The sequence below is a fragment of the Zalophus californianus genome, chromosome 7 (assembly GCF_009762305.2).
Source record: "Zalophus californianus isolate mZalCal1 chromosome 7, mZalCal1.pri.v2, whole genome shotgun sequence".
NCBI classification, from domain to species: domain Eukaryota; kingdom Metazoa; phylum Chordata; class Mammalia; order Carnivora; family Otariidae; genus Zalophus; species Zalophus californianus.
The window spans coordinates 131,059,612-131,131,700 of record NC_045601.1 but is presented as its reverse complement, the minus strand read 5'-3'; the positions used below and the strand labels follow the sequence as shown (position 1 = coordinate 131,131,700).

Genomic DNA, 72,089 nt, shown 5'->3' with positions numbered 1-72,089 from the left:
AATCACCTTTGCTCAGCATAGTTTTCATTAGCAGCTTCGTCCACAAAGGAGCAGATATACTGCACAAAGTCAGAGCTGAAGACAGCCTTGACTTGGTTCACTGGTTCTAGCAAGCTTGCCAAAAACCTGAAGGGGGTGGGGGAGAGCATCTGCTTTTATAAAGGGTCTTAAATGCAAAATCAATCTACCATATATTGTTTTAGAAACACGCGCTCCTTGGCAGCTCTCCTACCATGTCTCTGAGTGGTTAGCAGGCCCCATTTCAGAGACCTGCCCCAGGCTCCCACCTGCTCCCAGCTCCACTGCATCAAACTGGGGCAGCCTCGAAATAAGCCCTACGCCCAAGGCCAGGGTGCCTTGCTCAGACCAAAACTTGAAGGCAATGGCCTCTCTCCCCTCTATCCTCTGGCATTACTCAACACGGATTTTCAAGTGTTGCTTTCACTCAAGTCAAACCAGGGCTTGTTTTCCTGGGAGGCTCAGAATTTTTTTTTTTTCTTTTTTTTTTTTTTTGCAGGTGGTTCCCCGGGAGGCCTCCACAGTTTCCCCAGCCGTGAGAGCTTTATATTCTATTTTCGGCCTCTGCACACGATAACCCTTTTGTTCTCTTTGAAGCCCTCATGCTGACACGGCGTCCTTCCTCCTTTATAATCTGTCTGTCTTTCTGTATATTTATCTCGGCGGGAATGTAGCTCCAAAGAAAGAAAAGCCAGCTACAGGTTTATTCCCTGCAGCTTAGCTGGCTGTTTATGTCTACACAAGGCATTCACCCCAGAAAGGAATGTGTATAGCTGTAGGCATCCTGGAAAACAAACCCTTCCGACGCCAGGTAACAGAGTCAGGTACACGGGGAACGCACAACAGATCTATCTGTGCCTTTGTATGAGAACAAACGGTACCCATGAGTGCCCAAACTCGAGTGGGGAAAAGGGGGGGGGGGTGGATGCTAGAAACAAAACAAGGGGTGTTGCAATCTGGTTTTCTTCCTTTCCCAGGCCTCCTGCACCCCGCCCTCGGGGCAGCCAGGCCAAGAACAGGAGTAGATTCTTGACAGGAAACCTCCAAAGGAGACCCTGGAAGGTTCTGCCCAGGGGTGCCTGGGGGAGCAGTGGTGGTTTGTGCCTGTCTTCCCCATTGATCTACAAGTCCTCTCTGTGGCTTCCGATGAGTCCTCTGTAGTTGTGTTACCTGTTCCAAGTTCCTGAAATAAAGGTGATTAACAGATGATTCAAAAAGGAAGCTTCTGGAAGCTGAAAAAAATGGACTACTTTCGGCTTAGAGGCAGAATGGGTTTTTTTATGCTGTTCTCTTCTTCCATAGAACCTTTTAAATAGACACAAGATTTTAAAAGGCAAGGTCTCTGGAGTCTAAGAGGGAAAGAGGCTGGGGCTCTCCTGCTTTGAACCATTTTCTGGCTCTGACAAAAATCAAATGAACCACACAGCATAGACTCTGAGCCACCTGTTTTCTCCCTTCCCATAGCCTGTTTCCCTCTGTTTCTCACTTTCCTGGTTGCCTTAAGGCATCCTGATGGGCTTGCTTTACTCAGCGGTGAAGTTTTTCACTGCAAGTAAAAACTCTCTCGAAGCTGGGTCAGCCTCAGCCTGTCCGGGGTGAGAGCTGCTCTCAGCTCCATTCTCCTGTGGCCCTCACCGGGCCCCATGCTGCTGCCACAGCCCCCACCAACAGCTCCCAACCCGAGCCAGTGTTGTGGTCGGACTGGCCCTTGGTCGGACTGGCCCTCCGTGGTTCTTATGATTGCAAGATGCACCTCAGCAACCACCATAGAGGAACTTCGAAAAAACAAGGTTTATTACTCACAAGTCCTGGAGGGTACACAGCAGCGTGCCCAAGACCACACAGTGAGGTTGTGTGGGATGTGGGGGAAGAAAGAGAGAGAGAGAGAGAGAGCTCACAGACCTGGGGTTTCGCTTCAGTGGGGTCAAAGCCTAAGGTTTCTTAAGTTCACATTTTATTGGTGAATTTAAAACAAGAGCAAGGAGGAAAGCGCAGGAGGGGAAAAGCAGGGTCACTCGAATGGTCAGTTATGTTCAGCACTAGGGGCTTTCTGAAAGGGGACCTCCATGGGTGGGGTGGCCTGGCTCTGTATCGAGTTGTATAGTGGGCAACGTGCTTATTCGAGATGGCTGTCTTTGAGATGGAGTCCTCAGCAATCAAAAGCTTCATGTCAGGGACCCACACTAGAGCTATGAGAAAGTGCTGATCTCCCCTGCACCCCAGGCCCCTACTCCTGGGCGACGTCCTGATGTGCCGTCAGCTATCTAGTGGAGACAGCTTCTTCGTAGTTACGTGGACAGTCTGCCCAACCCCAGTGTCCGGTATAGTCAATGCAACCACGATATGTTACAGGTCATTATTTTGGCCATTGCCTCCCGTCACAAGGACGAATTCCTGATTATTCTGTTCCTTTTCTTTGTCACTTCAGGCTCTGCAATTTGATGAGCTGATATGTGCTCTAGCCCAGCTCTCTAGGGTAGGATCCTGGAGTGCCCCTTATCTTTATGTCTCTTAGACAACCCCCTGTCTGCATAGGGTCATCCAAAGTTTAGGAATTTGAGGCCTAGCCACTAACAACCCACACAGTACTGTGGGTGAGCTGTCATGTGCTGCAATCTCAAGACTTTGGATTCCAAACAGGATTCTTGTGCATCAGCCTGAGTGAGTCCTGTAGGATGGGGCTGGATGAGAATGATCTCGGGAGATAACCTAGATGCCCCACCACCATTTTCTCTCCTGACACAAAAGCTTCTCGTCCACTCCCATCCCTGGGGGTGCAGACAGTCTGTCCTGGGAAGTGACTTCGGTGGCAAAGAGACCCCAGGAAGCAAACCTAGGTGTCATTTCTAAACCACAGTCCAGATCCAGGGTCCCAGTCAGCATCTCTGGCTCTGGAAAAACACATCATTAGCTGTCTGTCTATTGCTGATGGAACTCATGCAGGCATCCCTGGATTAGTTCAATACTGCCCGCGTGTTCAAACAAGTCCAGTGATGAAATCACCAGTGCCTTCCAGAGCAATAGCTCCTGTGCAGTTGAATTGAGTAACATTTATCTTATGCCTGTTACATGCAAGATGGTTTGGCCATCCCTAAAGGGAGTGAAAAAGCCAACAGTTCCAGGGATGAGGGTAGATATATGCAAATAACTATAATAAAGAGCAGAATGTTTATTAGTAATCGTATGTAATTGCAGACCCAAACAAAGTGCTGTGGGAGCACAAAGAAGAGGAAGATGTGACCTCCATTGGGAGGGGGAAGTGGGAAGAAAGACTTTGTATTACCTGGGCTTTGGAGCAGGGTCTTAAAGGGATTCTTACTGAGTGAGCCAAGTGAGAAGTCCTTCACGGTAGCTGCGTCCCCCGGCTCGTGGGTGCTGCCCCAGAACTTCTCCTCTCTTTGTTGCTCTATCGTGAGTTTGAGGTATCCAGGAGAAAGGACTCCCAGGCAAAGACTGATATTCTGAATATGAAATAACCAGTAAGGCACAGGCAGTAACCAGTGCGAATGGACGTAGGGTAAGCCATCGGGCAAGCACATGCCTACGAACATCATTCCCACTTCCAGGGGTGCAGCTGGTGGGGGAGATAAGAACAAAATGTCAGTAAAGAAAACAGAATGATATCAAGAGTTAGAAACAAAAAATCATAATGGAGAAGGTGCCATTGAAGTGGAGAAAGAGAAAGTTTCAAGAAGGGGACACTACGGTGCATCAGGGATAGAGGAGGACAGTGACCCGCAGTGCTTTGGGCTCGGCATCCAGGAAGCCTGGATGGTGGTGGAAGTCAGAGAGAGGATAAGAGCTCCCGGCAAGTTTTCGGGCTGTGAGTGGAAATGCCACCTCTACGACCTTGGCCACCGGCAGGGAGAGGAAGATGTGCAGGAGTTCAAAGGAGGAAGGGACATAGGTTTTTCCCACTCAAGAAGACTGCAAAGATGTGAGACTATTCATAAAAATCTGTCGGGAGAACATCCCAAGACAAACAAGAGAAGACACAGGTAATAGAACAAAGTCAGTGGGGTTTGCAAGAGGACTCAAAGTCAAGGTTAGGACTAGGGCATTAGCCTCCAAGAGGCAGAGGAAAACATGGGTTCTGAAAAGAGGGGAGAGGCAGGAGGGACAGACAAGTAAAGAAAGAAGGCAGGTGAGGGAAGCCGAGGGGCCCTGTGGATGAGGCAAGGTCACTGGCTGAGTGAGGGGGTCAGATAGGAGGGGCAGTAGAGGTGCAGCTGGTCTTGCCGGGTTTGGAAAGAAAGGTTTGGGAATCCTTATCCGGTTAAAGAGGAAAGAATGTTAATATACACAGAAAGTCTAGACCCCACAGAGGCCTTGAAATCACAGCACGCAAGTCTTGGAAGCTCACTCCTTTCCACACCCAAGTGAGTTCAACAACACTTTCCGAGAAAAGGAAAAGACTGTATCCATTCCAAGAATTGCTCCAAACAGCAAAGTCGGGCTAATAAACACCCGGCACAACCAGATCTCTGCCTGTAGGATGGCCTGTCCATGCTCTCACCTCTGCTGTGTGACCTGTCTGGCTTTCAGCCCTGCAGCCCACTCCCTCTATCGGGCAGTGGGTCTCTTGAGAGTCGTGACCCTGGTGTGGCTGGAGCCAGCCTAACCACCAGGAAGAACAGGGGAATTCCCTCCGTGATGGGTACCATTGGGGGTGGGCTGGAAATGTGTCACTCTTTCACTAGTAGAGATGTGCCTTGGAAATCAAAACGACAAGAGAGGCACAGGAAAGAAGGCCCTTCATGTGGCCACCTGTGGACTGGTCACCTGTGGATTTCCTGCCCAGGAAATGAGACTGAGGGGAAGGCCATCCCCAGGACAGACCATTCTGGAAAACAAGGAAGAAGGCAAAATCGGGCAGGCTGTTGCAGTAAAGGTGTCTAGACCTCTGGGTACTTGGGATTTTAGCGGGGCAGGGAAGAAACAGAGATGAGAAACCTAGAGAAAGAGGAGGTAGAGAGGAACAACAACAAAGCAATTCCAAAGCGAAGCCCTAGAGGCATCATAATTTTACTTGGAGTTGGCTTTATTTCAGGGGCAATGGAGGATTTTGAGAAAGAACCTGTTATAACAGAATTTTGCAGAACAAGGAGTGGGATTAGCTCGAGTTTATTCTGTCGGAGCAATCCAGCCAGGTACAACAGAATCAAGTCAGGGAGTACTGGAATGACACTGGAAAGTATGAAAATCCCATGAGGGCTGGATGGGGCGTCCCCAGCAGCTGGCTTATCTTACACTCTTCGCTCCTTGAGCAGACAGTCAATCAGTAGGTTTCTGGTGAGCTCCTCTCTTTCTCTCAAGAATTCCCTTGTACTATTCTCTCCTTTAACCATCTCTAACCATCCCAGCCACCCAGTGAGATGGCCCACTACTACCCTCTCCACCTTACAGATAAGGAAACAGAAGCCCAGAGAAATTAAGTAATTTGCCCAAGACCATGCATACGGTAAGCAGCAGAGTCAAGACTCAGATTCAGGCCATTGTGACTTTCGAGTCTGGGCTCCTAACCAGAAGCTTCACCACCTCCCAGGTGCTGCTTTTTCCTGAACACAGTAAAGGAAAAGGAGAAAGAAGGAGGGAGGGGGGGAGGGAGGGAGGTTGCTGTAAGGGAAAATTTTGAGAATGGAGAAATGGTCCTGAGGCACATTCCAACAGGCAAGGGATGTCGTTCTACCAGATTCAAGAGAAAAGAGTTCCAGACCGTCTAGTCCAGAAAGGTGAGGTGTGCTGTGAGCCCAGGCCCCACAGATGTATACCCCAAACTTGGATATTTTTACCTCTGGCTTGTTCCAGCTCCTGCCTCCCTTCCAAGTATTAGTACCATAACATTCTTTTGATAATTTTTCCTTTTAAAGGAGATACTACTCTTACAAAAAGGTCAACTAGCTAAAAATATTTTGCTTGAATTTTCCATGTGCTTTTCTGCAAGATTTCTTTGCTTCAAGTCCTGCCTAGGAGAAACTGCAAAAACATTTTCCACACGTAGGGACTCATTTTCCAGGCCCTGGTGCCAAGCTTTCTCTTTTCCCTCTTCCTTCCCTACTTCACCCCCTTTGGTCTTCTCAGTAGCTTTCAGAAGAACCAAAAGAAAGATAGTGTTTTTAAAGAAAAAGAGAAGCATTTCTTTTTGACATTTAAAGCTGAAGGGCCGAAGTTCCTTTTTAGTAAATCCCTCTATAATAGCAAAGGCAGGGCATTGTTGCATGTGGGTCATTGAAATGAGCATGATCCTGGGGACAAGGCCTCCAGGTGCCAGGGCACCTGCTTTCCAAGGGTGGGCAACAGGAGCTGTGTGCCCCCGTAGAGTGAGCTGAGGGGGACCCCCAAACAGTACTTGGAAACCCTATCAGCAGAATCACTTGTCTGAGCCGAGACATTGGAAGATCCCCATTCAAAGTTCTCTTCCTGGAATCCTCCTTCCTCTGTTTCTCTCCTTGGCAAAATTCTACGCATTCTTTAGCACACAGTTCAGTTTTCTTGCTCAGGGTAAATGTTTCTGTCTTCTAGATTCTCACAGCAACTGACTCCTACCGCTTACTTTTGCTCTTGTCGTTTTTCTATTTGCCTGGCTGTCTCTTCATGGCACACGCGCTCTCCCTGTTGGATCCATAAGCACTTTCATTCTAAGCTGGGACCCGTCTTAGCGTCTCTGCAAAAATAAGACCTGGGACCTAATGCGTGCTGTTAAGGAGAAAATGATTCCGACACTCGTTAAAATGGTACAAAAGACTTTTTTCAAGACTTAGAGTAGGGAGAGAGAGACTGGGCTCACCTCTGAACATGATAAGGACACGTGAGGATTTACACCCAAGGAGTGGGGTCGGAGGGGAGGTGTGGATGGATATCACTCAGAGGTCATGTCAAAAATAGGGGACTCTTGGGCGCCTGGGTGGCTCAGATGGTTAAGCGTCTGCCTTCGGCTCAGGTCATGATCCCAGGGTCCTGGGATCGAGTCCCGCATCGGGCTCCCTGCTCCTTGGGAGCCTGCTTCTCCCTCTGCTTCTCTCTCTCTCTATCCCTCTGTCTCTCATGAATGAATAAATAAAATCTTTAAAAAAAAAAAAAAAAAATAGGGGACTCTTGCTAGATGACCTAGCAGGATTCTTTGCTAAGTCTAGGCTGGGTAGGCCAAACACAGGAAGGGGGCCTATTTTAAGGCCTAGTAGAAAAGAGGGCTCAGAAGAGCCTGACTAATGTTTGGTCAAGGACAGTCTTAGTAGAAAAGGGTGTGTAGAATAAAAGGATCTAATTGCAGGCAGTAACTCACTCTGGCCATTCGACTCAATTCACATTATTCTCTCTATAAACCATCACTGGCCATTTGATACAAATTCTCTTTGACCAAACTCGAATCTAGGTTCTTCTGAACTCTTCCCAACTAGGCTTTGACATTTGGGCTTCTGTGTTTGTCTCTGCATCATCCAAGTTCAGCAAGAGTCCTGCTAAGTCCATGTAGCCAGATTCCCCCCTCCACATATTTTTTCCCCTAAACTACTTGAGAGATGTCCTTTTACCCCTGGGTAGAGCAGTGTTTGCCTGAGAACAAAGGTACCCTCCTATATAACCACAGTAGAGTTGTCAAATTCAAGAAACTGACCACTGATAGGATACTGTTATCTAATCTCCAGCCCATAAAATATGGCTCTGATGTAACCCAAAAGTCTTAGCGCAATTTTAGGCAGTTTATTGTTTGTAATAAAGCAAAAGGAAAATGTTTTGTGCACTGCAGAGACCATTCCTGAGAAACTTCCCACCAATTTCTACTAAAAACAAATGATTTGTGCCGTAAATTATTTATTGATCTAGCTACGTTTAGGTTGCTTGCTGTTTAGCCTTCGAAGGCCTCTAAATACCTATTTATAAATCCAGGAAGGTATTCTGACAATCCTGCTGGTATCAAGGTGATTTGAAAGATCTGATATTTCATTATAAATGCAATTAATCAGTAGGGAAGTCGAAGAGGTAAAATACAGTCTTTAAAATTTTAGCAGGATTTGGGCTTCTGGGACGTATAAGAATGGAAATGTAGACTTGCAATGTTCTTTATGAAAATTACCCCAGGGCCCCAGAAGACCAGAAAATGCATAATCAATAGCCACAGCAGGAGCCAACAGCAAGAAGCACTAAACTAAGCACATGACCAACACTAGCTCTGATACTCTTCCTTCTTACCGAGAAAGAGAGAGCACCATTCTCCCCGGGAGGGTACGTGGTGATTTCATAATCATGTGACATAGATACTGTACCAATGGCATGTACTTTCCCACAGCCACACACAGTCTTATATCCCTTTCTTCCCTGTCATTTCAAGAGAAGGCTCGGCAGGTCAAGACTTTCGCCCTCTCCCACCCTGTGTGACCTTCTGGAGGCTATTTGCTCTCCTTCCTGTTCCCCTATGAGACTTTCCTCCAACAATCTCTCTACTCCTCCCTCCCCCTCTCTCTCTCCCCCTCCCTCTCTGTCTCTCTCTCCTTCCCTCCCTCCCTCTCTCTGTCACCTTTCCTTCCTTCTCCATTGGCTTTTTTCCCCATAACGCAGAGCCTACTCAAGGTCTTCCCCAGAAACCAAGTCCAGGCACAGCGCCCCCTGGAGTAGGGCCATGGTGGGTGTCATGCCTGGAGGAAGTGGAAAATGCAGGGACAAGGGACCAAATGGACACGTGATAAAAAAGCTACCACATGAGGAGAGAATGAAACAAGGCCTTTAGTCCAGAAAGAGAGTCTGGGTCAAGGGGTTAAAATCAAATTTTTTTTAGATTTATCTATTTCAGAGAAGGAGAGAGAGGGTACATGGGTGAGTGGGGGGAGAGGGAGAGGGAGAATCTCAAGCAGACTCCACACTGATCACGGAGCCTGATGCAGGGCTCCATCCCACGACCCTGAGGTCATGACCTGAACCGAAACCAAGATCTGGATGCTCAACCAACTGAGCCACCCAGGCGCCCCGGGGTTCAAATCAATTTTATAAAATCCTGACAGGTAGAGACAAGATAAGGACAGAAAGCACATAAATAAAATGTTGGCTAGTAATAACCATTTACTAAGTGTCTTGCAGTGTAAAATAAACTCTCACAGATGAGAGTCTACTTTTGCTTATTTTCAACACCTTGGGCCCCAGGTAGCGTCCAGGAAAGAACTATTACAGACAATTCCCATCAGGCATTCCCTCCCCCAATTAAGGAACTTCAGAAAGAAGAAAGGGGAAAGCTGCGAGGGAATTGAGATTTTCCAGCTTTAGGCGAAAACAGCCAGCCTGGGGTCAATGGGTTTCACCTCCCTCTGACTGTCTCCTCTGCATGGGAGGTAATTGGGCAGATTGGGTTTCAGCAGTCCTGCTCCCAGAGGCAGCCCAGGTGGCTGCTTTTCTCCTGACAACAGCTAAAGCTGAGGCTAATGCTGCTGAAGAGAGCAGAGGTAAGGGGCTCGTGGCAGACAGACTAACCCAGCAGCTCAAGAAGGGAAAGCACAGGAGTGGCGGGATCCTGTCCGTCGTGGGCACTTCGGGCCGTGTGGGCTCAGGGATGCCACCAGGGCACGCAGCTGAGCCGGCCGCACGTCCATCAGTGTCTCTGTATCCAGCAGAGCAGAGTGATGGCCAAGGGCACGGCTCTGCCAGCTCTGTCTGCAGCTGCGTCTTTTATTATTATTATTATTATTATTATTATTATATTCAATTAGCCAACATAGAGTACACCATTTGTCTCAGATGTAGTGTTCAATAATTCATCAGTTGTGTATAACACCCAGTGGTCATCACATCCCATGCCCTCCTCAATGCCCATCCCCCAGTTGCCCCATCCCCCCACCCACCTCCCCTCCAGCAACCCTGTTTGTTTCCCAGAGTCCAGAGTCTCTCATGGTTTGTCTCCCTCTCTGATTTCTTCCCATTCAGTTTTCCCTCCCTTCCGCTATGATTCTCTGCGTTATTTCTTATATTCCACATATGAGTGAAACCATAGGATAATGGTCTTTCCCTGACTAACTGACTTTGCTCAGCATAATTCCCTCCAGTTCCATCCAGTGTCAATGCAAATGGTGGACAGCCGTGTCTTCTTCCAACAGCACAGCTGCTGGAGGAGTGTGGAACTCGTCCCCTCACAAGAACTGGGTCCCCGACAAGGTAGCTTTTGCAATCCTTTCATACACGGGGAAACTGAGATTTTTGTGAGATGAAGTAAGTTTCTCAAGATCATAAGCTAAGTGGCAATACTACGTGGGGTCAGGAGGGGGAGTCTGACCAGAAGCCAGAAGCCCTTGCTCTTCCCTCGAGTAGCACAAAGGTGACACTGGAATGATGGGGGAGCACCCAGACCCCATCGCTCTCCTTCCGTCTCATCTCAGACGGAGGTGTGCTTTTCTTTCTCCAGAAGTTTCAGTGGCTCCCTCCGACTCTAGGATAAAAGTCAAGTTCATGTGCCCGGGTGAGGGCTCTTCCATGTGGTGTCTATGCACCTTCCAGGCCCCCCTTCTGCTGTCTCCCACTTCACCCGACCCCCAGCCTGGGTTTCTGTTGTTCTTCCCCCTGTGCTACCCGGCTCTCTCCTTTTCCTCCTCAACAGAGGCGGCTCCTTCTGCCTGGAGAAACACCCTTCAGAGTCCTGTCCTAATGCTATATCACTTGGGAAGCTCTCCCTGACCTTCCCAGCACCTGGAAATTTGGTGACATCCAGCTTGTACCTCTCACGTGACACTTACCAGATGCAACCTTGGAGTCTACATGAAGATCCCAGTGAATATGACTAACTTGAGCCTGGGTCATGGATGGCAAATGCCAGCCTGAGAACGTGGGAATGGGAAGCCCCAGAAGGTCATGTTAGTTACAAAAATGCCTGACATACGTCCACCAAGCATGACATCACAGTGCCAGGAAGGCACCTGTGGCCAGAAGTCCCTGGGCCGGGCAGAGGTTGAGGATCCAGAAGGTCAGCATATATCAGAAGCCAGCGAGGAGCAACCCTGGGCCGCGGTGTTAAAAACTTGGGCCAAAACTTAGATATTAAAACCCTACTTCATATTTAGCATGATTGAGCCAGAGATCTTCGGGATGGGCACAATAGGTGGAAATTTTAAAAATACATTTGGAAATGCTTTCCAAAGACCACAAAATCAGCCAGTGGGATTTCTCTTAAAGCCACGGACAACTTTTCAGAGGATTCATGGCAACAAAGCGAAGCCAAATAGGGTTCTTAACTCAAAGCTTTTCAAAGTCCTTAATAGGCATGTGTGAATTGTGACGGTCTAAGTAAGGAATATGGGAGGCAAATTTTGTCACTTATTTGTCCTGGGAATTCTTTTTCTCAAGAGCCCCTCCCAGTGAGTGATCTTGGGAATACTCTTAAAAAATGCTATTTACACCTATGTGAAACCCATCTTTCTCTGTGACTCAAAAAGCAGTGAGACTGGGAAATTTTTGAGAGATTGGGCCTTCTTTACCAAATTTTTAGTGTATTAAAAGCCCAAGTTATTGGTAGGTTCGGATAAAATGAGTCCAGCCTGGATTAATCACAGCCAAGATAATTACAGAACACTTGAAGGAACACATCAAAAAACTGGAAACTTACCAAATGATTTGATATATTTCTCCAGTTGACATCTGATATTTTCTAATAATAGAGACACTAAATGGATATTTCTTAAAAAAAAAAAAATAATTCGTACTTATTTTTAGCTTGATTGTTCTCATTTGAGCTCATGGAAGAAGCCCTGCTCTTGTGACAGAATCTATTTCAAGGGCTTATTTCGTAAACTTTTGGGATTGTTTTGACAAAAAAAAAATCTTATCTGCTTGATCCGTCTTAATTCCGTATTCTGCATGTAACGAAATCCTTTGACGCTTAACCACCTCTGCCCCTTCCAGAGATGGTGAGTGGAGACAAAGTTTATATACATTTGAGAAAGAAATGCCTTAAGATATAAGTGATGTTTATAGAGTGGTGTGGATTTCAATGTCAGGCAAAAATTCTTGGGGGGTTATTCACCGATTTATTATCTCTGCCTCTTGTTTCCTCCATTGTGAAGGGGTTGACATAATGTTGAGCTTTATTTATGGACACTGTTGTAATCTAAATTTTGGTTCAAGCTTTTAGTAATTTTCCCAATACAGTCTCAAATACCACAGATTCCTGATGGGTTTTCACTTAACCCTGATTCACACTGTCCACTATTCCTGTCCTCGCCAATGAGTCTGCTACCGACATATTGCAGGCCCTAACCTACAGATGTCCTGAACACGCTGCTTCCCATCTCTGAGACACCAAAATCACACCTTTTCTTTGGTCTCTTTTGGACGCAAAATGCCTTTTTGCGCAAAATGGAAGACAATGTTTTGCTTTGACGTAGCAAGTTTTCCTGTCCAGATAATTTGTGGTGTGCATGCAACCAGTTAAGGTGAAAACAAGAGTCTCTGACAATCATGCTGTTTTATTTATGAAAGGAATTGTTTGCTTAGTGAGCCTTACTTGTGGGAAAACCTTAATTAAATATGGTGGCACTTTTATTGACATGAGCATTCTATCAACACTGGCGTGGAAGTCTTAGGACTAAAAATGGTCACCACAAGGAAGATATTTCTGATGGAAGAAAATAGGTTGACCCTCTAATAAAAGCTCAGTAGGACACATATGGGCCTTCTGCATCCTTTCTGAAAATGTCTTAGGCCGAAGCATTGTGGAAGAAGAATGATCTAGTCATGGGTTATGCAGAAAGTAATCAGTTTCCAAGGGGATCTCTTCAGGCGTCTGAGGGTCACCTGAGTCCAGGCAACTAGGCTGCTGTGGCCATTTCCAGTCTGTTCTTATTAGTATCTGTCCAAACCACTGTCCATAATAACCTATATCTAACCAAATAAATGGCTTTGATTTAAAAAAAAAGAAAAAAGAAAAAGCATTTTATCTTTTCCTCAAATAAAGGACAAATTGTGAGGATAAAATGAAATTATAAATGTGAAAAATGGCTTGAGAGTAGAAGTTGAATATCAACGTTATTACAAGGACTACCCATACAGCCTTTACACGTTTCCTCCAAATACTTGTTAAAAAAAAAAAAAAAAAACAAGTTATACCTTAGATTTGAACATTTCATCCCTTCTCCTTCACCTTGCAAAAAGCCTCCAAGTTAAATGAGCTTCAAATAAGAAATCGAAAGGTGGACCAAAGCTTAGAACTCTAACAGATACGGCAAATGTCAGGTCCATGATGCCAAACTTGTCTGGGTCTAGTAAGATCCATGAATGATGCTGCCCCATGGAAAGTTTCAACCTGCATTTAAGAGAAGACAAAAGTGCCAATGGATTTTCCAGAAGAAATTGGCAGAGAGAGATTCACTCTAACATGAGGTCTCATGGGCACGAGGGGTCAGAACCAGGGAGAAGACCCAGATCTGATCCCTTCCCCATCAGTCCACACGCACAGGGCTTTCAGAAGTCCTAAGTCTCTCAAGACTCGTTGTTCCCTCAACCCTACATCTTCCCCCCACCCCCTGTCTCTGTCCCTCCTCCTGTTTTCTACACCAAAGATAACACAAGTGTCTTGCGTGACCAGTTGGACTCACCCACCACCGCCAATTCCCACCAAAACGAAGCAAAGGGTATGGGAGTGGTGTCGTTTTGTGAAAATCAATTTGGTACATTCTCTGGTCTTCGGTCTCGATTTCTTTAAGACCCTGAGAGCATAGGCATGTTTGTCTCCGTGGCCCCTACAGACCAGGCCGTGTACGAAGGCCTGTGCTTTTAAGGTCAGAAACTCTGGAGCTAAAAAGCCCAACAGTTCCCCGGGTTTTGAACCCTAAGCTGTCTCTGCAGAACAATAAACAAAGCCAAGAAGCCCCCTTGCAACAGGATCTGAGGTGGCTGAGGACACTGTGTGCAGCTGAGAGGCGAGTCATGACCGTCACCGGGGGATTTAATTGATGTTGGCCGCTGTGGCTTCCTCATCTTGTACGTATTTGGTTTGCAGAATGCAAGGAATTCGCTTGCTGGGCTAGTTTATCCATTCTTTTTTTCTAACCAGGCTCTTTTCTACTGAGGTATGTCTCTGAGAAATTCCCTCAGCGGACTGTTGCCAAAGAAGCAAATGGTTCAGCGGGACGGTTTGAACCTGAAACAGATCCTCTCTAAAAATACACTGTGCGCTGTATGGAAACAGGATCCGGCTCTGACTTTGAAATGGAGGTATCTGAACTTACTACCAAAACTTAGGGCAAAGACTGGGAGTACATCATCCTTCCATGTGCACACAGTACACGAGAGGAAGAATCTGGCCGGGTCGAGTATTTGCTGAACACCCATTACATGCAACAGGAGATCTTCTCACGGTTTACGGAGGAGAAAACTGAAGATCACAGAAGGAAAATAACTTGGCCAAGTCCACATACTAAATGGCAGAACAGGAATCTATAATCAAGTCTCATGATACAACAAGCCCCATGGCCTTATGTTGGTGTTTTCCCTTTTATCCAACAAGTTGACCAACTAGATAACTAAATGTCACTAAAGCATTAACTAGTAGATTAAAAAAAAAATTGTGTTAAGAGTTAGAATAACAAATTTGAGAAAAATACATAAATCCAGGTCCAGATTAACGACTTACCAAAATCATGCAATTAATGTGATTTTTCTGATTTGCCAATAACCCCTGAACATGATCTTAACCTTCTTTGGAAAGATAAATTTGTTAGTGATAATACGTCGCTCTTGATTTTTCTCATATTTAATTTCCTCGTATGTATTTTTATCAGAAAAAAAAAATGAACATTAGATACATCCTAACAGAATCGAGTCCAAAATTACAGGCTGCGTTTGTAGGTAACGGCGAAGACAAAAGCAGGGGAAAATAAAATAGAGCCATTGCGCCATCTAGTGATAACACTCTTGCTTTGCAAGAAAACCACCGATGGTGATTCCATTTTGCAAATCAGTCCCCAGGAGTCTGAGCCTGAAGAATATTCATAAAACTGGCCAAAACACAGATGTCTGATAACAACAAATAATGGGAAATTAATGGCCGTTCAACAAGAACAATGGAACAGAAACGATTCTTCTGTCAAAATTCTCCTGGTAAGATTCCATTAGAAGCTGGAGGTGAACCCAAATTCTACTCCTTAAAGATCAGCCACAGGTCCTGTTTACCTTTCTCCCTATGCCCTAAAACTTTAGGTACTATTTTATTAACTAACAAGGGTTCCATTTCAGCACACAGATGGCATAGGTACCTATTCAGTAAGTCTGAGCTATTCTTCCTCCACGAGTCTGACTAGGACTTAGGCTCCATCATGGAGCTCAGCCTAACACCTGAACATCCTTCCTCCAGATTACCTTTCCCTCAGCTCTTGTTCTGAACCAGCTGCAGTAAGTTTGAACTTTGACATTTTCTCTCAATGCTCAGTAAATATCAAAATACCCATAGATAGCTTACCCATTAGAAAAACTTTACAAAAATATTACTTCAAGAGCCAAAGATAATAGAAGCAACATAGAAAATGTGTTTTTAATCTCAAAATTTGTTTTGCTCAAGAACTTTTTAAGGCATATGAAAGGGAAATATAACAATTTTATAATTCTTATGGTTGAATGAAAAAGTTACCTAGGAAAAAAAGTTTTTTTCACATACATGGACATATTAATTACTGAACTGAAATACAACTTACTTCCATTTTGCTTGCACAGTTTTTAAAGTTACCTAGTTTTTATTCCCGTGGGGTTTGTAACAATTACAGTGACTGGCTCTGTCAGTCCTGGTCTTTTCTCAGGCAGGAGAATAGATGAGCCTAGCTGGGTACCTAGTACCAGCCCCTGGAAATCCCTAACAAAAATTCAAAATATTCATAAATTTGACAATACAAATCCTGAGTTGATAATTTTTCAAATCTCCATGAGGCCATCTGGTCTGGGTCAAGAATGAGATTTTCTCTCACTGCAGGTAGGAGATCCCACAATGCTCTGTAGAAGCCAATAGAGCGTATTAGAGAAAACACACCCCAGCACAGTAATATTAGCTGTGTAACCTTGAGAACTTTCTCACCTTCTCAGAACCTCCAATGCTTTATCTGTGAAGGATTACCTTTGTAAACCTTAGTAATCCACTTAACTTGAAGGATCACCGTGTTAAAGAATACATATAAAGTGTCTAACAGATAATAAGCACTCAATGAACGGTAGTCATTTATTAATAAAAGTGATAGTGTGCCTTTTAAAACAATTCTTAGAAGATGATGTTTATTTGGCCTACGACTAGTCCTAGGTAAAACAATAAACTCAACCAAGTTTGTCTTTTGGACTTCTTGCTTACTTTTGCAGGACTACCTCCAAAATCCACATGTATAACCGGCCAAGAAAACCTGACCGAAGGGTAAAGAGAAAACATTCCAGTCTGCAGTGAATGAGTTGAGAAGCTATGTCATCAAGAGTCAAAACGCCCCATAAAGCTTTTAAAGACAGGTTTATTTATATATAAGTGCATGAAATTGATACAGAAATTTTATTAAAATACTGTATATTACAAATTTTTAATCCAATAAATTCTGTGTAATGACGTTTAAGTGCTGGATTCACTTTTAACAGTTGTCCTGTGTGTGTCAGTAAAGAGTTCACCCTTACAAAGAGGAGAGACACACGGACCTCAGAAACGGTCCTGTGATTAGACAGTGGATGATATTAATTGTGCATCTTTTCTTTAAAGCAATGAATTGGAACCTAGATCTTGTGTTTGCAGACCAACTTTCTATAGTCAAAAATAACTTGCATATGTTTATTGCTGCCCTTTGAAGAAAATGAGTGGTGAAAAATAATTTAAAATAAAGACCAACATCCCTAAGGCTAACCTGATGCTTACCACAATTAATTAAAGTTCACTGCAAAATTTGTGTTCTCCAGGAAATTCTGCTATATACACAATGAGATTTGTACATGAATTGGGAAATTAAAAAATCGCTTATATAAAATTAAAAATCAATAGTATACAATATGTACAGCTCGTTAGGTATGATACATAAACAGTTTTTAAAATAACCCTTCAAAATTAAACTGTATTATGTAAACATGCAGTACACATACTCATACAGTGTAGTTTATAGTCTTAACAGAAGGGGAGGGGAATTGTGTTCACATAGCGTAGGGTACTTCATCACGTATGCCTTCGCTTTTGTGCGTGACCCCATCCGACATTTATTCTTCCTGTCTTTAAACTTCACAGTACATTAAGTATTTCTATAGTAAAAAGAAATCCCTGATGGTAAACATATTCCTAAAGGTTACATAAAGTTTCTGCCCATAAACTACGATATAAAACTAACACTGTTTACACTAGAATTTCTAGTTTACAACAAAACTAAATTTTAAAATCCCACACTTAATTGTCTTGCCTACATTTTTGTCCATTTCAAACGTACTTGTAAAAAGAAAAAATTATAGACAAATACCACATCATGAAAATGTAAGGAAAGCAGTTGTCATCTGTCAGTCAATGGCAAAATGGCTGATTTTTATTCACCATAAGGAGTTAATTCAATTATACCGTCCCTAAACTCTAAATCCCCAGTGACAAGTATGCCAACCCTGAATCCTGTCAAATTCACTTTGCAAAAGTATCTTAACTTCCAGGGCACTGAGGCATCATTTAGCTTTTAAAAACTACTTGTGTTTTACTAAATGATTCATCAGTGGTCTGAGAGTTAATACAATTTGAAAGTGAATTTTTAATACCTATCGGGTAAACTATATTTTTGCTATTTAAATCAAGCCATTTTTGTTGGTTAACTTGAAGTTGATCCCCTCGTCCTCAAATGACTAGAGTCAGAGGTTAATACTTCATGGTAGAATCCTATGAATTTTAGCAAGTTATAGGACTATAATGAAAAATACTGTGGAATTTTATTTGTTCATTTAAATGTGTACAACTCGTGTGTGTGTGTGTGTCATGCGTATTGAGTAGAGGGTCGAAACTGTAAAAATTTCTCCAGTCAACAATTAGACCATCAACTCATCCAGTACTTCAAGTAAATCATTTTTAAATTACTTTTCAAACAAGTGCCTCTATTTCGCTCTCTATGGAGAAAACTTTAAAACGTTCCTTCCCCCAAGATACTTAGTGATGATGTGCAAATATTTTAGTATAAAAACAAGAGAAATTTCTCATCATCAGTAGTACTGTCAAGTTAACATTCATTTGCACAGGGCTCTAAAACAAGAGATGAACTTTGGAAATCATCAATATTTATTTAGGAGAAAAAGTGTTACAGTTATAGTAATTATGAATGATAGTTCCTCCTTCTATATATTTGTTACACTGCTTTCCAGTTTCAGTTACACACCTAAATACATTCCCGAAGAGGGGACAGTCACATTACCATTGAGGGGAGATCGATATGGGTGCAGTATATAATCCAAAAAATATGTAAGAGGTTCATGCTCTCTTGGCTTGACTATAGCATTTAATTTTCAGTAAGATTATAACTGCATAACCATAAGGTTGTTAACATTTTCTTCTGAACCAGCACTTCTGAGTCTATCAACAAACTGTACATATGTTTAAACTATAACATATGACATCGGTATGGAAGGAAGAGGGAGATTTTTAAGAAACTGCAAAATTAGTTCTCGAAACCGACCAAGGGTCATTATGTAAGTTCAACATATGTCCAAAGAATGTAAAGCCGAGTTCTCTAAACCCGGGGGAGGAGATAGTTACAGTTCAGAGCTCAGGTCATTCAGAAATGTGGGCGCTTCCATCAGTTTAATAAAGTATTAATTGGTACGTCTCCACATTTACCGAAAATACTTCACATATTAAGCACTACTTTCCGAAATTCACAGATACGTTTTTAGGTAACTACTTTAGCAACCTCCTTAAAAACATTGTACTGTCTACACTGAACAGAGATCCTTCCATGAGAAGAGCAAACCCATCACCACACACACACACACACACACACACACACACACACACACACACACACTAAGATTGCAAATGCTCCCCAGCATCACACACACACACACACACACACATACACGGATTGCAAATGCTCCCCAGCATGTCAGAAACATGCAAAACACACACACACACACACACACACACACGGATTGCAAATGCTCCCCAGCATGTCAGAAACATGCAGCCCCCTCTCCCAGTGTAGTTTACAGACCTACCACCAGGGGGCAACTGCATTCGCCCAAGCTTGAGCGCCACATAAACACACACACACACACACACACACACACACACACACACACACACACGGATTGCAAATGCTCTCGCGCTCTCTCTCGCTCTCTCTCTCACACACACACACACACACGGATTGCAAATGCTCTCGCTCACACACACACACACACACACACGGATTACAAATGCTCCCGCTCACACACACACACACACACACACACACACACACACACACACACACACACGGATTACAAATGCTCCCCCAGCTTGTCGGAGATATGTAGCACCCTCGCGCAGTGTAGTTTACAGACCTACCACCAGGGGGCAGCTGCGTTCGCCCCAGCTTGCGCGCCTTGCCTTCCAGCGCTTCTTCCTGCCTTTAAACTGCCCGCTACTAGAACTACCACATGTTTGAAAAACCTTATCATCTTTAATCAAATAATGTCCTTTTGCACCTGAAGAGTCGCCCCTCAAGATGTTATAAAAAAGGATTAGGAGTCAGGAGAAATCATGAGCCAACTGATCGGCTCACTAGCCGATTTTCAGCACTGAGAGTCTCACCCCTGATTTTTATTTACACGGCGACCCAGCTTCTCTGCCACTGAGATCTACCAGAATTTCTTCGTGACGTTCCGTGTTCTTCACATCTTACAAACAAGTAAGGACTCTTTGAAGAGATTCTGATTAAGACGTTCTGAGAGGGAAAAAAGGTAATAGCAAGAGGGAGGTAGTTTGAGAATATTTCCGAAAATATCCTCCGTGTCTTGTGACTTCGTGGATTATCACCTGGACATAAATCAGGCAGTCTCTCCTTGCAGTTAGAAACAAGCGGGTAGGGCGTAAGCACCCCTGGTCGGTGGGAGGAAGGACACGGGAGGCACTGAAGCCCAGGTCTGCTTCCTGCAGAACCCACAGGACCCCTGAAGCCCGCAGCCCAGGCTGGCAGAGGGGAGGACCCCACACACGGAGGACACGGTTTCCCATCCCTGAAAGGAGGACAGTTAAGTCGCATGCGGCAGACATTCAATGGATGTTAGCTGAATGGTCCAAGGGAAGCGAGTGGGATAAGGCAAAGGCAGAGGAGTGAGGGTGGCTACCTCTTACCCTTTTCCTAGTTTAACGGGCAGTAAACACAGAAATTCAATCCTGCTTGCCCTGGCCATCTCCACCCCCTCCCCAACGCCCAGAAGTGGTCTTGAAGAATCTGCTCGTTTTGGAAATAAAGAAATGGAGAGGAGGTAAGGGAAGCAAGAGTCTAAGAGACACTTTTTAGTTTCTTTCTTAAAATATATGTAGGGGAAAACGTGAAAATGGAAGAAAATAGATGAATTTTACAAAACAACATATTTGCGGCGCCTGGGTGGCTCAGTCGTTAAGCGTCTGCCTTTGGCTCAGGTCATGGTCCCAGGGTCCTGGGATCGAGCCCCGCATCGGGCTCCCTGCTCGGCGGGAAGCCTGCTTCTCCCTCTCCCACTCCCTCTGCTTGTGTTCCCTCTCTCGCTATCTCTCTCTCTAATAAATAAATAAAATCTTTAAAAAAACATATTCAATTGGTGTTAAAAATGTAATTAAAACAATTCTAATGACTCTCTTCTTGATCATCTACTGCCAAATGTGTACTGCTTTGAATTCAGCAAGCGACGGGCCCTGGATTCGAGTTGGCGTGGTAGGCTTAGCGTCTAGAATTCTGCGCGCTCTGTCACAGTAATGACAGCTCAGTTACGGAAGTCCATATGGTGGCTAACCTGGGAACACCAGACTCTTGGGGCAGGGGAACAGGACTTAAACTCTCAAACAGAATTGGGAAGTGAAATGTCCCGACCTTTTTAGGATTTACAATCACCTTGCTAGCTCCTGGTGGACTCCAGGGCAGGGACTTCCTCTCAGTCATCCTTGTACTTACTATAGAAATACTCAGGGCAGCACTGTGGAAACAGCAGACGCATGTTTACCAGACTGAATGAGTTGGCATGGAAGTGCCGGCATGAGCCCAGTAATGTGGCAGCGCCATTTGTCTCTTAGTTAGACCTTCTTTAAAGGCCTTTTCAACAACACTCTTTGATTTCCACTTACCCCTGTTCCTTCTGTCACCAATGCCTGATATATGGGGCAGCTCATTCCCTTATTTCTCACTTAAAGTACAAACAAAACCCTTAGGTTCTTTTGGGCTGTGGAAATGTACATTGCAAATACTAAGAAAGTACATCGGGTAACAGACTATAGGACTGCTTAGTACACAGTAAGATCTAAAGTAAGAATGATTAAGCTGCGGACACGGAATATAGCCACCATTTAGAAATGTCCTAATTCTAGGCAACCAGTGGAGTCATCCCATGGGGCAGATCACTCACACCTCCTTCATTTAAAAGTTTTACATATTATTTGTAGCCTCAATAGGCCCCCCTGACTGATTCTGATCTATGGACAGTTCTAACCAGTATGTTAAATAATAATTAGTTTGGGCATATTGGCATAGATCTCTTCTTTGGGGAATTGATTTCAACATCAGTAGTATTATAGTAAACATATTTTTTTAATAAAGGAGTGTAAACTCTAAAGGATTTCCCCCTTCCTGCATTTATCACAAAGAAAGTTTACTGCTTAATCATACATAAATTTTAAGACAGTGTAACCCAAATACATCAATAAGGGCTTTTGTCAAAGCACAAACAAGGGTCAACAGCACTAATAAACCAAGGAAAATTTCTCCAAATTAAAAAATCTCAAACATCCTTACTTATTTAAAAGATCATTCAGCTGAACAAATATATAAAATTCTCTACTAGAACATGAAAGTGTTCACTGAACAAAAGCTTTCCAATTAGACTATATTCATATATAGCAGCTTTACATATATGTATATAATGATATATATGTGTGTGGATATATATATCATTAAGCATTTGTTGTCTGTAGGAAAACCACTGATTTAAAAAAAAAAAATCTCGGCCTAGAAATAGCTATTAAGACAATTTCATCAACTCACACTATTCAACTGCATTTCAAAACATCAAGAGAGTGACATTTGCACAAAATCTCAATGGAAAGAACTGAAAACCAACAATTCCCCCCAATGGTTAAAAGTACATACACACAGACTCAATTCATAATGTAAAAGCAACCTGATGGGGACAGCTGCAGGACACTCTATAGACTAATTATTAACCATCCAATTATACTCCCGTTCTGGAGTAAAAACAGGAGTTAAAATCTCTTTGGCCCACACATTGATGGATTTAATGTGTCCAGGTTATTTTCCAGCTAATTTTGGATTCTAAACCATGTGCTCCATATTCCCTTACCATGATAACTTTCGTAAATCATGAAACAACCATATGTTAAAATAAATATTCATATCGTAGATCTGAAACAATGTGAACACATTATTGGCAACTCCTCTCAAAGAATATGAACACTTGAAATTACCAGTAGAAGAGCCAAAGTAAAGGAAGAACACAATTCAAGTCTAAAAGAAAAGGAGAAATCAAATGGACTTGGAAAGTTTATGCCTAAATTTAATTTGGGAAAACATCAGGAACATAAAGAACACATGAAAAAAATTTTAGGCTTGTACACAATAAAAGGAATCAATTTTAAGATTTACTTCAAAAATCTCCAGGGATGCATAGTTGCTTAATTGTGTCTTTAAAAACAGATTTCCAAGCCACAGCATTAGTAAACCCCCAGAAATGGCTTCCATACTGGTAAAAGTATCCCTTACTCCAAGTCCCTATTTTTGCATCACTGAAACACATTCTGCTTTTCGGTGGAGAAAAAGTGGTGTGGGTAATGAAGGCCTTAAATCTGAATGGGATCTAACAGAAACCTACTTTTTACCAAATCGGGTCATAAAACAGTGAGGCTAGAGTATGCAGATTATCTTTTGGACTGCCCTTAACTTCATATTTTCTGCAGTGGCTTTTTGAGTTAGCACATTTATAAGAGGACCTGGTATTTAAAACAATCTCAGTAGGCGACAAATTCAACCAGGTTCTGTTTCCCTTGCTCCTTAAAAACAATTGCATCTTGCCAAAACCTCTTAAAATGTTGTATTACTAAGGATTTTTCATTCTAATAAATGTCATCACTGATTCTAGGAAACTTAACAGCGCAAATCGAGAACCAAATAACGGAATCACTTTAATATATGTTCAGTACTGTACTGATATGCTGAGATTAACTGCCAAATTTTTAAATTACTTCTTATATTCCCCAATTTCTACTTAGTGAAATTGTGTTACCACATGCCCAATGTAATGTAATTACTCTTCTTATATAACTTACTTGTTACTTATCTACAAATGAGGCTCTTTGTTTTCACAGCCTAATTTAGGCCACTCTTTAAATATAGGTAATACCCCAGAATGAAAGATTGTTTATGTTTTGTCAAAAATCAAGATATATGCAACAAGTAATATAATCCCACCGAGATACTAGTTATAAAGATACTTTCTCCATGAGATACATGGCAAAAACTTTCTTTAGAAGGGTCAAAGAATGCAACATGCATTTCAGACTTCTTTTCTTACAAAGTTTATAAGAAAATTTTCAAATTATATTTCAAAATATATTTTTATGACACACAAACTACAGTCAATGTGTGTGACCCATAAAGTTTTTGAATTCGTATCAATAGAATAGTTACGTAGGAGGGAAACTACTAAAAGAGTGTTATTTAAGTGAGTGGAAAGGATGCACCCTACGGGTCTACTTTGAGTCCTTAAAAGAGTTTAGCTAGTTTTCCATTAAGTATTATTTTCCACATAAATTAAAGTAAATAACAATAATGCTTAAACATATTAAAGCCCTAAATCCCAGAAACGTTCAACATTAAAAACCAAATAGTTTACCTCATATTCAATGATTCAGTGTTCAGCACTCATACGGGATTTAGCGTCACGAAACAAAAATCTCACTATGTTACCTGAATTCATGTCAAATATGGTTCACAGCACTCATCTACATCTACACTTGCAAATTGTCACATGATCCATGTTAAAAAAAAAAGAGAGAGAAAAGAGTTTGGCACATATATCAATTCCTCAAAACGTCCCTGTAACTTAACACAACACTGTTAAGAACGATGAGTCAACACCAATGTTAACCTGATTGGCAGCTAAGCAAGGTGCTTCTTCCTGTAGCTTCCTGTCCTGTGATGCGCCTGGCCCGGGACCGAGGCACGTAAGGTGCAGTGCGGTAGTGCAATCACTTGGACACCAGAGGGCGATCTTTGCACACAGCTCAAGGCCTTCGGCTGTGCCCTGCTCCTCCCACGTTCTCCTCGTACGGTTTCATTCCCGCTCCTTCACAACGCCGTGTTCTGAGAATCTGTACATCTGTTTCCTTATGTGAAGTAAGACATTCCCACCGAAAGCTCAGAGTGTGGCGAGGATCCTTGAGAAGGAGATGATTAATGTCAATACAGTCTGTCCCACGCCCCACACCAGCGCCTCCAGGGGGGCCATGTTCTTCCCTGCAACTCGGTAGATGCCCGCAACTGCTGCGCCTGGATGAGAAGGGACAGAGAAACAAACCAACACGTTCATTCCCTTCGCAACACGTTGCACCGTGGCGACGTCAGATCGCTTTTCATCTCAGCACCCCAGAGTCCTCCATCATGCTCATCTTCTAAACTGTCCACGGAAGTTTCCGTGTGATCGGTACAAGTCACACTTGACCACATCACTTCACTGAAAGACAGGCTTTGCTATTCAGCTGCAAAATACATATTTACAGTACATGCTGTTTACTTGACACCAAACATGTTCATAAACCATGAATAATTTGTTATTGTAATCTCTCACCTGGGCGTTGAATTGGACAGACAAAACAAACATGTCTGTTTTTATAAACATACAACTCAACATACTGATAATTATAAATGAAAATACAGAAAACTACACAATTTAATGCAGTTTCTAAATTATTCAAGTAATTTTTAAAAAATTAATTCTTAAATGTGATATAAAATATCAGAATAGTTGACTACTACATTTCAGAATCTACCATATAAAGTAGTTTACTATGTCTTTTTAATAAAGCATACAACCATAAAGTTATTTAGAGACTAGTATCTTGACATCTAATAAAAATGGAAGATGCACCTGACATCTGTTCTGGGAAAAATGTTTTGATCATGCACACTTCTGAGAATTCGAGAATCCCAGAGTTACAGGACTCTCAGAGCCCATCTGATTCAACACTTCACCTTATTAATATACTATATATACTGAAACATTTAAATTAGAGTACACCTCTCCAGCACTAAGTTTTCAAAAATGATCCAAGAAGTGGAAAATCTAAGCACTTACTAGCTCAGGCTTCCTAGGAAATGGTAAGCAAATGTGTCAAGTCAAACATCTCATGCTCATATGAGGTGAAGAGCATGGGTTTTGGAGCCAGACTTGGGGGTCAAACTCTGAAATCCACTCCCTAGCAGATGTGCTACAAGGGACAATCACTTAACCTCTCTGTGCCTTATTTCCTCAACTGTAAAATGGGTGGGAAGGAAGATGAAGAGTGAGTGGTCCTAGTATGCACTCTGAATTTTGGCTAAGAGCTGTAATCGTAGTAAATGAGAAAGGTATTTCCAATCAGTGATTCAGCATTCAGTAAATGGTGTTGGAACAATGAGCAGCCATTGGAAGGAATAAATCTAGGTCCCTACTTCACATCACTCCCCAGAATAAATTTCAGATGGGTTAAAGAACAAAATGTTAAAAACAAAGCTATAAATGTAAACTTTAGAACAGAAGAGAATATATCTATGATCTTAGGAAAAGAGGACTGCATAAAAAGGAGCAAAACGCCTGAAGGGACAGACGAGAAAAACACCTGATCCATGTCCAGAGGACACACACACACACATATATGCACATATAACCAAGGCAGGACTTGTTGTAGTAGCAAAAAACAAAAACAAAAACAGAACACCAAAAGTCAAAAGCAAGAAGCCAATATCCTTCAGTGTGGAGTGTGTAAACTATATCAAGCCCACACTATGAAACCCATACAATTTCAAAAGAAAAATAAAAACCTAATGAACAGAAAGAACCTAAGACATTATTTATGCAACAAAGAAATGAAACCTAAAACTATATATATTCTCTACTAGTACATGCATCCATCGTATGCATGTGTGCATGTATGTAAACATTTATATAAGTAAATATGAATGAATGTAATATTCATATGTACATACAATCGGGGGGCATATAAGCCAAACTGAAAATAGGGATTACAACTGAGAAGAGCACTAGTTTGGCAGTGCTAGTCCAAAGAGACCTTTGCCTTATCCATAATGTTTTGCGTTTTACAAGGAGAATATGCAATCATATATTACTTATGTAATTAAAATTAATTTTAAAAATCTAACAATTTCCACACCAACTTGCCTATACTTCTCTATAATTCCAAGAAACTTTCATCTTCAAGGTCAGAATATCTTTCAATCCTCTTTTCCAAACTAAAATACTTGTACATAATAACAAAGTTCACTGAACTCCTGATATAAAGTAGTAAGGAATAAATTATACTTTAAGCTGGGTAGCAAATGCTCGTAGAATAAGAAAAATTGTGTACATGTTCAATGTCAAGCGTTTCCTACGTGACTAAAAGAGGTGGTGCTTATATTTAGTATTTCTGTGCCTCTGAAGTTCAGGGTGGGGTCCTTTGGCTGGAGATGGAGGGCCCAGGAAAGCATGTTTTGGGCATCTCCTGTAGGGGTTTAGAATTTAATGGAGGTCAGGAGCCATGGAGACACACCCGAAGAGACAAGTGAAAAGGAATAAGAAAAAGATTTAAGGCACAGAAAATGAGTACTGAGAACCTTTCCACTCTACTGTCATCTTCTTTCCCACAAAAGCTGACTCCTTTATCAAGTATTTGGCTGGTCTGGTGATTAAAATGGATTTCACACTGGAAGGCCCTGATGTTCGAGGGAAAACAAACGCAACTACTAAATAACCCATTCTTCTTTAAAATCTTTCAAGGAACAGAGGACAAGCCCTTCAAGCCTATATAGTGTTAGATAGAAAAGAAAACAAACCACCGTTTTCTTTCCAGTGGATAATGAGTTAGGAAACAATTCGGAAGTTACAACTTCCCTCCAAAAGAAGTAGATTTACAGAAGTCCCCACTGCCTTGTAGAATCTCACACCCAGAAGCACTGGTCAGAAAAGAGTGTACCAGTGGAACTCTCAATCTAAAAGATCTGCAAAAAAACAATTTTGTGTGCCTAATAAATGAATTTGGAAGGACTGCTACTGAATATTGAGCAGATATGAAAGAGTATTTATAAAAATATATGTAGAGGCTCCTCGGTGGCTCAGTCGGTTAAGTGTCTGACTCTTGGTCTTGGCTCGGATCATAATCTCAGGGTTGTGGGATCCAGCCCCCACGTCATACTCCATGCTCAGTGTGGAGCCAGCTTGGGGTTCTCCCTCCCTCTCCCTCAGCCCCTCCCCACCAAATAAATAAATCTTTAAAATATACATATATATATAGATAGATAGATTATAAATTGACAACAAATTCCCAAGTACCATCATCCAACTGAAGAGAAGAATATCACTATTTCCTTTGAAATTCCTGTGGACTCTGCTCAATCATATCCCATTCCTTCCTTGAATTTGTTTTTTATCATTCCCTTGCTTTTTGTCAGCTTTACCACCTTCATGTATCCTAAAAATATATATTATTTGGTTTTTTAAATAAATTAATTTTATGTAAATTGACACTATAAGCATTCTGGAATTTGGGTTCAATATCATAGGTCTGGAAAGCTACCCACGTTGTTGTATGTAGCTGTAATTCATGCATTTTCACTACTGCATAGAATTCTAAGCATGAATATACCACAATTTATCCATTCTAGTGCCAATAACATTTATTTCCAATCCTTAACAATGACAAACACTGATTCTATGAATATCCTTGTGCGTGACCCCTGGCCCACATACACAGTCAAAAATTTCTCTTCAATACTTGGGTAAAAGTAGAACTGCTCAGTCTTATGTTATGGGCATTTTCAACTTTACTAAGTAATGCCAAACTGTCTTCCAAAGTAGTTGAACCAATTTATATTCCAGTTACTCCATTATCTTCAGAAGCAGTTGGTATCTTTTTTTTTTTAATTTTTGTCAATCTGATAAGTAAGAGATGTCATCTCTGTGTGATCAGTTTACATTTCCCCGATAATTAATGTGACTGAACTTTTCTTCACATATTAAGAGGTCAGGAGGGTCTTCTACTTTTACGAAATGCTTGTCAAATCTTTTGTCCTTTTTTCTATTGAGTTTTCTTCTTATTATTTAATTCATAGGATTTTTAAAATATGGTTTGGGTATTAATCTTTTTATATTTATATATGTTCACAAATGTCTTCCCTCCAATTTTTGCTTTAGTTTTCCATCTCTCTACAGTATATTTTGCTGAACTTGCCAGATGAAAGGCCACAAATTTTATGGTCTTTATTTTTTTGGTGAAATACTCAGCTAAGTTATGCAAGAACAAAGAAGACCCAAGTGGGACAGGATGCTTGAAATAAACGCTGCATGTCTGGAATCCCCACTACCCACAAGGGCAGAAAGAATCACTTAGAAATAAGCGAAGCACTCCCGAGGACCGAGGGACTAGCAAATGCTGGCATAGTGAGGACGACAGGGAGAAAGCAACACTGCTGAGCTGACGTGATGTTAGTGAAAGATATGAACCTACAAGGCTAGAAGAAGAGCCACCAGTGGACGAAAGATGTCAATATACAGCAACACACCAAAGAAAGTGATCTGGTTTGCCCTCCATATTTCCTGAGAGAAAGTAGATGCGAAGCCTAAGGCAGGTTTGGTTTTAACCGTGTTGGTTCTATCAGCCTGTGTGGTCAGAGGAGGGGCCAGCGAGTTGTGGTCCACGTGTCCAACCTGCATACCACATCACACGGACATGGCACAGGAGTGAAGAATGGTTTTTACATTTTTAAATGTTTTTTTAAAAATCAAAAGAAGAATACTTCACGATACATGAAAATTTTACAAAATTTAAATTTCAGTTTCCATAAATAACGTTTTATTGCCATACAGCCATAGTCATGTCTGATCCTGAATTATCTTTGCATTCCTAGGGTAACACTCAAAAGGTAAATGAGCCTATACTTTTCCACTCCTATGCGGTCTTTTTCTTGCTTAACAAGATTACTTTGGCCTCAGCAAATAAGCTGTGCACGGCTTTTACTCTTTCCATTTCCTCAATAATTTGAATAAAACAGGAACTAAATCGCTTCTTCAAAATTTGGTAGAACTCTGTAAACTCCATTTGAGCCTGGAGTTCCTTTGGGAGGGGAGGGTCTTCAACATTTCAATTGTTTAAATATACTTATTGTCCTATTCATATTTTGTTTCTTATGCCAATTTTGACATTTTATACTTAGGAATATATCCCTGTTCACAAAACTGTTTTTATAATTCTTTATTCTATCTCTGTTATTGGGTCTGTATTTATTCTACTTTTTTCTATAATTTTCTGACTTAACTTTGTATTAAAAATTAGTTTGCCAGCAATCTATTCATCTTAGTATCTTTCCAAAGAACCAGTTTTTTGCTTTATCTTTCATAGACTCAACTCAGAAAACTGAACAGTGTTTCTCTACACCAATAAAACTAACCAATGTCATTGGAAGATAACATGCGCAACAACCATGACAAAAGAGTTCAAGAATTAACCAAAAATATACAACCCTCTTGTTGAGAAAGACATTTTTAAACTCTAAAGAAAGATACAGAAGATGATCTGAAGACATGGAAATCTAATACATGTTCTTGGGTAGAACAGTTTACTATGCCAGTTCTTCCCAAATTAACCTCTCCATTCAATTAAATTCCAATAAAAATCACAGTTATACTTTTTGAGAAACTGTTCTAAAATCTTTGTGAAAGAATAAGAGCCAATGAACAGCTATGCTAACTTTGAGAAAGAAACGAGAGGAATCTAGCCCAACCAGGTATTAAGAAATACCAAAAAAACCACGGGGATTAAAAAAAGTGAACTTGCTGCAAGGACACATAAAAAAACCAACAAATAAGCACAGGGTTCAGAGACAGATCCTTGTGCCTTGAGCATAATATGCAAACAAGGTGAATCAATGAGGAAATGATGGGTGTTTTAGTGGATGGTGTGGTCAAAACTGACTTATTACATGTGAAGAAAAATAAATACACCTGGAATCCTATCTAATAATACCAAATACAAAGTTAGACTCTAGACCAGGCCACAAATCAGGAATTTATGAAATTATGCCTGAACGCTAGATCCCTGTTTTTATAAATAAAGTTTTATTGGAAAAAGTTATGCCTATTCATTTACACACATCTATACTTGCTTTCACACCACAATATCATAGTTGAAGAGCTGTGACAGAGACCACCGGGCTTGCAAAGTTTAACATATTTCCTATCTAGCCCTTTAAGAAAATGTTTGCTGACTCCTGTTCTAGAGGAATTAAAGGCCTCAGTATTAAAGATAAAACTGTAAAATTAACATTAGGAAATATATCAGCATATCTTTTGACCTTGGTGTGGGAGAGAACTTCTTAAATTATAAACCATAAGGCAAAAAACTCTTTGAGCTGATAACATAGAATTAAGGCTTTCTGCTCAATAGATATCATAGATGATGGTAACTGATAAAAGACTGAGAAGTTATTTGCAAAGTCCAAAACCAACAAGAGACCAATACCTCGAATGTTTAAGAAACCCCATAATTTAATGAGAAGAAATCAAGAACCCCAAAAGAAAAGTAAGCACATAACTTACAGAAGCAATTTGCAGAGAAAGAAATCTAAATATATAATAAGCATAGGAAGAGATGTTCAAACTCCTTAGTGATTAGAGAAATGGAAATTAATCCAACAAAGACATAACATTTTATACCTTCAGATTTGCTAAAATTAGTCAGGTATATAATGCCAACTGATGGCACTATACAGACAGCCAGTTTCTCCCAATTTGGTATTAACCATCAAACCAACTAAAATGGAAAATCACTGTATCAGAAATAAAACCTAAGAAGGAGCAAAATATAATAGGTATGTGTCTATATTCAGTCAATATCTTATTCAGAAGAGATATGAAGCAATCTTCTGCAGACTTGAATACACAGTTGTGAGCATACTGACACAAACTGCATTAAGAAATTAAATATAGATAATATAGTCTAATTATGGCTAGTTTTCTTAATTTAAGTGTCTGCAGGTCAAAAGACTAGCCAGAAAAAAATTTTAATTGCTAACCTGGATATGAATTTTTACTTGAAATTATGTCAGACTTATCTTTTTAAGGATTTAAAATATAACACTGTAGATTCTAAAATCACTGGCTTATTTTATTCTTGGCTGAACTGAAACTAGGTAATATATGTACAAGTGCATCATTAGAGATTAACTGAAGGAGAGTGACGTTTCTCCTGCTCTCTGAGCTTTTACAATAATTTCTGCCAATAAATACACATATCCGCATACTACTTTCAACTCCTGAGCAGGCTGTTCCTTCTTTCATCCTCTGTTCATGGGTTCACAATTTCTGCAGTGGGGCCCATCAAAAACACTGGCAGTCCCTTTCAAGCCTCTCTGTATGCCACCACAGTGAATGAAACTAATTCGGATTGTTTCCTTTTCCCATAGTCCTTACTTCATGTCTAACCACATGAACTACAAGAGTAGTTCAGCTCCCAGGCTCAAGTTCAGATCACAGGCAAGGCCTCCTTTCCTCTTCCCTTCCCCAGTTTCTCCCTTCTTCCCTCCCCCGTTTCTTCCTTTCTTTCCTCTGCACCTCCTCCCCTACTCCACCCATCCCTCCAACCAGTATTTTCTGAGTATCTGTTACGATGCAGGTACTGCTTTATTGTTAGGAATACAGCAGTGGTGAAGACAGACGAGGTCCCTGCGCTTTCAGAGTTTTCTCTTGGTTTTTTTACATATAACTATATTCAGCTATTAAAACAAATTTTTCCATTGGCCTGCTTTGTCCCTTGCCAACCCCATTCAAAACGATCTTAACTTGTTTTCCGCGGCCTGCAGGAAAAAAGTCCAAATTTTCTGGCTCACCTTCTAAGACCCTCTAGGATTTGGCTCCACTCTGTCTCTCCAGCAGAATCTCCACCTTCACTATGCATAGCCTGTGCTTCGGCTAAACCTGAGTACTCGTTTGAAACCCTATCGATGGCAAAATGGATGAGGTTTTGATAAGGTATGACATGACAGATAAGGTTACAGGCTGCATGCAGCAACAACAAAACCTAACACGGAGTGACACGGAAAACCCAAACGGGGACTGAAGAAAGGATGAAAAAACTGATGACTACAGGGAAATCTAATAGATGTTCTTGGGTGGAGCAGTTTACTATGCCAGTTCTTCCCAAATTAACGTCTCCATGCACTTAGGTCCCAATAAAAATCACAGTTCTACGTCGTCCCACAACTATTTTATGAATGTCCTGTCAGTGTCAGGACAGACACAGAAACGAGGGGACAGGGGTTTTCCTCCCAACGCAAGGTGTGCCAATCCCTCCGGGAAAAGGTGACTGTCCCACACAAAAGGAGGCCTTGGAACTACAGGGGGAAAAGGACTTACTCTTATCTGGGGGGCTAGGAACCAATCAGAGAGGAAGATGTCCTTCTTGTGGCAGCAGTGAGCTGTGCCAGGCAGAAGAGAATGGCGGCATCAGCCTCCACTACCCTGGCTGTGGTAGAAATCACCAGCAGCATGGAGAAGCAGCTAGAACTGCATCCAGAAAGCGGCCGCAGCACCCTCGGGTCTCAACAGGACGCATCTAAGTCCTGGCTCACCCAACACAGCAGAAACTAGAACCGTCTCTGAACCCAAGGTGGAGTGGGGGCCCCGGTCTGGGGTTAAGAAAAGGCAGAGGGAATGACCCAAGGCCTGAGTGCGGTGCACTTCGGGCGGCACAGGAGACGAGCCGCACACAGCTCGAGGGTACTCTCACGGGGCTGATCTCTAGTAGGTCGGGGGAGATTTGTGCTGTAACAGTTTGTGTTTAAGAAGAAAGTGCGATTTTACTTTGTAGACCCAGGCAGATCGCATCGAGGACCTACGGGCTATGTTTTCACTTTTTTAAATGACAATTATCACTGGCAATTTGTGTGCCTACCTCTCTCCCTGACTAGATTCAGAATTCATTTAAAGCAAAAACTATGTCCACTAGAAAATAAATTTCCCCGTGGATTTCTGCGCCCCTTGCCAATTTTTACAAGTTGTTCTATTTCCCACAGAACCTTGCACAACGAGTCTTCACAGAGAAATACAAAAACTATCCGTTCAGTGAGTAAATGAACTGGTCTTTACCTTCCAGGTGAAGTGTGGTCAGTGCTGAAAATATCCTCCGTGGGAGATTACACTAGTGTCACAGTCATCATAAGAATAAAGTGCATATACAATCAGGTCCTTAAACAAAACGAAATCAACTTACTAGTAATCATTGCTCCAGTTACAGAAGCCAGAAATCCGATGCTGACTGCAATGAGCGAGATTACTCTCCCCTGCCTATGCCTCTGCAGCATCACAAACATCAACACGCCCGCAGCACCATGGACAAACAGAGAGGAGAAGAGAGCCCACAGAAAGATCCAGTACCACATCTCTGAAAGGAAAAGCAAAGGGTTAATAATTCTGTTGAAAACATCCTAGAAAATTTGGTTTAACAAATAGGGAGCGCCCAGGGTTTGGAGGAAGGGTAAATGAGATAAAGGATATAAAAATGCCCAGTACAGTGCCTCATACGTAGCAACACTAAATGAAAGTTAACGATGATCATCATCGCTGACGCTCGATGGGGAAAGAGTTCCAGAACTTCAGAATATTAAGGATACCCTCTGATTGGCTCTAAACGTCTCCATCATATAGCTATAATCCATCAACGTGTCTAACGAATCCCTAATTAATTTGCAAATCTCTTGGAATAAAGTTATTTAATTGCTGTTTGAGATACGATTTTCTATTTTCTACACTAAATAATAGTGTTAAGACATTTTTGAAATCTACTCCTTAATTCAAGTTGTTCCAGAAATGAACAATTTCATCTTTTATGATTTTAGGAATTTCAGGCAATTCCCCTCTTGGCTCTCAACTTTATATACTAAAGCATCACTCAGAATTTTTTTTTTAATTCTTTTTCTCGGGTCATTTTAATAGTCCTTACCCAGACCTTTCCAAGCTCCGTTGTTCTTTCTTCAAAGGGTCCTCAGTTACTGTTCATTTGGTTTAGTTTACGGTGGATGAGCGCACCTTCCATTGTCTCTCTAGCACTCATTCCCTTTTTTCTGGCCACCTGCGCCCTCCCAGTCAGCCCGTACAGCTCCTGTAGGCTTTGCCAGGTCTTTGCATTGACTCCATCTCCCTGCCCAGGCCTGTGGTGAGGTCCATCAGGGGAGGCAACTGATCCCCGCTGGGCCGATCATTCCCCTCCCCTGGGAATTCTGGATTGGGCCCTGAGGGAGCCCTGCAGTCTTTAGGTGGCTGAAGGATTTGTGAAGAGCCATTTCTGCATCACATGATGAGAGCCACGGAACAGGATGAAAGAAAAATGTATCCATCAAAGACAAGAGACAACCAAATCCCTCATTCCAGTGATTTCTAAGGCCTGCCACATTACTACCCTTAGTTTCAATGTAACATCCCAGCTTCCTTTTAATAAAATTCCTTTTTATGTAAACTAGTTCAGGGAAGTCTTCTGTTACTTAGAGCTGAAAGAGTGGACTCCAAAATGTGGGGATGTCACCTTAAGGATCATCCTCGGTATGCAAACATTCTGTAATGCAAAATATCTGCCATCTGTACTAGTATTCACTCTCTATCAAGTGTAAAAGAAAGGTCAATAAAACAGTCATGAAATAAAGAGAACAAAAATGGGTGAATAAAAACATATTTATCCTAACATCATTGCATATATACACTGCTGATGGGAATGTAAAATGGTGTAGTTGCTATGGAGAAGTACAGTGGCTCCTCAAAAACTTTGAAAAAGAACTACCATATGATCCAGCAATTCCACTTCTACATATATAGCCAAAAGAATTAAAAGCAGGATCACAAAGAGCTATCTGCACACCCATGCTCTTAGCAGCATTATTCACAATAGCCAAGAAAGGGAAGCAGCTTGAGTGTCCACCAACGGATGAACGAATGAGCAAACTGCGGATGGCACACCCAATGGAATATTATTCAGCTTAAAAAAGGAAAGAAACCCGGGGACATCTATGACAGGGCTGAACCGTGAGGACTTTATACTGAGTAGAGGAAGCCAGTCACAGAATGATAAATACTGTACGATTCCATTCACATGAGGTGTACCTAAAGCAGTCCAATTCACAGAGAGAACACAGAATGATGGTTGCCAGGGGCTTGGGGGAGAGGGAAATGGGTGCAGAACTGCAGTTCCTCAAGACTAAAAAGATGTGAAGATCTGTTATAAAACAAAGTGAAGGTACTTAGCACTACTGCACTATACCCTTAAAATAGTTACGATGGAAAATTTTATGTGTTTTTTTAACCACACTAAAAAAATAAACTTTTTAAAGTATGGATATAAATTTCAAAGATAATTATTTTAAGTCATGACCATAAACAAGAAACAAGCAAAAGACTTGTGAAGTGGGGTGTCTGTGTGGCTCAGCCGGTTAGGCGCCCCACTCTCGATGTCTGCTCAGGTCATGCTCTCAGGGTCCTGGGATGGGGCCCCACGTCTGGCTCCACGTTCGGCGGGGAGTCTGCTCGCCCTTCTCCCCCTGCTCCCCAACCCTCTCTCCAATAAATAAATAAATAAATGAACTCTTAAAAAAAACTCATGAAGGAAGGAAGGTGTGGATAGAAGGTAAATACTAGGGGTCTCTGGGGCAATGGAACTATTCTCTAGTTTGACTGTAGTGGCGGATACTTATACGAGTGACAAAACTGTACAGAAATAAATACAAATACACATAAATTAGTACATATATACAAGTAATACTGGTGAAATCTGAATAAGACTGGTGGATCAATGTCAGTATCATGGTTTTGATATTACACTGTGGTTTTCCAAGATGTCTTCATTGGGTAAACTGGGTAAAGGGTACGTGGGTTCCCTCCACATTATTTCTTACAAATGCATGTGAATCTACAATCATCTCAAAGTAAAAAGTTTATTTTTTTTAAAAAGGGAGGATACACAGAAAACAGATTTAAAAAATAAAATCATTTTCAGCCTGCCAAATTCTTAAGAATTAACACTTAGACTGGACGCAGTTAATGTGAAATCATTTGAAGGAAGGGACATTGGGTATATTTTCCAATGTGTGCTGAAGGACCACGCATGCTTCTCAATGGCATAAGAGACAGGTGCTGGTCATTAAGGAAAAGGAGACAAAGCTTGCCTTTTAAGGTTTTTCTCTTCCAGCTTTCAGCAGAATGTTTTCATGCTGTCACTCCCAAACAAATAGCTTCAATTTATAATAAATGCATTAAGGACAAAAAAGCTTAACCTGCTCAGAAGATATTTCTATTTTAAAAGATGTAATTTTTCAAGGGGGGAATATAAGGGAATAATAATATGGAGGCATTTTCATCAAGGGAGCTCTGAGATAAGAAAGGCTCCATAGCAACAGGCACGTACTCAATCATCTGCCTCGTATCCCAGGCCCACTTCTGATAGCTTACCAATCTACCCCAGAAAGCACTTTTCTTTGTTGTCCTTGAAATACAAATAGAGTGAAAAAATTCTTGACTATATTTAAGACTATGAGTGAGGGATTATTTGACATTATAAGTAATGGTGTTTGCTTAGTGAATACATAGTTATTGGCCTCAACAATAACTCTGCTTGAGCATTTGGAAATGTAAATTTTAAGTTTAATGTTTCATAAGGCCCCAAGATATCAAAGAATTATACAACTAAAATAAAACCTCAAATAGTCCTCTAGTGACCAGGCCAGAGTTATCCCTTAAGCAGACTGAGCACAAACTACCTAAACTCAAATTTATTTTCATATTTCTTTTTTAAAAAATTATATTATTTATCTTAGAAAAAATTGAACTCTGCTAAGAATATCTATAGCTAACTTAGGTTTCACGTTATCATTATGATTGTGAATTACCTGATGGATACGCACAACCTGGTCCGTGGGCAGGGCCTCTGAAGATCTTGATCTGCTCTGCATAACAAAGTCTGTCTTAGGCCCTGCTCACTACTGGCAAACACAGGAAACCTACCCGGTTAGTTCAGGTGAAGAGAACTGCAGGACCCTAAGAGCAGAGCAGGAACAGATGTCCAGGAGCCCTAGAGGAAGGACAGGTGCTAAGAGGACAGGCATGGAATACCAGCTCTTCTTCAACTGTCTAGGCCATACAGTTAATGTGGACATCCACAGGCCCAGGGGTCCCTGTCCACCCCACAGCCCACCTAATCCAAGCTTCCAGCAATTGAGCAACAGTGAAAGGAAGACAGGCCAGAGGGAGACTTTGCTAGTGCTAAACAAGATGCAAAATAAAATTTAAAAAATACAATGCATGAAACAGAAAACTCTGAAGCCTGCCATCCACACACTCGCCTTAATTCACTGGAAGGAAATATTCGTTTTTCCTGGGCACCTCTCATAATGTCCTCTGGTTATTTTTCCCTATTCAAGGCTGTCCATAATCTTCATTCTAAACAAATTTTGCCTGGATTGTTGCACCGGAGAACTGTGATGTGTCCCGGCCTCCAAACAATACTAGAAATAGCCTTGCTCCCAATCTGTATCTCTCATCAGCTCCCGTTGCCAAGTTGCTCAAAAATTATCTTCTGTGCTTTTGTTTTTAATCCTTGGACAAAATTATTTATGAGAAATGGTTTTCTCTAGTTGTCTAAAATGTATTAAATGAGTAAAAACAAGTCAAAGAATGGTACATACTGTACAATCCTATTTGCTTAAAAATGTTTGTTTATGTACAGAAAAAATGCACAAACAGAAAACTTGTCAATGGCTATTTTTTAAAGATAAGAGATGGGTGATATTATTTTATACATTCTTTACTTTTTATTTTTCAGCACCTGCCTGAAAAATGTATTTTTTTAATTTTGCTGCAAACATAGTCTTTAAAAAATAGTTTTTCGTTCTAAAATTCATCAAAGAAGATGCTCTACTAGGCCAAAGGTTCTCAACCCAGACAGCTCACAAGAATTACCCTAAACTAAAGCAATCTCTGGAGGTGGGATCTAAACAACATTTTTGTCAACTCTACCAAATAACTACAACATGCCATAGAAATAGAAATCACTACTCTAGGCTAAAGTTACATAAGAGATACTTAACTAAAAAATCCAAAAGTCATAAAAACAACAAAACCGTCTCATTAGACAAACACTAAATGTATTTTTTAATCCTCTAGAGAATATCTCACGCTTCTAATAAAATAATTAACAGATACTGAACGCTTACTGTGTGCTCAATATAATCTAAGCCTCAAGCTGAAAATACCATGCCAGTAAGACCATATGTTGAAGCTGTTCATGATTTCTACCTTCTTTATAGAAATGGTCCGCGTTGTATGTTTAAATAGTCTGTGTTCACATTAGATTATCTCAAGCTTTGGTCTCATTCCAGCAAATCTAAAGTGTGGAAATCACTCCCCTTAGTTTCCAACATCAATGACTTCTCAGTTTGGGGATGCGTCTCACATACGTGGCTTATTAGACTCTTGGAAAGATGATGCACTTATAAATTGAAAAAGTCCCCTAGATCAGAGGTCAGCAAAGTAGGGTCCATGAGCTGTAGCTGGCCCACCACCGGTTTCTGTATATATAGTATGTGAGCTAAGAATGGTTTCTGCATTTTGAAGTGGTTGAAAATCAAAAGAACAATACTTCATGACACATCAAAATTACACAGAATTTGAATTTCAGTGCCCATAAAGTTTTACTGAAACATAGTCATACTCATCCAGACTGTCTATGGCTACTTTCATGCTATAAAAGCAAAGCTAAGTAGTTAATGACAGAGATCATATGACCTGCATAGCTGAAAATATTTACTGTAGCACTTTAATTAATTTAACATAGTACTTCTATATATTAGCAAGAGCTGACACTTTGAGTGTTTAGTTAATGATACTTCAATGGCATATATTCTAATACCTCAGGTTCTTCAGAGCACAGTATGTAGCTGATGTTATGGGGAACAGAGGCTTGAACAAGGACAATGTCAAGAAAGGTCCCAAGAGGATTCACTGTCACATATGAATTTTTAAAAATAAGTTTAATTTAACCAAATGATAAACATATTGGAGATGGAATGAGGGTAAAGAAAATAGGAAAAACAATTCACTGTCAAGAAATAAAGCAATTAATAGAACCAAACTCAGGAATGACCCAGACTTTACAACAACCAGACAGGGACTTTAAAATTACTATAATTTCCATGTTAAAGGCTCTCGTGGAAAAGGTGGAAAACTCACATGAACAGATGGGGAATTTTAGCAGAAAAATGGAAATTCCAAGTAAAATTCAAATGGAAATGCTAGAAATTTTTTAAAAAGTTAACAACAAAAACCATAATATCTGAGATAAAAAAATTCCTTTAATGGTCTCACCAACAGACCGGATACAGTTAAGCAAAGAATCAGTAGATTTAAAGAAGGACCAAAAGAAATTATTCAAACTAAAATATGAGAGAAAAAAAGAACAGGACAAAAGGAGGAGGGTACGGGGAAAAGGGAATCACCCATTTAAGAGCTATGGAACAATTTCAAATGGTTTAACATACACGTAATTGGAGTCTCAGAAGGAGAAGAAAAAGAGAATGGAGAAGAAAAATATTTGAAGGGATAGTGGCCGAAAGTTTTCTAAAAATAATGAAAGATATCAAACCACAAATCTAAGACTCCCAGAGAATCTCAAGCAAGATAAAGACTTCCCAAAATAACCAAAACACAAGAAAATAAAAAGCCACACACACGTATCTAGATACATCATAGTGAAATGACTAAAAATCAAAGATAAAGGGAAAATACTAAAAGTAGTGAGAGAGGGGAAAATCACTTTACATATAGAGGAACAAAGATAAAAAATATAGCAAACTTCTCATCAGAACCTATCAAACCAGAAAACAATACAGTGACAGTTTTTTAAAGACTGAACGCGGCGGGTGGCGGGGGGGGATACTTGTAAAGCCAGAAATCTATATTCCAGAGAAATAGCTTTCAAAACTGAAGGTGAAATGAAGACTTTTTTCAGAAAGAAGAAAAGCTGGGAGAACTAATTGCCGGTGGACCTACAAGACATACTAAAGGAAGCTCTTCAGACAGAAGGAATATGATATTAGATAAAAGCTTAACTCTATACGAAGAAATGAACAAAAAAGAAAGTTAAAATGAAGGTAAATGTGAAGGACATTTTTTCTTATTTTTAATCATTCTTATCGGTAGTATTAACCAGATTTAAAAATAAGTTGCTGTGTTTGTCCACTTGAAACCTCATTTAACATAGAAGTTGAAGCTACTGTAAATAATAGCTCTCTGCTTCTGCTTAGAGAGAGCAAGAACACTAGTTTTTAACTTTAATGGTGATACTTTCAAGGGTTGTCTTAATTCACTGCCTTTCTCAAAGCTTATGGCAACACTTATTACCCACTTACACTAAATTACCCTTTTGCCAGCTAATTATATAATTTCAAACTGTAAATTACAGTGCTTATCATTGAGTAGTAAAATAAATTTCTTTAAAAACCAAGTTTTTTTTAATTTAAAACAATCAGAATATCACTGCTTTAAAGAAATCAGGTTAAGGCTATTTAAAATAGTTCAAAAACTGTTCTATATTCAAGCCATAGTACTGTCTTCCTAAAAGATGTCATTCAACTTGTTCTTCCTCATAACTGATTAACTACTCAGTTACAAAAGTATAAGAATTAAATGCCAAAATCTGAATCTATTATGAAATTATAACAGCATTATACAATGGTTTCAATGTTATTACTTGTATGCCCTCAAGTATCTTAAATAATACATGTCATACTAAAAAAAAAAAGTCAGTAACAACATGTTTGTTTGAATCAGTCACTGATCTAAAAAATCTTGTCAGCAATTGATAAAATGTTTTACAATCTCATGACATAGTATTTCCAAGGGATATTGACACTGAACAGTGAAAAAAGGAATTTTGTACATCAATGAGCATAACGTACAAGGAAATTCTGGATGTAACAAATTCCTAAAGTTAAATCTAAATACAGGACTAAATGAATGACAGATCAGAAAGTGAAAGCACAACCAAGAAAATTTAGCAAGTAATACACATGCATGGTCAGAACTGTTGCTCCTCAGTAATCCTGAGGAAGCAGTTACACCACACACGGATAAACAAGACAAAATTAAACAAAGACATCCTTTCAGATACTGAATCCAGAGTTTCCTAAACCAAGTTTTAAGGAGGCCCAATCTTTAAGAGCTATTAAATGCTGTTGAGAGAACAAAGATTTTCTAGGTCTTAGGCCTCACCTTACGAATCAGCCTATTAAGTCTGAGGAAGCACCACTTAAGAAAATTTCTTAAAGAGTAAACTTTTAATTTTTACGTGCAAATGGTAAGCATTTTTCGTAACTCATAGTTAACTAAACTTTTCTCTCGGAACTTTCTGATTTCTAAATCAGCTTTCCCTTAACATCAACATGAGAATGGCTAGCATCAGACTGTATTCCACATGAGGAACCCGAGCCTGGGAAACCATGTGGCTTGCCTAACGTGCGACCAGTTAGTCGCAGTCAAGGATAAAACTCAGTTTCCTGACCCATAAATTTAAGGATCCTATTGCTTTTTTAGACTCTTTATTTGCATACAAAAATCTGAACAGAATCCAAATTATTCTGGAGGGGAAAATTCGAATGACTGCACATTATCTAAGTGTTTACATAAATATTGCTAATGTTAAATTTTCCCATATACTTCAGATCTAATGTAGCTAAGCCATACTGAATTTTTAAAATATGATCATTTAATAGGAATTATTCTCTATAGCTAATAGTTCATATAAAGACAACGCTAAAATACTAAAAATATTAAAATAATATTAATAACTAGTATTAAAAGATAGTCACTTTTTTAAAACTGGGTTTGAGCATCCTCCGGGAAATGAGTTGTTTATATTGAAAACGTAATAAGTCTTTAGTTATACCAAATTCCCTATATTAATTTGCTTTATATATATCACAATATAGCTACAAATTGATCACAAAAAACAATTTTTTAAAAATCGGGTGTTCCCTCCAGTCAGAATGGCTAAAATTAACAAGTCAGGAAATGACAGATGTTGGAGGGGATGTGGAGAAAGGGGAACCCTCCTACACTGTTGGTGGGAATGCAAGCTGGTGCAGCCACTCTGGAAAACAGTATGGAGGTTCCTCAAGTTGAAAATAGAGCTACCATACGATCCAGCAATTGCACTACTGGGTATTTACCCCAAAGATACAAATGTAGGGACCCGAAGGGGTACGTGCACCCCAATGTTTATAGCAGCAATGTCCACAATAGCCAAACTGTGGAAAGAGCCAAGATGTCCATCGACAGATGAATGGATAAAGAAGATGTGGTATATATACACAATGGAATATTATGCAGCCATCAAAAGGAATGAGATCTTGCCATTTGCAACGACGTGGATGGAACTGGAGGGTGTTATGCTGAGCGAAATAAGTCAACCAGAGAAAGACATGTATCATATGACCTCACTGATATGAGGAATTCTTAATCTCAGGAAACAAACTGAGGGTTGCTGGAGTGGTGGGGGGTGGGAGGGATGGGGTGGCTGGGTGATAGACATTGGGGAGGGTATGTGCTATGGTGAGCGCTGTGAATTGTGCAAGACTGTTGAATCACAGATCTGTACTTCTGAAACAAATAATGCAACATATGTTAAGAAAGAAGAAACAGAAGAAGCTAGCAGGAGGGGAAGAATGAAGGGGAGTAAGTCGGAGGGGGAGACAAACCATGAGAGACGATGGGACTCTGAAAAACAAACTGAGGGTTCTAGAGGGGAGGAGGGTGGGGGGATGGGTTAGCCTGGTGATGGGTATTAAAGAGGGCACGTTCTGCGTGGAGCACTGGGTGTTATGCACAAACAATGAATCATGGAACACTACATCAAGAACTAATGATGTAATGTATGGTGATTAACATAACAATAAAAAATTTTTTTAAAAAATCGGGTGTTCCCAATCCTTGAGCTCTCAATAACAAAATCACCCAGAAGAACTAGCTAAAAATGTAGCTTCTTAGACCCTGTTCTCAAAAATCCTAATTCCATAAATACGGACTGGGACCCTGGATCTGTACCTTTAACCCAACCCAGGTGATGCTGATATGCAGCAAAGTTCAGAAACTACGTTGGATTAAAGTAATTCACGGTAGGGAATGGAAGAGGGGAGGAATTTTATCATGAAAATCCAGTTCCACGACACTGATAATCGGGAGTAGTATACAGGTATCCCCTGCTTTTCAAAAGCTCCTATTATACCACTTCACTCTTACAAAAAGTCCTCCTAGATTATATGCCAAGATTTATAAGGACACATGCGACTGGACCCAGGTAAAAGTTTGGTTCTTCCTACTTGTATGAAGTTTGGTGAAAAATCTTTTTTTCTCCCAAGTTTAATCTACTCAGCTAAGGTTACTGGAATTTGATAGTCTAATGAGACATTTTTCAAATGTTTCCACTGCCATCGTTTATTCTATGATTAACTTTTATTGCTAAAATACTTAGCCACTAAAAGCACAATTAGCCTATCATACCTGATATAATCACATACATTTAATAAAGCAGTAAGTTACTTGGTCATTTCAATTATAGGAAAAGAGATGCATGCTAAATGCTTTGCACAGTATCCGGCATGCAGTAAATATTCAATGAACATAACTATTTTAGAATTTTGGTATTTATTTAAATTTCTCATCGGATACTATGGTCAATTCAACATGCTATACTCTCGGGGCTCTCTTCTTACATCTGACTTTTTTTTAATTGAAGTATAGTTGACACATAATGTTACATTAGTTTCAGGTACACAACATAGTGATTGGACAAGTCTATACACTGTACTATGCTCACAAGTGTAGCTACCATCTGTCTCCATACAAGGCTATTACAATACCATTGGCTATATACCCTATTCTATACCTTTTATCTGGGTAACTTACTCATTCGATAACCAGAGGCCTGTATTTCTCAATCCCCTTTACGTATTTTGCTCATGCCTCCATCTCCCTCCCCTCTGGCAACCATCAGATTGTTCTCTGTATTTATGGGTCTGTTTCTGCTTTTTATTTGTTGGTTTGTTTTGGTTTAGGTTCATATATAAGCATCCTCATATGGTATTTGTCTTTCTCTGACTTATTTGTCTGACTTATTACAGTCAGTATAATATCTTCTAGGTCCATCCGTGTTGTCACAAATGGCAAGATCTCATCCTTTTTTTTATGGCTAATATTACATTGTACATATATAACACATCTCTATTCATTCATCAATCTATTGTAAATAATGCTGCAATAACAATAGGGCTGCATGTATCTTTTGGAATTAAGTGTTTTCATTTTCTTTGGGTAAATACCCAGCAGTAGAATCACTAGATCATATGGTATTTCTATTTTTATTTTTTGAGGAAGCTTCATACTGTTTTCCACAGTGGCTGCACCAGTTTGCATCACTGCCAACAGTGCATGGGGTTCCTTTTTATTCACATCTTCACCAACGCTTATTATTTCTTGTGGTTTTGAATCTAGCCAGTCTGACAGATATAGGTGATATGTCATTGTAGTTTTGACTCACATTTCCTTGCTGATGAGTGATGTTACGTATCTTCTCATGTGTCTGTTGGCCATCCATAGGTGTTTCTTGGGAAACCGTCTATTTAGGTCCTCTGCCCATTTTTTAATTGGATTATTCTTTGTGTGTGTGTGTGTGTTATTTACATTCCTTAGATATTTTGGATATTAATCCCTTATCAGATATATCATTTGCAAATATCTTCTCCCACTCAATAGGTTGCCTTTGCGTTTTGTTGATGGGATTCCTTCCCTGCACAGAAGCTTTTTATTTTGCTCTAGTCCCAACAGTTTAATTTTGCTTTTGTTTCCCCTGCCCAAGGAGACAAATCTAGAAAAATGCTGCTATGGCCAATGTCAAAAAGATTACTGCCTCTGTCTTCTCCAGGCGTTTTGCAGTTTACATCTAACTATTCTTAAGCCCAACTTCCTTCCCTGGTTTCAGTGCCTCCTCCCCATCCCTGACTCACCCTTCCTCTTCTGTTTAGGCTTCCCTTCTACAAGACAAACACCTCTAGTTATTTTAACTTCTCTTCATGAATTACCTTACTTTTCTGGTCGTTCCTTTCAATCACCAAAAGAAACAAAGGTAAGTTTATATTAAGAGTCTATTAGAGCATCAAAATTACAGCTTACACAGTCCTAAGACTTATCCAGAAATTGCTTTAGGTTTAAGAAATGTCAGCTAGACCTCAGACTTGCTATTGCCAGAGGATATGGATGAATCATATGGATGCATGATTCAAAGATAACGAGATGGGGATTAATAAAAACCTGTAGATGACAATTCTGGTTTTAGAAAAACTACCGTAGCTTCATTCTCAGTAAGATATACAGGCAAAACTTCCATAAAGTGAAAGCCTATATAGAGTACAAATCATACCAGCACTAGTTAGTTGGCTCTGTACCACAAAAGAGTAAGAAATTTTTCACCTGTATTTCAAAAAAACCTCCTATAATAGAGGAGGTTTAGAAAGGTTAGAAAGAACTTAACCTACTGGGAAGCTGGGAAGCAGGGTACCCCAGAAAGCTGCACACTTGCTTGGGAGCATACTGAAGGAAGGTGCTGGCTCTCCCAGTGTGAGGGTGGACAATTCCAACTATGTACAGTGGATGCAAACTTCCCCTCACCTTTTTTTTTTTTTTTTGCTGACAATCAACACTAACACTAAAGTAGCTTAGCAACTATAAAGTCTAAAAAGGAACTATAATAGTGTGTGTATAACATAAAAATAAGCACATATATATTTTATACACACACAGACATCTGACCTTCATTCACGTTTGAATTCCCAGCTTCTCAATGTCTATACCAACAGTCAAGAGGGGCACTTGCCCCACATTTGCGACTGACACTGAGAAAGGAGATGAGCCTGAGGCCATCCTGTGCCTTTCCTTCCCAAGGACCAATTACCCCTTCCCGAGTACCAGCCTCACTCCTGTGTTTACCCACAGGTTTAAGGATCCTGCCTTTGTCTAAGTAAAAAATTCTTCTCTAAATTCTTTGCAACCAAATTTGGGTCAGAACACAAAATTGGGAGCCAAAGTAGTTGAAGAAAATAAAAGTAAAGCAAAGGAATATATTTCACTGTAGATTTTTTTTAAGTCAAATTACCCATAAAACTGAAAGAGTACACGCATACTGACTGTAATTTGAGATTGGGGGAGGGGGGTTTAGAACACATGGAGAGAAAGAAAAACTATTTCAAAAAGAAAGGAAGGCATTTATCTCTACTTTAGTAAGCTGAAGAAGCGTATAACCTATACACCGTGAGTAATTTTGGAATCCTGTGAATTACACACTTTGGGCAGTAAAGATACAGAAGAGAACTTTAGCAATGGTGGTTAACCGAAGAGATAGAATCTCCAGGTACTAATCTGTTCTATACGGAATCCCTATACTACTGTCTTCAGGAAGGAGAAAAAATAAATAGCAGACCAAACTTGGTAGGATTTCTAAAACTACATATATAATAAATATGGATCACTAACTTTTACACAGGCAATGGCAAATTAAAATTTGGGGAAAGAATTATTATTCAATAATATCTTACATTTTCCAGTATCTTTTGTTTGCTGGACAAAAATTAGCTCCACTCACACGTTCTTAGGCTCATTGGGGCAAATAATGCTAGGCTATTCTTAAGTATCTTAAGATTTATCACCAGACATGCCTGAGTTAAGAATCTATGTGGAATAAAATGAAAGGCACAGAACTAAGCATCAGTCAACATCATCTCTAGGCCTGCCTCTGTCACTGAGTAACTGATCCCAGCCATGTTACTTTAATGAGTGACACATCAATATTTCTAAAATGAAGGAGTCAAACTATATAACTTCTAGTTCTAAACCCCGTCCTAATTTCTAGTTCTTATTTTTACTTTTTTGAAAATATATTTCTATCAAAGTAATACATACACAAGGCTGTTTCCTAAAGGTCAGTGTCTAAGGGGAAAAAAAAAAAGTCAATATAAAAACTTCCCTGCTTCACCTTTGTTTGGGATAAAATACAAAGAAAAGAATAAGTAACACCTGTTATTTATGTTAGTGTAAAGAAAAAATAGAGATGAGAATACTTTCTCCTTTTGTTTAATTAACCAGAGTTCCTATTAACCAGATTTCTGCAAATCTTTCACACAGTCATTTCTTAAGTCCAAATTAGTTTGGTTCTACACTATGCTCCTTTCTACCTGTTTCATTTCTAAGTTTATCATGATGACAAACATGTCTTCTGAGTTAATGTGTTATCATAATCTGGAAAAAGGTAATAATTTTTCACTTATTAGCTATCAGAGCTGAGCAAGTTATTTTTAGCTTCAATGTCTGAATCCATAAAGATAAACAATAATCTCTCTTAACATTATTGAAAAGATTAAATACATGAAGGCACAGTAACTAACACAGAAAAGTGCATTTAATAAGCATTTGTGTAGTTTAAAGGTATGACATCTATCCATAAAAGTTGCTTAAACAACTCATTCCCTAGGTAACAGCATATTCAATCCAACAGAGGTACCTGGCACCTAATGCAACTAGAACGTTTAATGCGAATGTTCAGTATTATTTCAGAAATAAACACGTACTGAGTATTTATATGTGCCAGGTAGAATAATGCCAGAATTCCAGAATTCCATGATTTTGACAATGACCCACCCTCCAAAAGCTCAGTCTAGAAGAGACAAATAATTATGTCATTAAACAATATAATAATAAAAGCATGTACATGGAGCAGAAGTAGCAGGGTGAGGCAAGTAACTCCTTCTGCCTAAAGAAAGGACGAGAAGAAGCAGGTGGCAAAGGGGAAAGGGTACTTGGCGGGCAAAGACAGGGGTTGAAAGCCTCACTCGGCCATTTACTAGCGATAGGATTTGGGGCAACTGACTTTGCCTCTCTTCTCTGCAATTCTACTTTGGAAAGTTATTCTTAAGATTAGAAATAATATATGCAAAATGCCTGAACATAGCAGGCGCTCACGAAGTAAGTGGCGGTAGTCTTGTTTTAGGAGGGGTGTGTTTGTTTTGAATAGACCAAATTCTAAATGGCACTGTGGCAAGCATCTCTTGACTAACGGCCAAGCTACATATGGGATCACTAAGGTCACCAGCACGAGAAGGCCACAATGAACCACATCACATCAAATGTTACCACTTCCAGAACCCACTTTTTTAGAAGTGAGGTGATTCCTAACATGTGGTACACTCCCCTGCTGGTGAAGCATATTTCTAACCTACATCTTCCTCCTTTTCTACCCTGAAAACAGAATTTTGCATATTCAGGCTCATTATTTCCTAGAAGCGGTCCCCATGTTCCTTGTCCCACTTGAGGGACTAGCTTTGGATGGTCAGCATATCCTTTACGAAATGGCAAAGTCTGATAAACGACTGACGATTATTAAGATTATATTAAGAGATAATGAGAGCGAACCCTGGGTTGAAACCACTATTATCAACCTACTGATTGACTCACAGAACTGGAAGCCACTATAATGATTAGAATCCTAAAGTAAATATTTTAGAAATATTGTTAAATCTAGCCAAGTGTAAGTACATTTACACCACTTTATGGCTCCCCAAACTAATTTTCTCTAAATAAATGATGAGCTAAGCCAGTCCTTAACAAATACAAATATATATTAAGTTCTTACTTTTCACTTCACTCCTACAAACACTATTGATACAACATTTGAAATATGAATAGTGGATAAATACAAGCAAAGCCAGAAGTAAAATAACGTAGGCTATCTCCAAATTCAAGTGAATCATGAAACGGTCTTCATGTCAATGCATTTTTTTTAGAAATAAAAACATGTCCCTGACCCTCAACCATCAATGTAAGGTCAATTTGCTCCAAGTTAAATAACCACAGATTAAAAGTGAGGACACCACAAATCAATCCAGAATCTATGTTAATTTTATAGTTGCCACATTCAAGAAAATCAGTGTCTTTAAAGTCATTCTGTGGTAGAAAATTCCATAAAATTGGGGCGCCTGGGTGGCTCAGTCCTTAAGCGTCGGCCTTCGGCTCAGGTCATGATCCTTGGGTCCTGGGATCGAGCCCCACATTGGGTTCCCTGCTCTGCAGGAAGCTTGCTTCTCCCTCTCCCCCTCCCCCTGCTTGTGTTCCCTCTCTCGCTGTATCTCTGTCAAATAAAAAATCTTAAAAAAAATTCCATAAAATTTTTCTCTACAGATATCTGAACTCCATATCCAGATTTTATAATATATACATGTTACTATATTATAAATATTATATATTTATCATATATGTAATACACATGTGTATGTAATCTGTCAGGTTATATTTGTAAAATACTCTTCACACTTAACCAGTTTGACACAATGTATTTTAAATGTTCCTACCAAAATTAGCTTTATACGTTTGCAAGAATTAAAATCCTGTGTATGTTAAGTTTTTTCCCTGAGAAGCAGAGATTGACTCACCAAATTGCAATTGAATCTTTCTTCTAACCACTAATCTTTAGAGAGTATTTTTTAATTTCAGAAGTCAAAGTATAAGAATTTCCACATTAACATAGAAGTTTCTTCACAAACCAAACCTACAAATTCGATAAAAAATGAGTATTACTGCTCACTTTTACAACTAAAATTGAGGTTAATTATTATAATGTAGTTAAGTCCAATTCCCTCTTGACAGCCTTGACGAAGAAAGGAAATGCAAAAAAAAAAAAAAAAAATCAAATGTCACAGAGGCGGCAGCTTGAGGCTAGAGGGAGAGACAGACAGACAAAAGGAAATAAGACACAGAAAATATATGGTTAAAGCTGAAATGCTTAGAATGCACTAGATCTTGGCCCAAGCCCCTGACCCACTATAACCTACTTCATTAGTCATCTAGAGCAACAATTTAACAGGTGAAGCAAACTAATCATTGTAAACAGAGAATTTAAGTCCTGCATTCGGTTTGAGATTTGCCAGAAAGAAAAGGATTTAAGCAGCAAGAAGCAGGGTGTGTGTGCGTGTCTGTGTGTGTGCGCGATTGGCGGGGGGGAGGTAAACCAACGCTAACTGTGCCCCAGTCTCAGCACTAACGCTATTCGGCACGTACTACACAAGGCACCGCCGTCGGGAGCCCTCCCCGCGCCAGGCAGGAGGCGGGGGTCGTGGGTTCTCCACCCGCGATCAGGACCCTCGGAGCGCCTGGGGAGTGGGTCGGGCGTCGGCGCCCGGGGGACCCGCGCGGAATGCACCCAGTTAACACCTTCCTGGCCAGGACCTGGGACCACCAGCCGGCCAGCGGGGCGCGCACGGGGTGGGACGGCAGGAGCACGGCCCCTCCTCTGGAGGGAGAAAGGAGGCAGGGGGAGGCACCGCATCCCCGTCCCCACCCCGGGCGCATCAATTACCCGTGAGGTTCCTCAGCACCGTCCCGTGGGCCCAGAGGCTCAGGACCTGCTGCACCGACAGGTTGATCATGGAGTGGTCGCCCCCCTCCGCCTTCATCTTCCCCGGGGGGCGCCCGCCGCCCTCTCCTCGGGCGCCGGGTGGCGGCGGCGGCTGCGAGGCTCCGGGGGCGGCGGCGGGTGCACGGCTCCTCCAGGCCGCCGCCGCCGCCGGGGAAGGCTGCGGGACGCCGGGCCGGGCGCTGCTGCTGCCGCCGACGGGCCTCCGGGGGGGGCAGCTCAGCGCGTCTCCCAGGCAGCCCCCTCCCCGCCGGGGAGACATTGAGGACGGCGGACGGGGGAGGGGTGGGGGCCGGGCGCTCTCCCTGCGCGGCCCCCGAGTAAGGACTCGGGGAGGAGGAGGCCGCTGCTGCTCCCTCTCAGGGGCAGCCCCGCGCCGCGGGGGCCGGGCACGCGACGAGGCCGAGGTCACGCAGGGAGGCCCCGGGTGATGGGCAGACGGCAGGTGCAGCCCCCGACGGGGCCCAGCTCATCGCCGCCCGAGGACGAGGAAACCCGGGACCCGGAGGAGGCTGCGGCAGCGGCCGCAGCGGCACCTGCCGCCAGCCTGCCCACCCTCCGGCCGCCGACACTCGAGGAACCGCCCCCTCCACCCGCGGCCGCCGGCGGGCCGCTAGTGCGCGCGCGCACGGGTCCCCACCTCCCCCGTCGTCCCCGGAGCCGCTGCGCATGCTCACTCTCCCCTTCCCCGCGACCCGCCGCCCTCCGACAGCCTGCCGGCCCCCAAAGCCCTCCTCCTTCCCCTCCCCGCGCGCGCGAGCTCGCGTGGCTGACGGCACCGAGCGTCGGCCCGCAGTGGGGCGGAGGGAGACGGGGCCTACGTCACTAGCGCCACCGCCCGGCCCCGCTGCTGATTGGGTGCCCCAACAGAGCCACCTCCACTCCCTCCCCGCCCCCAGACCCCGGGCGCGCGCCTGGTGGTGAGAGCTGGAGTCTTGCCCCGGGCGGAGCCGGGGACGGAGATGCTTGGAGCCCTCGCGTGACGGGCAGCCCTGACCCATCTTGTGGGGAGCGGGGGGTGCTCAAGCACGTGTGATGGATTCTGTGGCATTACAGATTTTTGGCCTCAAAATGCTTTTGATAAAGATGTTTCCGTGTAAGATTTTTTTTAAGGGCTTAAATATCTCAACATTTTGTATGTATTAGTTTGCGGTGTTTTTTTTTTTTAAGTGAGTCAGCTGATCTGGCTAGGTCACTACCTGCAGAATATATTTTTAAGCCGCTGAAACAGAAATAGACCCGCTTTAGCATTCATCCAGTCCTTCCCGCTTCAAGAACTTTGGCCTCCCGTGGCTCTAGCATCGGAAATCAACTATTGACACAGGGATCGGCAGGTGTCCTGAACGCCATCCCCCGGTCTAGCTCTCTCTTCGTTGCAATATTCTTTTTATCCAAATTGTGAAAACCTCCGTTATTTTTTTTTCCCCCACGACTGAAACTATGTTAAACTAAACAGTATTAGCCCGAGGAGCTCTCTAAATTACAACTACAGCAAATTAAACTCCTCCTTGAAGCATGAAACCTTTTAACTTGAAAAATAAAAACTAATTTTTTTTTTAAGATTTTATTTATTTGACAGAGAGAGAGCGCAAGTAGGCAGAGCAGCAGGCAGAGGGAGAGGGAGAAGTAGGCTCCCGCTGAGCAGGGAGCCCGATGTGGGGCTCGATCCCAGGACCCTGGGATCATGACCCGAGCCGAAGGCAGACGCTCAACGACTGAGCCACCCAGGCGCCCCTCCAGCCTTTTTCAACCCCTCTGCCTTCTGGAAAAGAAAATCTACAAAGAAAAGTTAAGAAGTTCATGTTTTAGCTAAATCACCAAGTATATTTGGCCAAAGCACAGAAGGATTGAATCACCTGTAAAACAGTGGTCTTGGTGACCACTTTAAAAATAATTTTATATGTATGTAATTGTCTGTTGTATATATGTATGTGTATCTGTTTGATATCACAACAAGGGAGAGGGCAATTTTTTCCTCATTAATAGGAATTGAGCCAAAACTCATAATGTAGAGTTCATCTTTTTCCTACAGTTTAGAAGTATTAGATCTTAAAGATTATACACTATCAGACTTAAAAGAGGCTTTAATATTTTTCTAATTCATTTTATTTTACAGGTAGAAAACTAATTCTGCAGAATTAAGTGATTGGACAGAGGTGACACCACTTGAGAGCCCAGTTTCTGAATTACTAGTCTATGAATTCTTTCTTGCAAATAACACTATCTTTCTCACCTCACTAATTAACTCCATAATTTAAGGTTCTGAATGGGGAAGTGCAGGTTACCTAATGACAGCATTAAGAGATTTAGCATTATTTGGTTAGTAGTATTAGAGAACGTGAGCACATCCGATGAAGGGTTTATAGCAACAGCTCCGTTAAACTCTCACATCAGGAACTTTTAGTCAGTTTACATGGAATCAGTTGGGGTTCTTCTGGTTACACACACTATTATTTAAACCTGGTAGCATACATTTAAAACATTCAGGGCTTGGGGCAGTGCCAATACATGATATTCAATAAATATTAGCTGAATGAATAATTGAATGAACTTCATAGAAAAGTTGGCATTTTTCTTGTCTCGCATAATTTTTTAAAACTAAAGCTAAGCAATTTCAGGAAATGAGAAAGTAAGACACAGCAATGAAGCCTCAAGTTGATCTGCACTTTAATAACCCGACAATTTTTCCCCCTCCTTTTCAGTTCAACTTAATAAGCATTTTTTGGCACCTACTATCCCTAATATTCTATGTTAGGCATCATCACTAGAATTTGAAGATGAATAAGGTCCCTACTCTCTAGGCTAATGCATTGCATTTAATTTGTCTTTGCCTTGATAAAGCTAAAGATACTCAGTGTGTGGAAGCCTATATTCTTAAGAGAACTGAACATTTTCCCAATAGCCAGAGTTATAGAACTCCAAACTGAGTTAATGCAAATAGAAGCTGCATGCATAACTTCTTTCCTTGCAGATTTTTGATATTGAATTAATGTAGCAATCAAGGAATGGCTTAGTCACACTGCAGAAGTCAGGGAATGCCTCAGATGAATCCTAGAGGTGTCTTTCAATCTTGTGCTGTTGTGCCCAATTCACAAACAGTTCCTGGTTTATTTTTTACTTGCAAGTGGGGGACATCCACAACTCTTAGGCATCCTATTAATTGCCCAGAGAGGGCCCAGAAGAAAGCTTTCAAAATCAATTGAAATATAAAGTGATATTGATCCTTTGAGAAAAACATTAACTATTGAGAATTTTTTTCCCTTCACATTATTATCTTTTCTTGCTCTACAGGACTACAACGTAGAGTCACCTTGTTTAGGCAATCTAATTTCATCTTCTTGCACATTTCAGTGGTTCCAAACCCTGAGTGGTGGAGTAGGTTTAATAGACTGATTATCTGAAAAATATGGTTTGAACACTGGCTCCAACACTCACTAGCTTTAAAATGGGAATAATAACATTATCTCTCTCTTCAAATTTTTGGTGTCATTTAAAAAGAGTAATAATGAATGCAAGCTCCTTCATCATGTCAGGCCTTGTGTCAAATACTATAGATTTAATTTTCACAAGGATGAGTTAAAATTTCACACACTATTAAACTATTTTGTTTTCAAAATCCATACACAAAGCTGTCCAAAATGTCTTTGTACACACACACACACACACACACACACACACACACACACACACACACACAGCGAGAGCACTGTTGGTTGTTTTCTGAAGAAAATAAGACTCAGTTGGAAGAAATGACAGAAGTAAGAAGAAGAAGGAGTCATATATATTATTCTAAGATGGCTATGGCCCTGAAATTTATATGTTGCAATGTTTCTCAGAACACCTATCACAGTTGAGAGACATTTCCATCACAGTAAATCAGAGAAACATTGCAGGTAGAGAGAGTACAGAGTATTTCCTTCTCTAAAAGCCACAATCCTAAAAACAATGTTTCAAAATGACATTGTGGAAATTCACATCCTAAATGTAGTCTACCTACTACAATTAGAATCATTCCACTTGGCCTACCTTGGGAATTTAAAAAGCTGAAATTTCTGGGACCAGGAAATACAAGGTGTGTCCTGTTGTATCTCCCCAGTAAGATACGGCACACTTAAGATGCCAAGCTACCATTACGGAGCTGCCCAGAAAAGGAAGAGCTTCTCCACGTTGGCAATGGGATATGACGTCCATCCACAGTCATGAAGGGTTAGGGGCATGTTTGAGATGGAAGGACAGATAGATGCCTCCAGCTCCATTTTCCACCTCATTTTTGTGCCCTCTCTCCACCTGTGTATTCAAACCACCTTGTTTATTATCCCAAGTCTTAAAAAGAGAGAATACATAACGATACTTGGACTCTAAAAATTCATACTTTGAAGCCTAAATGTGAGCATAAGAACACTGCTAAAATCACATGCACACAAAATCCTGCATTTACAACATACAAGACTCAGTTTTCACCCTAAAAACCAGTGTCTACAAATTACCCTGCATTCACCCTGGTCATATTATACTTGGAAGGCCAAATATAATACATAAAATAGTCTGTTCACTGAACAGCACCTGTAGATTTGTGATACCTAATCTACACTGCATTCAGTTGTTAAATTATTTCACTGTTGAGCTAAACATCAGCAAACCTTGTATGCCAAGAACAAAATGGTGAAAATGGTATTTCATCGTATTTTAATTAACGTTTTTCTGATTGTGAGTGAGGTTACACATTTTTTCATCATGTGTATAGGAACATTTGGATTACCTTTTCTAGGGACTTTTACCCATTTTTCTTTTGGGTATTTTATCTTTTAAAAATTACATATAAGAGCTTTTAGATATTTAACAAATGCAGCATTTGTGATATGCATTGCATTTATCTTTTTCATAAGGTTTGTCCATTGCCTTTTAATTTTTTTTTAAAGATTTTATTTATTTATTTGAGAGAGAGAATGAGAGAGAGCACGAGAGGGAAGAGGGTCAGAGGGAGAGGCAGACTCCCCGCTGAGCAGGGACCCCGATGCGGGACTCGATCCCGGGACTCCAGGATCATGACCTGAGCCGAAGGCAGTCGCTTAACCAACTGAGCCACCCAGGCGCCCCATTGCCTTTTAATTTTAATAAAATCCTTTTGTCATACAGAAATTTCTGATATTTACGTTGTCAGGCTTTCCTTTTATGGCATCTGAGTCTTCAGCCATGCTTTAGAAAGTCTTCCTCTCTCTCAGATTTGATTTTTTTTAATTTTTTTTCAGATTTGATTTTTAAAGTCTCTTATAAGTTTTCTAAATAGTTTATGAGTGTTTTTGTTTACAACTTTGGTCCACTTGGAATTTTTTTAATGTAAGCAGTTTGGTAGAGATCCAATTTTTTTTCCAGATGGCCACTCAGTTGTCCCAAAACATTTATTGAATAATCCATCATTTTCCCACCTAAATGCCTAAAATATCTAAGCACCTAAAATGCCAGCTATTTCATGTTCAAAATTCTTTATATACTTGGATACTTTGTATAATACTTGGATACTTTATATACTTGGATCTATTTTCAGGCTTTCATTTCTGTTCCATCTATCTGTCTGTTCATGTGTCAGTATTACACTATCTTTATTTTAACCGTAGAATATGCTTTAATATTTAAATTCCCCCTTGTTTGTTCTTCATTTTCAATTTTTTTTCAGATTAATCTTGAATGGGTATTATCCTAGAGGAACTTTAAAATCAGCTTAATTCTAAAAACATTGTTGGTTATATTTTTAGTGAAATCATGTTAAATTTATAAATAAATTTAGGGGAAATTGAGAAATCTTCCTCTCTTATTTTAAGAATTTTGATTTTGAAAAGTTGGTGAATATGTCTGTTTAACATCTGTAGATATGACCATGTGATTCTTCCTTTGGTTCTCCATACATGGTGAATTATATTAATATATTTCCTAATGCATTCTCTTTGAATACTTAAAATAATGCCACTTGGTCATGATCTCTTATTCTTTTAATATGCTACTCAATTTTGTATCTTAATTTTTTTAAAGATTTTATTTATTTATTTGTCAGAGAGAGAACAATCAGGGGGAGTGGCAGGCAGAGGGAGAAGCAGGTTCCTTGCTGAGCAAGGAGCCCGATGCGGGGCTCAATCCCACAACCCTGTAATCATGACCTGAGCTGAAGGCGGATGCTTAACCAACTGAGTCACCCAGGCGTCCTTGTATCTTAATTTTTTATTAGAATTGTGCCATTGAGGGCGCCTGGCTGGCTCAGTCAGTATACCATGTGACTCTTGATTACGGGGTTGTAAGTTCAAGTCCCACATTGGGTGTAGAGATTACTTAAAAATAAAATCTTCAAAGAAGGCGGCGGGCGCCTGGGTTGCTCCATCGGTTAGACATCCAACTGTTGATTTTGGTTCAGGTCATGATCTCAGGATCATGAGATCAAGCCCCACATCGGGCTCCGCACCAGGTGTGGAGTTTAAGATTCTCTTCCTCTCCCTCTGCTACTCAACCCCCACTCCTGTGCTCTTTCTCTCTCTCTCTCTAAAAAATTAAAAAATAAAAAAACTTTAAAAATTGGAAAAAAAAGAATTGTGCCATTAATATTACAAGTGAGATTGATCTGCAGTTCTCTGTTTAGAGACATGTTTAATTTAGGGTTTTTTTCCTAATTAATTTTGTTTTGGCTTTATATAAAATAATTAGAAGCTGTCCTTATTTGGGTATCTCTCGTCCTTAAATGTTTGGAGGACTTCAACTGTAAAACTGCTGTTGATGCTTTGGGGAAGCAGTTCTTTGTCAACTTTTTCTATTTAATATTTTTTTCCCTGTGGCAATCAATCCATTTGGATATATTTTTCTCTTCTTGATTCCTTCTTATAATTTTTTATCATTCTGACCTATTTTTAGCTCTCTGACACCATTTTAAAAAATAATTTTCATTGTTAACCAATGCCTCCTGTAATTCTTTTAACTTCTCCAACACATTGCTTATTTTTTTAATTTACACATTCCCTTGTTTTATCTTAATTATATTTGCTGATCATTTTATATTTCTCCCAATTTACTAGGTCTTAAAGATATTTATCAGTTCTCCATGTGTCTATATATTCATTCACTTTTTTTACTTTTATCATTATCAGTTTTCTTCTGCTTTCCTTTGTATTGTTTTGTTATTTTCTATGAATTTTACATTAGCTGTTCTTGTTTCTTAATAAGTACATAAGCTTGAGTGTTCACTGAGTGCTACTTCAGTTCTATACTAGAGCTTTTGAGACATAGTGTTCCATTAACATTTTCTGTTATTACCTTCCAGAAATTCTGCCATTATAGTTTTGATTTCTACTTTAAAATTATTTCAAAGAGATAATTTAATTTTTGACTTTTGGGGGAGGAGGTTTTATATGTATTAGCCATTCATAATGCAATTACAGTCTGGCCAAAGAATGTTATCTATACGGTTTCTACTTTGGGAGATTTATTAACATTTTCTTTGTGGCCCAGTATATGGTTTATTTTGGTAAGTGAGTATGCACAAAAAAAGGTGTGTTCTATTTTTATGAAATAGTGTAGTATCCATGAATAAGATCTACCATATTTACTGTGTTACTAATAGTCTTCCAAATCTTACTTATTTTTACCTGCTAGATCTCCATAGGCTGTACATTAGGTTTCACTAGCCCATGCTACGCAACAAAGAAACTCAAATTTTCATTGGTTTAAACAACACATCTCATTTCTTGCTTCTGGTGCACAAGGACTGCTGATCAGTTGCTGTTCCCCTGCTATCTGTTTGCTTTGGCTCAGGCCAGCTCCAGGTCCTTTCATTTCAGATGCCGGGCTGGAGGAGAAGCCACTTTCTGGGTTCATGCTGTTCTCATGGTCTAGGGCAGGAAGTAGGGTCACAGAGAAGGCTCTGGCCTTGCCTGCAAATTTCAAGAGGACTCCAAAAACTCTGTAATCAAGATGAATGTTCTTGTGCAATAGTTTAAAAAAATCAATATTAATAAAAAATCTACAATGAACAAAATACCAAAAGTTTTAAATAAAAACAGAATCTGACCCTGCACTTACATAATACTACCTCACCCGCCTCACCCCCGATCCCAGGGCTGGCAGGAGGAACAAGAGAGGCAGGGCCAAACTAAGCAGGTGCATTTAAAGTTTATGAACAGATATGGTCCATGTCACATAGACTCACATTCTTTTGGCCAAAGCAGTTGCATAGTTAAAACCAAAATGAATAGGAAAAAGAAGTATATTCCACCTACAAGGAAGGAGGGGAAGGATGGGTGCATGGAGGCAAGCAATAATTTGAACAAATAATACAGTCCAAAACAGGCTGAGTGAAGTCAGTCTCCTACAAATAATATATGTGTTAGGGTGGCCAGTGACATGGGCAGCAAAGAATTGCACCAAGAGTAGAGCAATAAGCAAGACAGAGTTTATTCACTCTCCAAGGGAGGAGAGGGGCCAGACATTAAAAGAGGTGTCAGCCCCAAGTTTCTGCAAGGGAATTTAAGGATGTGAGAGGGTTGCAGCTGTGTCCATGGGGGAGGGTGTGTGGGGAGGTCAACCCTTGGCCAGGTAGAGCAGGAGGTGACAGGTTTCACAAAGGGCTTTGTCCAGGGCTTGTCCAGAATGTGGGTTGTGGACCAGCTAGAGAAGAATACGTTTGGTAGTTGTGGTCTATTTTCTGAGAATGTGAGGCACCATGACCTAGAAAAACAAAGAGTTAGGGCCAAGTACAGACCCCTGTGAGATTTGTCTGTAAGCTTGGCTTAGGGGGGCAGGGGGACTTTGAATAGAACCCTTTCAATATGTCTGCCTATTTCTCCTATTTTTGTAGTTTGGGCTTTATGAATTTTGATTCTATATTTTTCAGTGAACAGATTTTCAAGTATGTTAGGGTTTTAATTATTTTATTTTTGTGAAACCTAATGAAGGTAAACCTCACTAAAATGGAATCCGGAGGTTGGATGACAGGAGCTCTCAGGCCCTACCACTTGTTATCAGTTGCAGATCTGACAGGAAGAGACAGACCTTGCTCATAGATACTACTTTATTACTACAGCAGGAGGAAGAAAGGTTTTCCTCCCTCTCCCCCCCCCCCCCCCGCAACAACTCAGCCAATGAGAGCCGGTCACACCTCAGCCAATGAGGAGCCACTATACTTCTAACTTCCAGTTTATTCCAATAGACTTTTTGTTTGTATCAGCCTCCCAACTTCCTCCTCTCCTCTGTAAAGAGCACTCCTCTGCTTTGTTCGGTGGACTTGCCTTTGGTATTTGCCTTAGTTTGCTTGTCCAGGATTACAATTCCCTGCTATTCCCAAATAAACCCATTTTTGCTGGTAAAATAACTGGCAGTTTTATTTTTAAGGTGAACACCTTTCCATTTAAAATGTCTTCATTTGGGGTACCTGGGTGGCTCAGCCGATTAAGCATCTGCCTTTGGCTCAGGTCATGGTCCCAGGGTCCTGGGATCAAGCTCTGCATGGGGCTCTCTGCCCATGAGGAGTCAGCTTCTCCCTGCCCCTCTGCCTGATGCTCTGCCTGCTTGCTCTCTCTCTCTGTCAAATAAATAAAATCTTAAAAAATAATAATTTAAAAAAGGCTTCACTTGTATTATAGAAGCTTTTAACATTTAATTTAATCGTGTCTAATGTTAAGGTCATGACCTTAAAGGAAATGTTCTTGTTTGTATTTGCCAAACATGATTTTGTCCATTCTTTTTCAACCTTTCTGAATAACTTTGTTCTAGCGGTTCTGTGGTTAAGTTTGATTTTGTGATGAACCATTAGACTCTTTTAATAGTAAATTTTAAACCATTTCCATTCATTGATATAATAGGTATGTGGTATTAGTTGTATCATAGTTATATTATTCTTCCTATTGGTGTTGCTCTTTAAAAGAGGTATTTAATTAATATGGTTGTGTTTCCTTTATGTGTTTCTTATAATTTAAAAGAGTAGATTCTGTTTTTATTTCTTATTGTAATCTCTATCCCCATCACTAAAATAAACATCATCCTCTATTTAGAATGTGTCTCCAGACCACTCTAAACAATCCTAAAATTACTTACTTCCACTTCTCACATCTGTTTTTCCTCCTTTTCCCCATCAGATTATAGTAGATTATATATTTTTTCTACTCTTTACTTCTACTGCTAAACTACATGGGTCTAATCCTAGTTTGACTGTTTTTCCAGATGTGAACATTTAACGTTAGGCAAATTACTTAACCTGTCTAATCTCCAATTTCCTCCTATAATGGGAAATATATATACATATATTTCCACTATTCATTTATATATTACGTATTTTATTTTAACATTTCCTAGAGCTAATGTGAGGGTCATACAAGTACTCAGAATGGAGTCTGGGAGCTATAAATATTTAATTAAAGAGAGCTTTTATTATTATTTTATTTAATTATTAATGGATTTTTACAAATCTATATAAAATGCCAACTTTCTGAACAATATTTCTTCTAAAGAATATGCAAAAAGGACTTGTAAGGAATTCTCTTGATGGGCAAGCATCTACCTCTCTTTCTCCTCACCCTCTGCCCTTTTTTAAAGATTTTATTTGTTTATTTGAGAAAGAGCGTGCACGAATCAGGTGGAGGGGCAGAGGGAGAGGGAGAAGCAGACCCCCTGTTGAGCAGGGAGACTGATGTGGGGCTCGATCCCAGGAGGGGATCATGACCTGAGTTGAAGGCAGACCCTTAACTGACTGAGCCACCCAGGTGCCCCAACCCCTTTTTTAGACATAATACATCCCCATGGTTGAAAACTCTCATCATACGAAGTGTGTTAAGTGAAAAGTCTTCTTCCATCCCTGGTCCCCAACCACTTGGTACTCCTCAGGCATCCACTGGTATTAGCTCTTCTGCAGATTCTTTCTAAATCTTAGCCATTTTAGATATCATTTCAATCCCAGCTATGAAAGATGAGGAAATCTGTATGTTTAAACATTCCCTTTACCCCCTTCCCTCTCAACTTCTCTAAGCCGCACAATATTACTTCATCACTGACATTAAGAATGTCTATGGAAAATACAATAAATTCTTTAAAATCTTTTGTTGTTGCTTTTGCTTCATACTTAAATGAAAACTTGAATAAGTAAAAAAAAAATAATAAGTCACAGGGCGCCTGGGTGGCTCAGTCGTTAAGCGTCTGCCTTCGGCTCAGGTCATGATCCCAGGGTCCTGGGATCGAGTCCCGCATCGGGCTCCCTGCTCCGCGGGAAGCCTGCTTCTCCCTCTCCCACTCCCCCTGCTTGTGTTCCTGCTCTCGCTGTCTTTCTCTGTCAAATAAATAAATAAAATCTTTAAAAAAAAATAATAAGTCACAGTCCAGTTCAAGGTAGGATGGAGTAAACCCCTCACCTGGTGTCCTCTGTGGAATGCAGCTATTACACTTAGAAGGCAGGAAGAACTTTGAAAAGTAAAGAGTAGCAGATGGCTTTGAGAAGAAGATGAGAATTTGAAGTGCCACCAAACAGACAATGAGTTTCCCATGTTTTGTTCCTCCAGTATTCCCTGGCCCAGGCTCAGGACAGCACAGAACCTGTACAGGGACATACGTACCAACAGAGAGAGCCCCAGGAGAAGTCCTCTTGTGGCTTGAAGAGCAGGAAAAGGGTCCCCTAACTGCCTCACCTGATTGGATGAGACCCGCACACATTAGAGAAGGCAATCTACTTTACTTAGCCTACTGATTCAAACCTTAATCTCATCTAGAAGCACCCTCAAACAAATACCCAGGACAAGATCTGACCAAATATCTGGACATCTCATAGCTCAGTCAAGTTGATACATAAAATTAACCATCCCAAGGGTAACCTAAGAGATTCAGGAGATTTGAAGACATCTGGGTTAGGGCACTTGGGTGGCTCAGTATGTTAAGTGTCTGCCTTCGGCTCGGGTCATGATCCCGGGGTCCTGGGATCGAGTCCTACATCAGGCTCCCTGCTCAGCGGGGAATCTGCTTCTCCCTCTGCCCCTCTCCCCACCCTTCCCCCCACTTGTGCTAGCTCTCTCCCTCTCTCTCTCAAAAATAAATAAATAAGAAATCTCGAAGACATCTGGGTTATACAATATATTCAGCAGAAGGGATATTCCTCATATTATTGAAAGAAGCTCTGAAATGAAAGATGAAAGTGTTACAAACAGCTTAAAAGCTATCATTTGACTTTTTCTGTCTTCCAAGTGCTGGACTATGACCCTCACAACACTCTTTTAAGTTTCGGCTGTTATTCTACTTTTCCAATGAGTAAAGTGCAGCTCTGAGCAGCCAGTAACTTGCCAAGATCATCTAGCATAATGCCATTTAACTTCAGACCCCCAAAACCTAACTGTTACTCCCCTAAACTATCCCCTCCTTTTAGTAATATTTCTGAGACTTGAAATTTATAGAAACTATAGGAGAAGAAATTGTTGTATGATAATTGTGGAGAGATGTTAGCTGTTCACCAAATTCTCTTCTTCCCTTCCTCCTGCGCACACAGCCAGATATGTTTTCCAGCCCTCCTTGGAGTTAGGGAACAGCCAGGGAATGTGCCCACATGTGCTTTGTTCCTCTATCAGGCCTGGTGTATAAAAATCTCTCATAACAGTTCCTTTATTCTCTTTCACTTTTCTGTCCCATTGGGACGGTGATACCCAGGTAGCCTTGGAAGCCACAGGTTGAAGACATCAAAGAGGTCATCAGCCCAAGTTCCTGGAAGGGTGCATGCAACAGGGCATAGAGCACCCCTACTGACCTGGAACCTACTTTGAATTTTCTCAGTACTGAGCTATTGAATTTTGGAACTTTTGTTTCAGCAGTTTAGCTAACCTAATTAATATTCCTTCACTTTTCTGATAGGACTTCGTTCTCTTGTACTTGATGTTTTCACTGATTCTATTTCCTGGAATCTACTGGTGAATTCAATGTAATAATCAAAGCTAGGTGATCCAAATTTTCTATCAGACCCAAACAATTTGAGTGGATCTTGTTTATCACAAAATCCTTCTACCCAAGCAAAACTTTTGCAGCTAGTGAAGGCATTTCCTGGAGAAATCACCCAGACCACCTTCCTTCCCCCATTCCAACTGCCTAATTTTTTGTATCGTATACAGAATGAACATTACCTCCACCATTCCAGTCCATGTTAAATTTCCGTCCAAGTAAGTTACATAACCAATCTATCATAGATTGAAGTCAACTGGAAATATCTTGTCACAATAAAGAAAAGTAAAACTCCAAACATAATTTTTTCAGTGGCCATTTTTTATGCCATCTTAGATAATATAACTTTTTCAAGCTCAGATAGTAAATATCTGGGGTAACCGGGAATATAATGAAAACATTGGGCCCATTGTTTAAGTACAACCTTGAACTCAATAATTTTCATCATTTTTCTTTCCTTATACTTATCATATATGGTTTTTTAAAAAGAAACTGTTATTCCTATCCTTGAAGATTCAGCATTGGTTTAAGGGAGAACAGAACATATGTTAGAAATGATAAAGAAACAGGTAAAAGAGACACCTGGGTGGCTCAGTCTTTAAGCGTCTGCCTTTGGCTTAGATCATGACCCTAGGGTTCTGGGTTCGAGCCCCACATCAGGCTCCCTGCTCCGTGGGAAGCCTGCTTCTCCCTCTCCCACTCCCCCTGTTTGTCTTCCCTCTCTCGCTGTGTCTCTCCTGTCAAGTAAATAAAATCTTAAAAAAAAAAAGAACAGATAAAAAACAACCTGAGACTGAGCATACACTAACATTATATATGAAATTTACATGTGTAATATGTGCATATGAAATATACATATGTGGCATGTATTATACATGTATACGTAACATACAATCAAATTATTTATGTATATCTGTATGTATATTATTATATATGTATTGTATGTAATATGTATAGTAATATGTATAATATACATATAGGTATTACACATTACATGAATAATATGCATTATATACTTTTCTATATTACATTATATATGTGTGTACTCAGTAAAATATATTACATTACATATATAAACAGTGTAAGTGTATGTATACATACACATACATATTTCATAAATGCTGAAGGAATTATAAAAATAGGATAAATCGGAGCCCTCCTCAGAGCCAAAATCATGTGACTCAATTCCAAATTTGAGAAAAGGTTGTATCAACTAGAGCACTCAGTTCCCTCTCTTAATTTATCATTCCCAGTGACCAAAGGAATAGAAGACAGTGTCTTAAAATCAAATTGACAGATACCGATTGAGCAAGGCACTGAGTTTGGGCAACAGTTGAAGTGGCATCTCTCAGAATTAGGCCAAGGGTGCTGTATAACAAACAAGTTGCGCAATAAAATGCAATTTCCTCTCTGCAACCAGGGAACATTTCTTGCTTCTCAGAGTCTGGCTCCAAGGGAACCTCCCCTTAATTCAACCTCCTTGTATTTGTCCTGGATTTCTAAGTTCAAATAAAGTGCAGTTTAGTATTTTACTGTGAAATATGATACATAAAATACAGAAGGATGAATAAACATATTAATTTACTCCAGGGTGAGGATCAGCAGTGAAAAATTTGTGGTCCACATGTACTAAGAGGCCCATTTAAAAAGATCACATTTTAAACAGTGACTGTTTTATAAATTTTTTTTTTTTTGATCTGGAAACTCTGGGAAGTTACTTAAAGTGGGGACAAATTAAAGACCCTTTTTCCTTCTGCTTGTCGTTCTTCCTTTCTGAAAGTCTGAACATGATGCGAATAGATTATTAAGCATTTTGAAATCATTATTTATTCCTTACTAGTCTTTGTGAGCCTTTGAAAAACAAGGCCGTTTCCTTCTCATGCATACTGAGGCCTAAGAGATGAGGAAGAAAAAAAATGCATGTATTTAAATTGGTCACTTACTTTGAAATTGCTGAGCCGACCTCAATTGGAAATGTATCCTTGAAAATTTCATCATTGCTTCAGTAAGAGTAGCCAATTAAGGCTAACTATTTAAGTATCTGGGAACAAATTGCTGTATAATATATACTTTTAAAAAGTTATGTTAAAAAGTTTTCTTGGTATAAAGTCAAGCTTTTATGCCAATAAAGCTGCTTTTCTATTTGAAATTAAAGTCTTTTCTTTCACATTGGGATATTTAAGTTAACTTTAATAAATAGCAAACTTTTTTAAAAATGCCATCAATGGGGGCGCCTGGGTGGCTCAGTTGGTTAAGCTGCTGCCTTCGGCTCAGGTCATGATCCCAGAGTCCTAGGATCAAGCCCCATGTTGGGCTCCCTGATCAGTGGAGAGCCTGTTTCTCCCTCTCCCTCTGCCTGCCTCTCTGCCTACTTGTGCTCTCTCTTTCTCTGTCGGGTAAATAAATAAAATCTTAAAAAAAAAATGCCATCAATGGTACTAATGTTTATCATTTGAGAGTGGATTTGTTATTTGGAAATAGTCAGAAGTTGCTTGGTGTAATATCAGTTGAATGACCAGCCTGGGAAAATATTTCTTTTGATAAAAAATAAGGTGTAACATTTTTTCATGTGTCTGTTGGCCATTTGTATGTCTTCTTTGGAGAAATGTCTGTTTACGTCTTCTGCCCATTTCTTGATTGGATTTTTTTTTCCTTGGGTGTTGAGTATGATAAGTTCTTTATAGGTTTTGGATACTATACCTCACTTGGCATCAGGAAAATACAAATCAAAACCACAATGAGATACCACCTTACATCAGTCAGAATGGCTAAAATTAACTAGTCAGGAAGCAACAGATGTTGGCAAGGATGTGGAGAAAGGGGAACCCTCCTACACTGTTGGTGGGAATGCAAGCTGGTGCAGCCACTCTGGAAAAAGTATGGAGGTTCCTCAAAAAGTTAAAAATAGAGCTACCCTACGGCCCAACCATTGCACTACTAGGTATTTATCCAAAGGATACAAATATAGTGATTCAAAGGGCACCTGCTCCCCAATGTTTATAGCAGCAATGTCCACAATAACCAAATTATGGAAAAAGCCCAGATGTCCATTGACAGATGAATGGATAAAGATGTGGTTTATATCTATGATGGAATATTACTCAGCCATCAAAAAGAAAAATCTTGTCACTTGCCATGACGTGGATGGAACTGGAGGGTATTACGCTAAGCGAAATAAGTCAATTGGAGAAAGACAATTATCATATGATTTCACTCCTATGTGGAACTTAAGAAACAAAACAGATGATCACAGGGGAAGGGAGGGAAAAATAAAATAAGACAAATTCAAAGAGGGAGAAAAACCATAAGAGACTTAACTATAGGAAAGAAACTGAGCGTTGCTGGAGGGAGGAAGGTGGGGGGATGGGATAACTGACTGATGGGCATTAAGGAGGGCGCTAGATGTAATGAGCACTGGGTGTTATATGCAATGGATGAATAACTGAACTCTACCTCTGAAACTAATAAATAATACACTATATGTTTAAAAAATGAGGTGTAACGTAAGTGGTGAAACCTTTGTCTCCATAGTTCATAACTTGATTTGAAAGAAAATTAAGAAGTATTCAAAGTAATGGCAGCATCATTAGAATAAGAATCTAACCTTCCAGAGTGTCTTCTCTGAAGGGTAATAGAAAGATAGTAAATCTCAGAAGTATGTAGTTTATAAGACATAATGAAAGAAACTGAAGAAGACACAAATAAATGGAAAGATATTCCATGCTCATGGATTGAAAGACTATTGTTGAAATATCCATACTACCCAAAGCAATCTACAGATACAATGCTATCCTTATCAAAATTCCAATGGCATTTTTCACAGGAATAGAACAAACTACCTTAAAATTTATATGAAACCACAAAGGACTCTGAATAGCCAAAGCAATCTTGAGAAAGAACTGAGCTTGAGAAAAAACAAAGCATCACTCTCCCTGATTTCAAACTATATTACAAAGCTATAATAATCAAATGGTATGGTATTGGCATAGAAATAGACACACAGATCGATGAAACAGAATAGAGAGCCCAGAAATAAATCCACCCATATGTGGTCAATTAGAAGAGCCAAGAGCATACAATGGGGAAAGGACAGTCTCTTTAATAAATGGTGCCAGGAAAACTGGACAGCCTCATGCAAAGGAATGAAACTGAATCACTACATCTGCAATAACATTGCCCAGTCCACGTCCTTATTGCTTCATGGAAGGATTACTCCAGCAATGCCCTAGTTAGCTTGCCAGACTCCAGTCTCCACCCTTCCAATGCATCTTTCTTGACCTTTGCCAACTAGTCTTCCCCAACCCCAATTTTCATCCTGTTTTTTTCTCTGCTGAGCAATTCCCAATGTTCCTTATGTTTAAACTCCTCTGACTTCTCTTTATCCACCATGCTCACCCAGTGTTGTTTCCCATGGCTTCCAACATTCACTTATGCTCTGGTGAGATTAACTGCTTCTCTGCAAAACTGAGTGTATTCTCATCTCCACACTTTGGCTTATGTTGTCCATGTGGCAATTTATCCTTTCAAATCCTGTCTTCTCCTTCTAGCCCCAAATCAAATCCCTGCTTTGTCGAACATACTGGATTTTTGAAACTTGGTTTCGAATGTACTCTCTGACAGAGATACAGACTGTTCTCTCTCTCTCTCTCTCTCTCTCTGTCCTCTGTAACTTAGCTTCTGTGTTTACTTTTTCCATTTCTCTCTTGCCTGTCTCAAAACTTGTAAAAATCAGTATATGTTTTTCACTCTACACTGTTTTATTACTGGTGCTTTATATTTCTTCCCATCTACTTTTTTTTAAGATTTTTTAAAATTTATTCATTTGAGAGAGAGAGACTGAGAGAGCACAAGCAGGGGGAGAGGGAGAGGGAGAAGCAGGCTCCCCACTGAGCTGGGAGCCCAATGTGGGGCTTGATTCCAGGACCCTGAGATCATGACCTGATCCAGAGGCAGACGCTTAACCATCTGAGCCACCCAGGTGCCCCTCTCCCCAACTCTTTTATAAGACATAGGAGGGCAAAGTCCACATCTCACGGGGGGCTTCTATAACACATACCACCTACACAAGGCTATTTATTGATAAATAATGCTTGCTTGATTAATGTACTTAAAGTTTCACAATAGTTTGAGAGTGCAGAGAAACTAAGTTTTGAAAACCTAGTATGTTCTGCAAACCACTTTTCTAAGCCAATAATTTTTCACCCAAGGTGGACAGAGTCTGCAACATGAATTATAAAGATAATTTTCTAAATCATGTGAGGAAAAATTATCAGGACATTTTAGAGTTGTGCTAATTCTCTACTCTCTTTCCTTTTCTAGATGTAGCCTTAAAACTACACTAACCAGTAAAAATTATATTGGTAAGGTGATCCCAGGCTGTAAGAGAACCTCTTGGAAGCCAGTCATCATGTGAGAGGTCTAACTATCCTGAGTCCACACAGCTGTGAGGAAGCAACAAAAAGAAAAACAAATTATATTGGGAATACTGGAAACATCTTTATTTAGCAAGGTGAGTGAATGTCACTTTTTTTTTGCCTTAGTCACTAAAAATATGACATGTAAATCTGAATTTCACCCAGGGCAAAATTTCTGAAAACAGAATTTACTGACATTCAGAAACCAAAGAAAACAGGTGCTTCATTGTCAAAGTATTAAAATTATTGACTACGTTGGAAATACTAGTAATATTAGGCAAATAAAACTTGATTTCCTTTCTAGGAATAACACAAAAGGATTTAAATTAAAAACTCATCTGAAGGAGTCACTGAATATCAAATCCTGCACATTTTCTGACAACCTACTCTCCCACCTCTGGAAAATATAGATAAAAGATTGACATTGAAGCTGCAAAAGAGCAGAGGTGATCTGAGTGACTCCATACTCTTACTTCTCTTATACTCTATACATCTTAGTGAGTTAGCAGAGGGCATATGAGTAATGTGTGAGTGGGCAACATGTAAGTAGTGAGTGGGGGTATATATGTAATGAATGGGCACAGGGCATATAAGTAGTGAGTAGCAGGGGGCATATACGCACTGAGTGAGTGGGGAGCAGTGTAAGTAGTGAGTGAGCATCAGGCAATGTAAAGCTAACATGGACCCTTAGATTGAGGAAACAGAGAAGGACCCTCTTCCATGGGCAAAGCCAAAGAATATACTGATCATGAATAGGGTTAGTTGTTTATAGGAGAAAACCTCCTATAAGCCATGTTTATTTTTGCATTATTGGGACCTTTTTAACAGAAACTCAGTTTGACCCAAAAAACAGAGAAGCTGGGAGTTGGGTTTTGCGATGATTGAGGGGTTTCACAGCACCCAAAGGCAGGAATGCAACTGGCCTTCTGGAAGGAAGTGAAACCAGCGACTGAGAGCTGACAGAATCCAGGAAGTGCTCTTGGTCCTTATCTGCTTCTCCTTTGTGCATTTCCTCCTGCTTCCTTCCCTCTAAAGACTGCCTTTGTCTGGTCCTTCATTCCACAAAGTGGGTTCTAATTGCAGGCCACATGAAGAGGCGAACTTTACTTTGGGCTTCATTTTGAAATTCCTGGGTGAAAGCCTAATTGGCCCATTTTGTTCAGGTTGCCAGAATTTTACAATCAACTGTGGTCTTAGAATAGATTATTTACTGTAACTTTGGCTGCCTGGAGACGGCTTCTGTGGTTTTACTTGTAACAGGATATAAAATTTAATTTTGAAATGCTCAATTTGTGACCTCCCCTAAATGTCATCGAGAGAAGAACTAGACATCTGAAATAAACTTTAAGTTTAAATTTAAAATAAAATTTACAATAAAATTTGTTCCATGATCTCTTCTCTGAGGCATACTTGTTGAGCAACAAAGTTAAATTTTGGATAGGGGATTATGAAATGGACAATTTCCACAGAAGAAGAGTCATTATGGGTTTGGTGTATACTCCAGAAATAGATGTCTATTGGAAGAGCAGTTGGGATATAGTTTGCAGTTAAAATTTGTGTCTTCAGAAAATGCAATTATAAATGTCATGAAAATATGTTGAAATGAAAGTTAATATTGTCACATTCCATGCAAACAATAAACTCTTAAGGAGTCTTGAAAAAAAGAAAATCACGTGCAAAACAGTATTAGGTTAAAAATGCATTATACAAATTTTATGACATCACATGTAGAAGATTAGAAAGACCACCCCAAAATGTCTGGGTTGTATGATCATGGGTAGTTTTTGTTTACTTTATACTTTAACATTGGAGCTTTCATTAATGAAAAGCTATTGCTTTTATAACTTAAAAAGATTATTTTTATGAACAGATAACAGATCCTACAGTGGGAATATTACTACGATGATGGAAACAGTGCTTTGATTAGCTGATACCACATCACCAAGGTGTAAATAGAAAATGATGACATATCAGATTAGTGTATTAGACAAGAGCAAGACTAAAGAACATCCAGGTTCCGTTTGGATAAACATTTGTCAGTTCAATATCAAGTTATTCCAGTATCTTTCATTGAAAAGATTTTCCTTGTCCCCAGTGAATTTCTTTGGTATCTTCATTGAAAATTAATTGATTGTATGAGTGTGAGTTTATTTTTCGGTTCTCTTTTCTGTTCCATTGATATTTGTCCGTCTTTATACCAATATCACACTGTCTTGATTGATGTAACTTTAGTAAATTTTAAGTTCAAATAGTATAAATCCTCCAACCTTTTTTTTCTTTTTCAAACTTTCCTGAGTTTTCTAATCCATAAACATGGCATATATGTCCATTTATTTGAGTTTTCCTTAATTTCCCTCCTCAATATTTTGTAATTTTTAGTGGAGAGGTCTTACATGTTTTTAACTTATTTCTAAGTACTTTTTCTAATTGTTATTAAAAATGGAGTTTTAAATTTTTACTAGCAGCAAATCAATGAAATATAAAAGAACAAATTATTTTAGAATATTGACCACTGATCCTGCAACATTTTAAAATTTGCTTATTATTCCTGTAGTTGCTTATAGGTTACTTAGAATTTCTACACAAATACATATTTGCTCCTTATTTCATTTTCTTGCCCTATTCCACTGACTGGAGCCTCCATTACAACATTAAGTGGGGAAATCTTTGCCCTGTGTCCAGTTCAATAGGGAAAACATGTCTCATCATTGAGCATTATATTAACTGTAAGATTTACATAAATATCCTCTATCTGGTGGAGGAAGTTGCCTTCTATTTCTAGTTTACTTGAAGGTTTTTTT

At 40.2% G+C, this 72,089-nt stretch overlaps 1 protein-coding gene across 2 annotated transcripts; it reads right to left on the bottom strand.

The window, feature by feature from the left end:
• Positions 1-20,637: 20,637 nt before the first annotated feature.
• On the bottom strand, positions 20,638-51,216 carry TMEM170B (transmembrane protein 170B). Of its 2 annotated transcripts, none has more exons than XM_027602817.1 (3): positions 50,879-51,216; positions 33,662-33,832; positions 20,638-24,692 (listed from the first exon to the last, which is right to left on the bottom strand). In XM_027602817.1, the coding sequence occupies exons 1-3, from the start codon at positions 51,195-51,197 to the stop codon at positions 24,562-24,564; spliced, it is 621 nt and encodes a 206-aa protein (XP_027458618.1). In that variant the 5' UTR covers positions 51,198-51,216; the 3' UTR covers positions 20,638-24,561. The 2 variants fall into 2 exon arrangements, with proteins under 2 accessions (XP_027458618.1, XP_027458619.1); XM_027602818.1 differs by lacking the exon at positions 20,638-24,692 and adding an exon at positions 24,714-24,901.
• Positions 51,217-72,089: the final 20,873 nt, after the last annotated feature.

Excerpts from the sequence above, each read along its gene's own strand:
- TMEM170B (XM_027602817.1), bottom strand. The coding sequence starts at position 51,197 with ATGTCTCCCCGGCGGGGAGGGGGCTGCCTGGGAGACGCGCTGAGCTGC. Across the intron at positions 33,833-50,878 it reads GGTGCTGAGGAACCTCACGG|AGATGTGGTACTGGATCTTT; the intron begins GTAATTGATGCG and ends TTTTCCTTTCAG. Across the intron at positions 24,693-33,661 it reads AACTGGAGCAATGATTACTA|GCGCAGCAGTTGCGGGCATC; the intron begins GTAAGTTGATTT and ends CTTCTCATCCAG.